Here is a 59727-nt window from a genome sequence, read left to right as displayed (position 1 = left end):
GATCCGGCGCTAATACATTCCTATGGGAAAAAATGCCGGATCTGGCGTTCAGGCAAGTCTTCAGTTTTTTTCGCCGGAGAGAAAACCGTAGCGCGCTGAACTGAAGACGTCCTGATGCTTCCTGAGCGGATCGCTCTCCATTCAGAATGCCTGGGGATGAAACTGATCAGTTCTTTTCCGGTATAGAGCCCCAAGGACGGAACTCAGCGCCGGAAAAGAAAAACGCCAGTGTGAAAGTGCCCTTATGCAGGAGAAGACTCCAGCGTAACGTAAACCGGACGGATCCGCTATACAGGCCATAGACTTCTAATATGACGGAATGAATAACGGAATGCCTCTAAAGGCTTTCCGTTATGGGATTGCATTAGGGTGCGTGGTAACGGAATCCATAACGCAATTCAGTAAATACCACAACCCGAACCGAAAAACTAATGTCAAAATATGAAATGTGCTCATCCCCAGTTACAACCACGTGAAATCCCCCAGGAAGATGGTGGTGCGACAGAAAGCTGGACTATTACTGGTTAACCGCCTAACGCAGGATTGCGGTCCGGAGTCGGCCGGTTTGTTTATCTTCGGCGCGAGATGCGAGATTTCCTGTGAACGCAGGAGCGCGCGTTCACAGAAAACGTCAGGTAAACGAGTGCGTCTACAGCCTGCCAGCGGCGATCACGTGCTGGCAGGCTGTAGATGCGATTTCTTTATTTTTTAACCCTTGAAAGGTATATCAGATGCTGTTTTGATAACCGCGTCTGATATTCCGCTACCTGGTCATCTGGTGTCCCTTTTGTTTGGATCGACCACCAGAGGACACAGGCAGCTCAGTAAGTAGCACCAAGCGCCACCCTACACCCCCCGTCACTAATTAACTCCTGATCACCCCCCTGTCAGGCTCCATTCAGACGTCTGTATGTGTTTTGCGGATGCACAAAACACGGACACCAGCAATGTGCTTTCTGCATTTTGCGGATCCGCACATTGCCAGAACTATATAGAAAATGCCTTTTCTTGTCCGCAATTGCGGAGAAGAATAGGACATGTTCTATAGGCTCTACAAAAAACGCAGTGTTCATCCGATCAGGCCTGATCTTGTGCGCACACTTCAGGGCTCCAGATGGCGACCAAAATGGTCGCCAATGCGACTTAGAATTCACAAATGGCGACAAGACTTTTTAGTCTTGTCGCCATTTGCGACTAGACCCTCCGCGGCAGCTCTGCAGTAGAACAGCGACGGGCACAGGAGCTGATAGTTCTCTGCCGCCGCCGATGTTCTTAGAGTGGAAGCTGCTGCTGCCAGCCCCTCCCCTCCCCGCCCACCAACCAATCAGAGCTGAGTCAGTGAGTCACAGCACACAATAGCAGAGCCGCTGGCAGCAGGGAGGGGAGGGGCTCGGGAGGAGTGTAATCTGATCCTAGAGTGGAAGCTGCTGCTGCCAGCCCCTCCCCGCCCACCAACCAATCAGAGCTGAGGCAGTGAGTCACAGCGCACAATAGCAGAGCCGCTGGCAGCAGGGAGGGGAGGGGCTCGGGAGGAGTGTAATCTGATCCTAGAGTGGAAGCTGCTTCTGCCAGCCCCTCCCCTCCACCCCACCAACCAATCAGAGCCGAGGCAGTGAGTCACAGCACACAATAGCAGAGCCGCTGGCAGCAAGGAGGGGAGGGGCTCGGGAGGAGTGTAATCTGGTCCTAGAGTGGAAGCTGCTTCTGCCAGCCCCTCCACCCCACCAACCAATCAGAGCCGAGGCAGTGAGTCACAGCACACAATAGCAGAGTCGCTGGCAGCAGGGAGGGGAGGGGCTCGGGAGGAGTGTAATCTGATCCTAGAGTGGAAGCTGCTGCTGCCAGCCCCTCCCCTTCCCGCCCCACCAACCAATCAGAGCTGAGGCAAGGCAAGCACTAGCAGCTCTGAGTCACTGACAAGTACAGGATGAAAGAATCGAATGAGTCGCAGGTGAAAAGAATCTAAAGATCCGACTTAGTTAGTGACTCATTCGATTCTTTCTTAGACTCCCTGTACAGTGTGCCCCCCCCAACACCCCAGTATAAGAAACATTGGTGGCGCAGTGCCGCCCCCCCAACACCCCAGTATAAGAAACATTGGTGGCACAGTGTGCCCCCCAACACCCCAGTATAAGAAACAGTGGTGGCACAGTGTGCCCCCCACACCCCAGTATAAGAAACATTGGTGGCACAGTGTGCCCCCCACACCCCAGTATAAGAAACATTGGTGGCACAGTGTGCCCCCCACACCCCAGTATAAGAAACATTGGTGGCACAGTGTGCCCCCCCCCCCAGTATAAGAAACATTGGTGGCACAGCGTGCTCCCCAACACCCCAGTATAAGAAACATTGATGGCACAGTGTGCCCCCCACACCCCAGTATAAGAAACATTGGTGGCACAGTGTGCCCCCCACACCCCAGTATAAGAAACATTGGTGGCACAGTGTGCCCCCCACACCCCAGTATAAGAAACATTGGTGGCACAGTGTGCCCCCCACACCCCAGTATAAGAAACATTGGTGGCACAGTGTGCCCCCCACACCCCAGTATAAGAAACATTGGTGGCACAGTGTGCCCCCCCCCAGTATAAGAAACATTGGTGGCACAGCGTGCTCCCCAACACCCCAGTATAAGAAACATGGGTGGCACAGTGTGCCCCCCACACCCCAGTATAAGAAACATTGGTGGCACAGTGTGCCCCCCCAGTATAAGCAACATTGGTGGCACAGCGTGCTCCCCAACACCCCAGTATAAGAAACATTGGTAGCACAGTGTGCCCCCCACACCCCAGTATAAGAAACATTGGTAGCACAGTGTGCCCCCCACACCCCAGTATAAGAAACATTGGTGGCACAGTGTGCCCCCCACACCCCAGTATAAGAAACATTGGTGGCACAGTGTGCCCCCCCAGTATAAGAAACATTGGTGGCACAGCGTGCTCCCCAACACCCCAGTATAAGAACATTGGTAGCACAGTGTGTCCCCCACACCCCAGTATAAGAAACATTGGTGGCACAGTGTGCCCCCCACACCCCAGTATAAGAAACATTGGTGGCACAGTGTGCCCCCCACACCCCAGTATAAGAAACATTGGTGGCACAGTGTGCCCCCCCCAGTATAAGAAACATTGGTGGCACAGCGTGCTCCCCAACACCCCAGTATAAGAAACATTGGTGGCACAGTGTGCCCCCCACACCCCAGTATAAGAAACATTGGTGGCACAGTGTGCCCCCCCAGTATAAGAAACATTGGTGGCACAGTGTGCCCCCCACACCCCAATATAAGAAACATTGGTGGCACAGTGTGCCCCCCCAGTATAAGAAACATTGGTGGCACAGCGTGCTCCCCAACACCCCAGTATAAGAAACATTGGTAGCAGTGTGCCCCCCACACCCCAGTATAAGAAACATTGGTGGCACAGTGTGCCCCCCACACCCCAGTATAAGAAACATTGGTGGCACAGTGTGCCCCCCCAGTATAAGAAACATTGGTGGCACAGCGTGCCCCCCACACCCCAGTATAAGAAACATTGGTGGCACAGTGTGCCCCCCACACCCCAGTATAAGAAACATTGGTGGCACAGTGTGCCCCCCACACCCCAGTATAAGAAACATTGGTGGCACAGTGTGCCCCCCCCCAGTATAAGAAACATTGGTGGCTCAGTGGGAAGTGCCAATGAGGGTTACATTTTTTTTTTTAAATTAACTCACCTCCTCCAGTTGATTGCGTAGCTGCCGGTCTCCTGTTCTTTCTTCAGGACCTGTGGTGATGTCACTGAGCTCATCACATGGTCCATTACCATGGTGATGAATCATGTGATGTATCATGTGATGAGCACAGTGATGTCACCACAGGTCCTTTGACAGGTCCCGAAGAAAGAACAGGAGACGATCAATTGGAGGAGGTGAGTTAATTATTATAATTTTTTTTAACCCTCATTGGCACTGCCCACTACGCCACCAATGTTCATTATATTGAGGGGGGGCGCATTGCGCCACCAATGTTTATTATATTGAGGGGGGCACACTGCGCCACCAATGTTTATTATATTGAGGGGGGCACACTGCGCCACCAATGTTTATTATATTGAGGGGGCACACTGCGCCACCAATGTTTATTATATTGAGGGGGGCACACTGCGCCACCAATGTTTATTATATTGAGGGGGCACACTGCGCCACCAATGTTTATTATATTGAGGGGGCACACAGCGCCACCAATGTTTATTATATTGAGGGGGGCACACTGTGCCACCAATGTTTATTATATTGAGGGGGGCACACTGCGCCACCAATGTTTATTATATTGAGGGGGGCACACTGCGCCACCAATGTTTATTATATTGAGGGGTGCGCACTGCGCCACCAATGTTTATTATATTGAGGGGTGCGCACTGCGCCACCAATGTTTATTATATTGAGGGGGGCGCACTGCGCCACCAATGTTTATTATATTGAGGGGGGCACACTGCGCCACCAATGTTTATCAAACTGGGGTGTTGGGGGGGCGCATTACGCCACCAATGTTTATTATATTGAGGGGGCACACTGCGCCACCAATGTTTATTATATTGAGGGGGGCACACTGCGCCACCAATGCTTATCATACTGGGGTGATGGGGGGGCGCACTGCGCCAATGTTAATTATATTGGGGGAGCACACTGCGCCACCAATGGTTATCATACTGGGGTGTTGGGGGGCGCACTGCGCCAATGTTTATTATATTGACCTTCTACTTTGCAGTCTGTATTCATAACCCTGTTATAAGGGAAAATAACACAGTGAATAGACTGTCTCCTAGCAACCATGAGTGAAAATCGTACCGCATCCGCACTTGCTTGCGATTTCCACGCAGCCCCATTAGCTTCTATGGGGCCTGCATTGCGTGAAAAACGCACAACATAGAGCATGCTGCGATTTTCACGCAACGCACAAGTGATGTGTGAAAATCACCGCTCATGTGCACAGCCCCATAGAAGTGAATGGGTCCGGATTCAGTGCGGGTGCATTCCGGTATTTTGAATGCCAGATCCGGCACTAATACATTCCTATGGGAAAAAATGCTGGATGCGGCATTCAGGCAAATCTTCAGTTTTTTTTCCGCCGGAGATAAAACCGTAGCATACTGCGTTTTTATATTTTACCTGAACAGTCCTAATGACTGAACTGAAGACGTCCTGATGCATCCTGAACGGATCGCTCTCCAGTCAGAATAAAGGGCGATCTGCCTGATCAGTTCTTTTCTGATATTGAGCCCCTAGGACGGACCTCTATGCCGGAAAAGAGAAACACTAGTGTGAAAGTGCCCTAAAATATTAAGGTTAAATCCCCCCTTTCCCAATTTTACATATAAAATATATAAACAATAAATAAATAAACATATTACATAGCGCTGCATCCGAAAAGTCCAAACTATTAAATTATTAAAAAATATCTCCTATGCGGTGAGCAATCGCCATTTTTTAGTCACCTTGTCACCCCAAAAAATAGGATAGGACTGTTCTATTATGGGCCGAATGTTTTATAAAATGCAAAATGCACGCGGCTTTTTTTGGTGTTGTTTTTTTTGCGCGGTCTTGAGTATCACAATACTTTTTTTATGGTGACGAAAGCGAATCAAAATTTTGGTATCAAAACAACCCTATGCCGATCTGATCGGCGTAGCATTGTCACGATACCAACATTTTGATTCGGTGACTAAAAATTTGATTTGGCTCCTAAATTTTTCAGTTCAGCCCCACCGCAGTGACTGAATTTTTTTATTCTGATCACTGCAAAAACACCGTAAAATCGCTGTGGCGCTATAAAAGATCACTTTTGAGGGGCATGGCGAGTTCATAGAATAATTTTTTTGTTTTTTTCTCTTACAAAATCATTTTCCATTAACTTCTGCCCAAAAAAAAATAAAAAAATATTTTTATCTAGGAACTCGCCATGTCCCTCACGGAATACCTTGGGGTGTCTTCTTTCCAAAATGGGGTCACTTGTGGGGTATTTATACTACCCTGGCATTTTAGGGGCCCTAAAGCGTGAGAATCCAAATGCCTAAAAATGCCCTCTTAGGCCTCATGCACACAACATTTTTTTTTCATGGTCCGCAAAAACGGGGTCCGTAGGTCCGTGATCCGTGACCGTTTTTTCGTCCGTGGGTCTTCCTTGATTTTTGGAGGATCCACGGACATGAAAAAAAAGTTGTTTTGGTGTCCGCCTGGCCGTGCGGAGCCAAACGGATCCGTCCTGAATTACAATGCAAGTCAATGGGGACGGATCCGTTTGACGTTGACACAATATGGTGCCATTTCAAACGGATCCGTCCCCATTGACTTTCACTGTAAAGTCTGGAGTTCTTTTATACCATCGGATTGGAGTTTTCTCCAATCCGATGGTATATTTTAACTTGAAGCGTCCCCATCACCATGGGAACGCCTCTATGTTAGAATATACTGTCGGATATGAGCTAGATCGTGAAACTCAGATCCAACAGTATATTCTAACACAGAGGCGTTCCCATGGTGATGGGGACGCTTCAGGTTAGAATATACTGAAAAACTGTGTACATGACTGCCCCTTGCTGCCTGACAGGTGCTGCCAGGCAGCAGGGGGCAGACCCCCCCCTCCCCCCTGTTTTTAACTCATTGGTGGCCAGTGGGCCCCCCTCCCTCCCCTGTAGTTAACTCATTGGTGTCCAGTGGGCCCCCCTCCCTCCGCTGTAGATAACTCATTGGTGGCCAGTGGGCCCTCTCCCCTCCCTCCCCCTCCTAATTAAAATCGCCCCCCCTATCATTGGTGGCAGTGGAGAGTACCGATCGGAGTCCCAGTGTAATCGCTGGGGCTCCGATCGGTAACCATGGCAACCGGGACACCAATGAGTTAACTACAGGGGAGGGAGGGGGGATCACTGGACACCAATGAGTTAACTACAGGGGAGGGAGGGGGGGGGCCCACTGGACACCAATGAGTTAACTACAGGGGAGGGCGGCCGCACTGGCCACCAATGAGTTAAAAACGGGGGGGGGGTCTGCCAGGCAGCAGGGGGCAGTCATGTACACAGTTTTTCAGTATATTCTAACCTGAAGCGTCCCCATCACCATGGGAACGCCTCTGTGTTAGAATATACTGTCGGATCTGAGTTTTCAGAAGTGAAAACTCGCCTCTGAAAAAGCTTTTATGCAGACGGATCTTCGGATCCGTCTGTATGAAAGCAACCTACGGCCACGGATCACGGACACGGATGCCAATCTTGTGTGCATCCGTGTTCTTTCACGGACCCATTGACTTGAATGGGTCCGTGAACCGTTGTCTGTCAAAAAAATAGGACAGGTCTTATTTTTTTGACGGACAGGAAACACGGATCACGGTCTCGGCTGCAAAACAGTGCATTTTCCGATTTTTCCACGGACCCATTGAAATTCAATGGGTCCGCGAAAAAAAAGGAAAACGGCACAACGGCCACGGATGAACACAACGGTCGTGTGCATGAGGCCTTAATAGATACCATAATAGAATTTGGGCCCCTTTGCACACCTAGGCTGCAAAAAAAGTGTCACACATCTGGTATCACCGTACTCAGGAGAAGTTGGGGAATGTGTTTTGCGGTGTCATTTTACATATACCCATGCTGGGTGAGAGAAATATCTCTGTAAAATGACAACTTTTTTTTTATTTTATTTTTTTATACAAAGGGGAAAAGTTGTCTTTTAGAGAGATATTTCTCTCACCCAGCATGGGTATATGTAAAAAGACCCCCCAAAACACATTGCCCAACTTCTCCCGAGTACGGCGATACCAGATGTGTGACACTTTTTTTGCAGCCAAGATGCGCAAAGGGGCTCAATTTCCAATGAGTACTTTCAGGATTTCACAGGGCATTCTACTTCTTACGCTTTAGGGACCCTAAAATGCCAGGGAAGTATAAATACCCCACATGTGACCCCATTTTGGAAAGAAGACACCCCAAGGTATTCCATGAGGGGTATGTTTAATTCATGTTAAATTTTATTTTTTGTCACAAGTTAGTGGAATATGAGACTTTGTAAAAAAAAAATAATAATAATAATTTTCCGCTAACTTGTGACAAAAAATAAAAACTGCCATGAACTCACTATGCCCATCAGCGAATACCTTAGGGTGTCTACTTTCCAAAATGGGGTCATTTGAGGGGTTTTTCTACTGTCTGGGCATTGTAGAACCTCAGGAAACATGACAGGTGCTCAGAAAGTCAGAGCTGCTTCAAAAAACGGAAATTCACATTTTTGTACCATAGTTTGTAAACGCTATAACTTTTACCCAAACCAATAAATATACACTTATTGCATTTTTTTAAACAAAGACATGTAGAACAATAAATTTAGAGAAAAATGTATATAGAAATGTATATAGAAATGTAGTTTTAACCCCTTAAGGACACAGGGCGTACAGGTACGCCCTTGTGCCCTGGTACTTAAGGACACAGGGCGTACATGTACGCCCTGTGCATTTTCAATCACCGCCGCGCGGCCGGCGGCGATCGAAACCCCGTGCCTGCTCAAATCATTGAGCAGGCACTTGGGGCAAATGCGTCGGGGGGTCCGGTGACCCCCCCCATGTATGCGATCGCAGAAAAACGCAGGTCAATTCAGACCTGCGGTTTTCTGCGTTTCCGGGTTATTCGGGTCTCTGAAGACCCGATAACCCGGAACAGGATGGTGATGGTGGTGTGATTTCACTCCACCAATCACCATCCAGCGATCCTGAGTGGTGATGGTGACATCACCACTCAGGATCGCTTTCTGATTGGTCTGTGGGCGGTCCGGCGGCAGATTCAAAAGAGGCAGGCGCTCCTCTCCTCCTCCTTTTGTGTTCCGGAGCCGGAGGAGAGAGGAGCTGCCTGCACGTGTCTGCTGCCACCGCTGCACCGCTGCCTGCACCCGATCTGTGCCCCCCCAGGACCCGATCTCTGCCCCCAGCACCCCATCAGGTACATAGGGACAGCTAGGGAAAGTTTGGTTTAGGCAGGGAAAAAAAAAGGGAAAGGTAGTTTTTTTTGAACTTTTATTGCATCACCCCAGTTAGGGTGTCTGGGGTCCACAGCACAGCTGTGTGACCCTAGACCCCCCAGGGGTGCTGCCACTTGCCCCCCTCCCCCTGCCACTGTTAGCGCATCGCACACCCCACCGCTGATCAACTTCGGACGGTTGATCAGCGGTTTTGAATTTTTTCCCCCACATTTTTTGCCCTTTTTTTAGTTAGTTTATTTTATTTTTTTTCTGTTCGTTTTAGGGTGAGTTCGTGAACACCCGTGCCCCCTCACACACGCACACCAAATAAAGAGTTACACACACGCACATATACACGCAGACACACACTCCCCTATGGCCCGCCGGACGTTCTCGGCCGAGGAGGCATACGCCCAGCTTGCCTCCGAGTCCGAGAGTCCCAGTGAGGATGAGGATGATCCCACATTCCTGTTGTCATCCGCATCCTCCTCATCATCTAGCGATGATGATGAGCCCCCAAGGCGGCGGAGACGCCGCCAGGCGGAGCAAGGGGACCGCCATGTTAGGGACCCTGTGGCCCACACTAGTACGAGCAGCTCTGGGGCTCGTACTGGTTTCCCGGCCCACCAGTTAAATCCACCGGAGCACCCTGCCGGTGAACTTGTCTGGTGTAGCCCAGAGCGATACGAGCCCGTGATTCCCGATTTCGTAGGCCAATCAGGAATCCAGATTTCCACAGTGGGCTACACTGAATATGACTTTTTTTGTCATTTTGTCAGTGACCCACTGGTAAATCTGATGGTGGAGCAGACGAATCTGTACGCCCAACAGTTCGTCGCTCAACACCCGGGCTCCTTTTTGGCCAGGCCCGGTGGCTGGACGCCGGTCAGTGCAGCCGAAATGAGGACATTTTGGGGCCTCGTGCTGCATATGGGCCTGGTCAAGAAACCCAGTGCCAGGCTGTACTGGAGTGGGGACGTCCTATATCAGACCCCACTTTACAGTACGGTTATGACACGCTCCCGGTTTGAGGCCATCCGGAAATGTCTGCATTATTCCGATAATGCAGCATGTCCACCCCAAGGTGATCCTGCCCATGACCGTCTGTATAAGATACGGCCGGTCATCGATCACTTTGGGGCCAAATTCATGGAGGCCTATGTACCTGGAAGGGAGGTCGCGGTTGATGAGTCTCTCATTGCGTTCAAGGGGAGACTCATTTTCCGCCAGTATGTGCCTTCCAAGCGGGCGAGGTATGGCGTGAAGCTATACAAAATTTGTGAGAGTACCTCAGGGTACACTTACAAATTTCGTGTATACGAGGGGCGAGATTCCCGGATTCAACCCCCAGAATGTCCCCCCACTCTGGGTGTTACCGGGAAACTTGTGTGGGACCTTATGCACCCACTGCTGGATAAGGGTTACCACCTTTACGTGGATAACTTTTATACTAGTATCCTCTTGTTCCAGTCCCTTGCCGCCAGATCCACGTCCGCTTGTGGGACCGTGCGGAAAAATCAACGCGGCCTCCCTGCCCACCCCCTCCAGGTACCTATCCCCAGGGGTGAGACCCATGCCCTTACCACTGGAAACCTGTTGCTGGTCAGGTATAAGGACAAGAGGGATGTCCTTATGCTGTCCACAATTCATGGTAACGGCATCACCCCTGTCCCTGTGCGAGGTACCGCGGCAACGGTCCTCAAGCCCGATTGTATCGTCGCCTACAATCGGTATATGGGAGGAGTTGATCTCTCTGATCAAGTCCTCAAGCCATATAACGCCATGCGCAAAACCCGGGCATGGTACAAAAAAGTTGCATTGTCTAGTTGGTACAGGTTGCCATGTACAACTCTTTTGTGCTGTCCCGGAGCGCTGGCAACACAGGGACATTCCTTCAGTTCTATGAGGCAGTCCTCAAGGCCCTGATCTTTTCTGACCGGGAACTGGAGGCGCCCGGATCGTCCCTGGCCAACACTTTCCAGGTGTGGTCCCCCATACTGGAAAGAAGGGACGAACCCAAAAAAGATGCAGAGTGTGTCGCAGGAGGGGGATACGGAAGGACACCACAACTCAGTGTGACACGTGCCCCGATCATCCGGGCCTCTGCGTTATCGATTGCTTCAGGGAGTATCGCACTTCCATGGAGTACTAAATTTATATCCCAATTAAGCACTGACATCGGATAAAAAAAAATGGTTCTCAGACTTGAGACACCCAAAAAAACTAAAATAATTTATTAAAAGTAGACATATTAGGTATCGCCGCGTCGGTAATAATCTCCTCTATAAAACGACCCCATGACCTAACCCCCCCGATTAACACGGTACAGAAAAAAAAAAAAAAAGGTGCAAAAAAAGTTTTTTTTGTCACCTTACATAATAAAAAGTTTAATAGCAAGCGATCAAAAAGTCATATAGCCCCCAAATTAGTGCCAATAAAACCGTCATCTCATCCCGCAAAAAATGAGCCCCCACATAAGATAATCAGATAAAAAAAAAAATAGAAAATGACTCTTAGACTTTAGAGATACAAAAATTTTTTTAGGGTATCAAAAAGGATAATATAGTCTAAAACATAAATAATTGTAAAAAAAAGTTTACTTATTAGGTATCGCCGCGTCCGTAAGAATCTCCTCTATAAAAATACCCCATGACCCAACCCCCCAGATTAACACAGTAAAAAAAAAAAAAAAAAAAAAGGTGCAAAAAAATATTTTTTTTGTCACCTTACATAACAAAAAGTTTAATAGCAAGCGATCAAAAAGTCATATAGCCCCCAAAATAGTGCCAATAAAACCGTCCGCTCATCCCGCAAAAAATGAGCCCCCACATAAGATAATTGGCTAAAAGAAAATAAAAAAAATGACACTTAGACTTTAGAGATACCCAAAAAAAAATGTTGTATCAAAAAAGATAATATAGTCAAAAACCTAAATAATTGTTAAAAAAAAGTAGACTTATTAGATATTGCCGCGTCCGTAAGAATCTCCTCTATAACAATATCCCATGACCTAACTACCCAGATTAACACGGTTAAAAAACAAACAAAAAAAAACGGTGCCAAAACCGCTATTTTTGGCACTTTTCCATTTCAGTCCGTTTTTTCCGGTAACAAAACAAGGGTTAACAACCAAACAAAAGTTAAAATTTATTACCCTGATACTGCAGTTTACAGAAACGCCACATTTGTGGTCGTAAACTGCTGTATCAGTAAAAGGGAGGCCGCAAAAGGAAAGGCCCGACATGGTTTCTGGAAGGCCGATTTTGATGGCCTTTTTTATTGACACCATATCCCTTTTGAAGCCCCCCTGATGCCCCCCTAGAGTAAAAACTCCCTAAAATTGACCCCATTTAAGAAACTACACCCCTCAAGGTATTCAAAACTGATAATACAAACTTTATTAACCCTTTAGGTGTTCCTCAACAGTTAATGGCAAATGGAGATGAAATATCAGAATTTCAATTTTTGGTAACCTTGCCTCACAAAAATGTAATATAGAGCAACCAAAAATTATATTTGCCCTAAAAATACTCCCCCAAAAAATGCCACCTTATCCTGTAGTTTCCAAAATGGGGTCACTTTTAGGGAGTTTCGACTCCAGGGGTGCATCAGGGGGGTTGAAACAGGACACGGTGTAAATAAACCGGTCCATAAAAATCAGCCCTCCAAAAACCATACGGCGCACCTTTCACTCTACGCCCCGCTGTGTGGCCGTACAGTAGTGTACCGCCATATATTGGGTGTTTCTGTGAACGGCAGAGTCAGGGCAATAAAGATAGTCTTGTTTGGCTGTTAACCCTTGCTATGTTAGTGGAAAACATGGGTTAAAATGGAAAATAAGGCAAAAAAAGAAATTTTCTAATTTCATCCCCATTTGCCAATAACTCTTGTGCAACACCTAAAGGGTTAACGACGTATGTGAAACCAGTTTTGAATACCTTGAGGGGTGTAGTTTCTTAGATGGGGTCACTTTTAGGGAGTTTCTACTCTAGGGGTGCATCAGGGGGGTTCAAATGGGACATGGTGTCAAAAAACCAGTCCATAAAAATCTGGCTTCCAAAAACCATACGGCGCACCTTTCACTCTACGCCCCGCTGTGTGGCCGTACAGCAGTTTACGGCCACATATTGGGTGTTTCTGTAAACAGCAGAGTCAGGGCAATAAAGATACAGTCTTGTTTGGCTGTTAACCCTTGCTTTGTTAGTGGAAAAAATGGGTTAAAATGAAATATTAGACAGAAAAAAGAAATTCTCAAATTTCATCCCCATTTGCCAATAACTCTTGTGCAACACCTAAAGGGTTAACAACATATGTAAAATCACTTTTGAATACCTTGAGGGGTGTAGTTTCTTAGATGGGGTCATTTTTGGGTGGTTTCTATTATGTAAGCCTCGCAAAGCGACTTCAGACCTGAAATGGTCCCTAAAAATTTAGTTTTTGTAAATTTCTGTAAAATTTCAAGATTTGCTCCTAAACTTCTAAGCCTTATAACATCCACAAAAAATAAAATATCATTCCCAAAATAATTCACACATGAAGTGGACATATGGGGAATGTAAAGTCATCACAATTTTTGGGGGCATTACTATGTATTACAGAAGTAGAGAAACTGAAACTTTGAAATTTGCTAATTTTTCAAAATTTTGGATAAATTTGGTATTTTTTGGTGCAAAAAAAAATATTTTTTTGACTTAATTTTACTAGTGTCATGAAGTACAATATGTGACGAAAAAACAATGTCAGAACGGCCTGGATAAGTCAAAGCGTTTTAAAGTTATCAGCACTTAAAGTGACACTGGTCAGATTTGCAAAAAATAGCCAAGTCCTTACGGTGAAATAAGGCTGAGTCCCTAAGGGGTTAATTGAAACATTTTACAACTGAAAGTGAAAAATTGTTTTTTTGCAAAAATTTAGGTAATTTTCGATTAATATAAAAAAAAGTTCAAATGTCAGCAGCAATGAAATCCCACCAAATGAAAGCTCTATTAGTGAGAAGAAAAGGAGGTAACATTCATTTAGGTGGCAAGTTGCATGACCGAGCGATAAACGGTGACAGTAGTGCAGGGCCGAAGTGTAAAAAGTGCTCTGGTCATGAAGGGGGTTTCAGCTAGCGGGGCTGAGGGGGTTAAAGCACCCGTCCCATGGAGTGATGGCATATTGCTTGGCCCCTGAACCATGTCCGAGCAGTGTGCCATCCCTCCATAGGATGGCCTGACAGAGGTTATGTTGTGAACTTCAACATATCATGTGAGGTGTTCCAACAGAAGCCCGTACGACTTTACAGCTGACCTGAAAATGCCACTGTGCAGCATACCCCTTACGTGCTGTCCTATTACAGGGGCTGTCTGATGTGTATTGACCAGGTGGACGTGTGAGAGGAAGCAGAGGGGCATGGGGGGACATTACCTCTACTTACAAGGATGTTGTGCTTTGTAAAACGATTCCTAGTATAAGTTCCTTATTAGAGAGTCTTTGGACTGTGGGAGGAAACCTATGCAATTGTGGGGAGGACATTTAGTCCTGAGTTGGATTCTAACCTGGAGACTTCCCGACCCCCTGCCCTGTGCGGTGAGAGGCAGTCCTAGCAGTCTCCTGGGTGGGCTCTGCAGCAGCCGCCGCTCCCTCTAGTTTTAAGGAAGGTTTATAATTCATTTTATTTTTTATGTTGCAGAAACTGATGCATCTTCTGCTGTAAAAACCAAGCGAGGTGCGACAAAAACCTCTGATCTCATTGTGCTTAACTTATCATGGGAAACAACAAGGCAGGATCTAAAGGACTACTTCAGCACCTACGGGGAACTCCTTATGGCCCAGGTATTGATGTTGCTAAAGTCCCCCAGTGCCTGCTGTGGTTTCATGGTTCTTGCCACTTAACGCTTTTTCTCAATGTTTTGCCAGGTTAAAAAAGATGCCCACACCGGCCATTCTAGAGGTTTTGGCTTCATAAGGTTTACGGAATATGAAACCCAAGTGAAGGTGATGTCCCTGCGTCACAAGATAGATGGAAGATGGTGCCATTGTAAGCTGCCTAATTCCACGGTAAAGCCATGTTCAGACTTTGGTGTATGTGTTCACATCTGTTATGATGAAGTGGTCGGTAGTGAAGACCCTTCTCCACTAGGACATTATATATGCCCCAAAAACTAACACAACCTGCAGTGTAAAAAGTGCAATGCTGCCCCGCGGTAACACGCCACGTGGCTGCGTGTGTCCTGTGACCATCGCCTTTCCTGACTACAGGTCATGTGAGCTGAACTCGCAGCATCATAGTGATCCTAGGCTGCTGTGAGTTTGGGATGCACAACCTGCAGCTGTCAGTCACACCGCTAGTCACCGACCAGGCCATGCTTGTGCAAGGTGGACTGAGGAAAAACGGCAAATCGGCTGTCTGGAATTTCTCTTTTGTCAATGGAGGACGGATCCGTTTTCTATTATGCCCGATTGTGTCAGTGAAAACGGATCCGTCCTGGCACACAATGTAAGTCAATGGAGGACGGATCCGTTTTCTATTGTGCCCGATTGTGTCAGTGAAAACGGATCCGTCCTGGTGCACAATGTAAGTCAATGGAGGACGGATCCGTTTTCTATTGTGCCCGATTGTGTCAGTGAAAACGGATCCGTCCTGGCACACAATGTAAGTCAATGGAGGAGGGATCCGTTTTCTATTGTGCCAGATTGTGTCAGTGAAAACGGATCCGTCCTGGCACACAATGTAAGTCAATGGAGGACGGATCCGTTTTCTATTGTGCCCGATTGTGTCAGTGAAAACGGATCCGTCCTGGCACACAATGTAAGTCAATGGAGGACGGATCCGTTTTCTATTGTGCCAGATTGTGTCAGTGAAAACGGATCCGTCCTGGCACACAATGTAAGTCAATGGAGGACGGATCCGTTTTCTATTGTGCCCGATTGTGTCAGTGAAAACGGATCCGTCCTGGCGCACAATGTAAGTCACTGGAGGACGGATCCGTTTTCTATTGTGCCAGATTGTGTCAGTGAGGACAGATCCGTCCTGGCACACAATGTAAGTCAATGGAGGACGGATCCGTTTTCTATTGTGCCAGACTGTGTCAGTGAAAACGGATCCGTCCTGGCACACAATGTAAGTCAATGGAGGAGACGGATCCGTTTTCTATTGTGCCAGACTGTGTCAGTGAAAACGGATCCGTCCTGGCGCACAATGTAAGTCACTGGAGGACGGATCCGTTTTCTATTGTGCCCGATTGTGTCAGTGAAAACGGATCTGTCCTGGCGCACAATGTAAGTCACTGGAGGACGGATCCGTTTTCTATTGTGCCCGATTGTGTCAGTGAAAACGGATCCGTCCCCATTGACTTACATTGTGCGCCAGGACGTTTGGCTCAGTTCATCAGACGGACACAAGACGCTGCGGCCTCCAGAGCGGAGACTGAACTGGTGCATTCTGAGCGGGTCCTTTTCCATTCAGAATACATTAGAATGCAAACTGATCCGTTTTGGACGCTGAGCCCTGAACGGATCTCGCAGACAGAAGCCAAAACGTGAATGTGAAAGGCGAATTCATTATGGGGAAAGAGGGATAACTTTAGTGTAAAATACTCTGTGATCTTCAGATCGCCTGTTCCTTGCTCTGCAGGGTTCGGGAGATCTGCTATATTTGTTATGGAGCGCTGCCACCTGTGGGGCTCCTTGAGAACTACAGCTGTACCGTGGGGCTCAATGTGGCCAGGTGCCTGCTTTATTATATAGCCGTCACGTCTGCATATGGGGTGGGCTCGGCACTGCAGCCCCCTCTATACAATCCCTGGAACATAATGCTGGACGTGTATGGCATTATACACATGATGGCTGTAGCGGTTCTTATGGGAAGATTGATGTAAATGGGCTTTGGATCGGATCTGTAGAAAGCGGCTATCTTGTAACGAGGACCTTTCCGGGGTTTGTAGTAACTGAGATAAATATCTGACTAGGGCTGCACGAAATGGGAATTTTGTGCGATTGCGATTAGGGCCCTAGAAATTGCGATAACGATATGCGATGCGATATTTTAAGGGAATTGCGCTAGAGGTCTATTTGCTTGGATTTTCTAGGTACAATCACACACACATTACTGGTCATGCTGAAATGCGGTTATGCCCAACTCCAGACCTGAAACGCACAGCGCTTTACACACTAAAACATCTCTTACTAAAGGGAATAACATATTTCATTACCGCAAAAGTCCGAAATACAGAACTTCCCATTTCTTACTAGCGCTGCACAGAACGGAGAAATCCGATAGAACAGAGAGAAGAACATGTGATCATTCCAAACACCGAACAAACAGGAACGTTTTACAGAACACCATAGTCAGCAGCAGCAATATAAGGGAATATACCGGATTTATCGCCCTATAAGACGCACCTGCCCATAAGACGCACCTAGGTTTTTGAGTAGGAAAATAAGAAAAATAATATTTTGGAAAAGGTGTGCTTTTGGTGGGTTTTGAACTAATATTGGTCTGTGGATTACACTATTATGGGGATCTGTGGATGGCACTGTTATGGGGGATCTGTGGATGGCACTGTTATGGGGATCTGTGGATGGCACTGTTATGGGAGATCTGTGGATGGCACTGTTATGGGGATCTGTGGATGGCACTATTATGGGGGATCTGTGGATGGCACTGTTATGGGGGATCTGTGGATGGCACTATTATGGGGGATCTGTGGATGGCACTGTTATGGGGGATCTGTGGATGACACTCTTATGGGGGATCTGTGGATGGCACTGTTATGGGGGATCTGTGGATGGCACTGTTATGGGGGATCTGTGGATGACACTATTATGGGGGATCTGTAGATGGCACTGTTATGGGGGATCTGTGGATAACACTGTTATGGGGGATCTGTGCATGAAACTATTATGGGGGATCTCTGGATGGCACTGTTATGGGGGGATCTGTGGATTACACTGTTATGGGGATCTGTGGATGGCACTGTTATGGAGGAGATTTGTGGATTACACTATTATGGGGGTCTGTGGATGGCACTGTTATGGGGGATCTCTAGATGGCACTGTTATGGGGATCTCTGGATGGCATTGTTATGGGGGATCTCTGAATGACACTGTCTACGAGGAGATCTGTGAATGACACTGTTATGGGGGATCTATGGATGGCACTGTTATGGGGGATCTGTGGATGGCACTGTTATGGGGGTCTGTGGATGGCACTGTTATGGGGGATCTGTGGATGATACTATTATGGGGGGATCTGTGGATGACACTGTTATGGGGGATCTGTGGATAACACTGTTATGGAGGGATCTGTGGATGACACTGTTATGGAGGGGATCTGTGGATGGCACTGTTATGGGGGATCTGTGGATGGCACTGTTATGGGGGATCTGTGGATGACACTAATATGGGGGATCTGTGGATGACACTAATATGGGGGATCTGTGGATGACACTGTTATGGGGGGTCTGTGGATGGCACTATTATGGGGGATCTCTGGATGGCACTGTTATGGGGGGGTCTGTGGATGACACTGTTATGGGGGGATCTGTGGATGGCACTGTTATGGAGGAGATCTGTGGATGGCACTGTTATGGGGGATCTGTGGATGACACTATTATAGGGAATCTGTGGATGACACTGTTATGGGGGGTCTGTGGATGGCACTATTATGGGGGATCTCTAGATGGCACTGTTATGGGGGGATCTGTGGATGACACTGTTATGGGGGGATCTGTGGATGGCACTGTTATGGAGGAGATCTGTGGGTGACACTATTATGGGGGATCTGTGGATGGCACTGTTATGGGGGGATCTGTGGATGGCACTGTTATGGGGATCTCTGGATGGCACTGTGATGGGGCATCTGTGGATGACACTGCTATGGGGGGGATCTGCGGATGACACTGCTATGGAGGGGATCTCTGGCTGGCACTGTTATGGGGGGCTCTGTGTTTGGCACTGTTATGGGGGGATCTGTGGATGACACTGCTATGGGGTGATCTGTTGATGGCACTGTTATAACATCTTATGCTTTGTGCCATCCACAGATCCCCCCCATAACAGTGTCCCTGCAGTGTGAATGACCCTGAAAACAGGGGCTGGGGGCCGGCATCTGGATTAGGAATGACCGTGGGGACCGGTGCAGTCCCTGTATCCTAATGCACCGGCCCCGCTCACTGTTGTATAATCTTATCTAACCTGCATTGCTAAGATACAATAATCATGTGTAATCCAGCTGTATTACTTACAACTAGGTTCTGTAGCAGGGAGGAGGGAGGACGGGAGGACGCCGCCTGCTTCATTAATAAAGAGGGCGGCGCAGGTGCATGACATAGTGAGTGACGCGTCGCCCGCCCGTCCTCCCGGCCTGCCTCCTCCCTCCTCCCTGCTACAGAACTTAGTTGTAAGTAATACAGCTGGATTACACATGATTATTATATCTTAACAATGCAGGTTAGATAAGATTATACAACAGTGAGCAGGGCCGGTACATTAGGATACAGGGACTGCACCGGTCCCCACTGTCATTCCTAATCCAGATGCCGGCCCCCAGCCCCTCCTCCCTCTGTTCATACAACCGCCGACCATGCTGTGCGGCATCGCGGGCGGCCGTGTATCATTGTAGGTTATCACAGCATTTTTGGGTTGGCCAACTCGCCATATCACAATCATTATCGGGATACGATTGCTTTGGCGATATATCGTTTTTTTTAAAATAGCACTCCTGTGCCTCGTTATGGCCCCCCGCAAATTCCGCGCTCAGTATGCCAATACGGAGCAATGAGGAGGAGGTGGAGTCTTTCTCTCTGGGCGTCTCCTTCTCCCTGGCTGTGACGCTCTGCGCTGCGATTGGACAGCTCTACCGCCAGGGAGAAGGAGACGTCCACAGAGAGACTCCGTCTCCTCCTCATTGCTCCGTATCAGCATACTGAGCGCAGAATTTGTGGGGGGCCAAAACGGGGCGCAGGAGCGCTATTTTAAAAACCAGGCAGGGTGGCAGCACAGATATTTATCTCAATTGCTACACACCCAGGAAAGGTCCTCTTTAAAGGGATATGTCACAGAAGTCTTTACTGCCCGTTAAAACCAGACAGTGACACACAAGTCCTTTGGTTCTAATCTAGTTTCATGGCAGACTTTGTTCCTTCTATCTTCCGACCCGCACTGTGGAGGCAGCCATCTTGCCTGAGCGGTCTGACAGCAATTGCATTTTTTTTACGCATTCTCTTATTAGCTGTATAATGAGGGTTCTCTGGAAATGGTAAAAGCGCTGCTGTGCCCATTCACGTGACACCGCCATGTCACTTTATTACTATTCGTCACAACGTTGGGATGCATACTTCTAGGCCTCTCACTCATTGTGGCTTCTCTACAGCAAAGCACGGATGAACCTGTACGCAGCCGGATGGTATATGTTGGCCGGTGCACTGAGGATATCACAGCGGAGGAGCTTCGCCATTTCTTCACGCAGTACGGGGAGGTTGTGGATGTGTTTGTCCCAAAGCCATTTAGAGCGTTTGCCTTTGTGACCTTTGCCGATGACCAGGTAAGAGGCAGCTAAGTTATATATTGTATCTGTCATCTGTTCTGCATGAGTAAATGGTTTTTAACGTGTTCATTCATACATTTTAAAGGGGTTGTGCCAAGTTTTCAAGCTGTCCCCTGCCCACAGGATAAGGGATAACGAAGTACCTGATTGGTGGGGGTCCAGTTTCCCACATACACCCTGCCCATCCTGCTGTAGTCTTCAGAGGCTCCCATGGAGAGTGAATGCAGAGTCACGGCTGTGGAAGACTTGGGGCACTCCCTTTAAGTCTTCAGAGACTCCCATGGAGAGTGAATTCAGAGTCAGGGCTGTGGAAGACTTGGGGCACTCCCTTTAAGTCTTCAGAGGCTCCCATGGAGAGTGAATTCAGAGTCAGGGCTGTGGAAGACTTGGGGCACTCTCTTTAAGTCTTCAGAGGCTCCCATGGAGAGTGAATGCAGAGTCAGGGCTGTGGAAGACTTGGGGCACTCCCTTTAAGTCTTCCGAGGCTCCCATGGAGAGTGAATGCAGAGTCAGGGCTGTGGAAGACTTGGGGCACTCCCTTTAAGTCTTCAGAGGCTCCCATGGAGAGTGAATGCAGAGTCAGGGCTGTGGAAGACTTGGGGCACTCCCTTTAAGTCTTCCGAGGCTCCCATGGAGAGTGAATTCAGAGTCAGGGCTGTGGAAGACTTGGGGCACTCCCTTTAAGTCTTCAGAGGCTCCCATGGAGAGTGAATGCAGAGTCAGAGCTGTGGAAGACTTGGGGCACTCCCTTTAAGTCTTCAGAGGCTCCCATGGAGAGTGAATGCAGAGTCAGGGCTGTGGAAGACTTGGGGCACTCCCTTTAAGTCTTCAGAGGCTCCCATGGAGAGTGACTGCAGAGTTAGGGCTGTGAAAGACTTGGGGCACTCCCTTTAAGTCTTCAGAGGCTCCCATGGAGAGTGAATGCAGAGTTAGGGCTGTGAAAGAATTGGGGGCACTCCCTTTAAGTCTTCAGAGGCTCCCATGGAGAGTGAATGCAGAGTCAGGGCTGTGGAAGACTTGGGGCACTCCCTTTAAGACTTCAGAGACTCCCATGGAGAGTGAATGCAGAGTCAGGGCTGTGGAGGACTTGGGGCACTCCCTTTAAGTCTTCAGAGGCTCCCATGGAGAGTGAATGCAGAGTCAGGGCTGTGGAAGACTTGGGGCACTCCCTTTAAGACTTCAGAGACTCCCATGGAGAGTGAATGCAGAGTCAGGGCTGTGGAGGACTTGGGGCACTCCCTTTAAGTCTTCAGAGGCTCCCATGGAGAGTGAATGCAGAGTCAGGGCTGTGGAAGACTTGGGGCACTCCCTTTAAGTCTTCAGAGGCTCCCACGGAGAGTGAATGCAGAGTCAGGGCTGTGGAGGACTTGGGGGACTCCCTTTAAGTCTTCAGAGGCCTCCATGGAGAGTGAATGCAGAGTCAGGGCTATGGAAGACTTGGGGCACTCCCTATAAGTCTTCAGAGGCTCCCATGGAGAGTGAATGCAGAGTCAGGGCTGTGGAAGACTTGGGGCACTCCCTTTAAGACTTCAGAGGCTCCCATGGAGAGTGAATGCAGAGTCAGGGCTGTGGAAGACTTGGGGCACTCCCTTTAAGTCTTCAGAGGCCCCCATGGAGAGTGAATGCGGAGTCAGGGCTGTGGAAGACTTGGGGCACTCCCTTTAAGACTTCAGAGGCTCCCATGGAGAGTGAATGCAGAGTCAGGGCTGTGGAGTACTTGGGGCACTCCCTTTAAGTCTTCAGAGACTCCCATGGAGAGTGAATGCAGAGTCAGGGCTGTGGAGGACTTGGGGCACTCCCTCTAAGTCTTCAGAGACTCCCATGGAGAGTGAATGCAGAGTCAGGGCTGTGGAAGACTTGGGGCACTCCCTTTAAGTCTTCAGAGACTCCCATGAAGAGTGAATGCAGAGTCAGGGCTGTGGAAGACTTGGGGCACTCCCTTTAAGTATTCAGAGGCTCCCATGGAGAGTGAATGCAGAGTCAGGGCTGTGGAAGACTTGGGGCACTCCCTTTAAGTCTTCAGAGGCTCCCATGGAGAGTGAATGCAGAGTCAGGGCCGTGGAAGACTTGGGGCACTCCCTTTAAGTCTTCAGAGGCTCCCATGGAGAGTGAATGCAGAGTCAGGGCTGTGGAAGACTTGGGGCACTCCCTTTAAGTAGATGAAATCTTCTGCAGAACTAAGCAGTGATGTCTGGGGGGCTGAGTGCAAGCGCTCACTTACTCTTAACCAGGTATTCCCGTTTTATGGAGCAATTTTCTAATATACATCTATTTAAAATTCTGTTCATGGACCTTTTTATATCCGTGCCTTTGTCGCAGTCCATTGTAGTCCTGTAAAATGCATCCGTAGGAGGGCTGGTTAGGACTAAACATGGCGTCAGTAATGTCATACATTGTACGGTGAAGGGTGTGGCATGACGGCCATGGATACATTACACAGGACTGATACATGGGCTGTACCATTCTTCTTCATATAGGGTCAGCTGTCTGATATGAGCGGTATGTATGCAGAATTTTATATACATGCATATTAGAGGATTGTATCATTTCCTATTATATAAGCACATAAACATATCCCCCTGTATGTGGGCAATATAGCTCTGGCTTCCACAGATCAGACCTTCCATAGCACATCTATGGAGAAAATACTAATGGATCCAGTTCTTGCCTCAGCATTGGGTAGGTTCTGAAAAGTGCTCACACTGACAATTGTGGATATGACGGACCACCAGTTGGCTTAGCTTTCCCCTTTTTGCCATGTGGCTGTCTGGATTTAAAGGGGTTGTCCCATCTATACCTGTGGCACATCCACTGGTATGTCCTAAATGTCTGATGGAGGCAGGTCTCAGAAGTGGGACCAGCACAACAATCTTGAAAAGGGGACTCATGCTTGGCTATATTTGAAACTTCCATAGAAGTGAATGGAGATCCATGCGTGCACAGCCTCCTATCAGGGTAAGGTAGGGCCCCGTTCTCAAGATAGTAGTGGGTCCAAGAGTTTATGCCCTTAATCCCCAGATGAGAGCACTCACTTACATTCCTAATACAAGTCATTAAAGGAGTGGCTGCGTTCAAAGCTGAACCTGATAGAAGCTCCCCTTTCCTTGCATCGTGTAGCTTGTTGTCAGCTGGTGACGTACCGAGCTTCACATCAGTATGCTAGGCAGAGACTTGTGCCTAGCAGGGAACCCGGTGATGTCACTGGCACAAATGGGCCGTGTAGATAGCTGTTCTGGGTGGTTTTAGAGGCAGTACCACTGATGCCCAGAACACTGCTATACACTACCCATTTGTGTTGGTGACGTCACCAGGCTCACTGCTAGGTGGAAGTCTCTGCCTAGCATACTGATGTGAAGCCTGATCTGTCACCGGCAGTAGAACAGACCGTGCCCTGCACAAGTGGAGCATCGGAGCAAGGAAATGCTGCACTCCTACATGGTAATGGAGTGAAGGGGAGCTTATATCCGGCTTCAGCCCTGAACCTGGACAAGCCCTTTAACCCGTAGGATACCAGCACTGTACCTGTACGGCGCTGGTATCAGGGTCACAAATCCCAGCACCATACGGCTACGGTGCTCTGTGCGGGCGCAGGAGCTGCTCCCGTCCGATCAGCCGCAGTGGTCCGGCAGTCACTGATAGCTGGACCCCTGCTGTATGAGCCAGCATCGGAGAAAACGCTGATGCCGGCGCATGAACCCTTGCACTGCCTCGGTCAGCGCTGACCGTGGTATCCTGCGGCGTGGCCAAACTATGCCAAAACAGCCATGTTTTTCCACCTTGCCTCACAAAGTTTAATACCTAGCGACCAAAATGGTACCAATCAAACGGTCACATCATCCCGCAAAAAATGAGCCCCCACGTAAGACAATAAAAACCAATGGCACCCGTAAACCAATCCATCAAAATCTGCGCTGCAAAAGCCATATGGCGCTCCTTCTGTTCTGAGTCCTGCCATGAGCCCCCACAGCAGTTTATCACCACACATGGGGTGTTACCGATTCAGGAGAAAATGGGTAACAAATTAGTTGATGCTTTTTCCCCTGTTACCCCTTGTGAAAAATGAAAAATTTGGGGCTAAAGCAACATTTTATTGGAAGAAACAAAACTTCATTTTTACAGCGAAGCGTTTCCAAATTCCGTAAAAGGCTTAGGGGGTCAAAGTGCTCAATACCATCCGTAACATAATCTTTAAGGAGTGTAGTTTCCAAAATGGGGTCACTTTTTGAGGGTTTCCATTGTAGGGGTATGTCAGGGTCTCTTCAAATACAAAATGGTGCCTAATAACCAATCTTGTGAAATCTGCCTCCAAAATGTTTATTTTGCTGTTAACCCTTGCTGTGTTGCAAGCAAAAATGTATTAATATAAAAAATCTACCAAAAAAGAGAAATTTAGAAATTTCACCTCCATTTTCCTTTAATTCTTGAGGAATACCTCAAGGGTTAACAAAGTTTGTAACATCAGTTTTGAATAATTTGAGGGGTGTAGTTTCTAAAATGGGGTCATTTATGGGGGGTTTCCATTACGTAAGCCCCTCAAAATCACTTTATAACTGAATTGGTGCTTAAAAAATGGTTTTGGAAACTTTGTTGAAAGTCTTCTAACGTCCTAAAAATAAAAGGAACATTTACAAAATGATGCCAACACAAAGCCGACATATGGGGAATGTTGGTTGGTAACCATTTTATGAGGCATTACTAGATGTCTTAAAAGTAGAGAAATTCTAATTTGGGATAAATGTATAAATAAAGGTGAAATATATCGACTGAAATTTCCCACTGTCATGAAGTACAATGTGTCACGAGAAAACGTTCTCTGAATGGCTTGTATAAGTAATAGTGTTCTAAAGTTATTACCACACAAAGTGACACATGTCAGATTTGCAAAAATCAGCCTGGGATTTAAGGTGGAAAGTGGCCCGGTGCTGAAAGGGTTAACCAATGTGCCGTTGTTTAGAAGCCCGGTAATTCCAATGTTTTTCCCAGTCATTGGTGCTAGAATTGGATTTGTAGATGTCACCTCGGTGACTGAATGTCTTTATTTTTTTCCCAAGGTTGCCAAGTCTTTGTGTGGAGAAGATGTGATTATCAAAGGATTCTGTGTTCACGTATCGGCAGCTAAACACAATAGAAAGAGCCCTTTGGAGAGCGGTGGCAGAGTCCCAGGACCCATCTTTGGGAATTGGGGATATCCTAATAACAGGCCAAACAATGGAGGCCTTGCGCACAACCAGCCTAATAACATGGGGGATGGTGGTGGCATGAACTTTAGGCCATTCAGCATTTACCCTACAATGATGGCTGCTGCTCCGGCAGCCTTACAGAGCAGCTCGGGGATGATGGGTATGCTTGCTAGAATCAGCCTGGTCCACAGGGTATCAATCAGTGGCAAGGGAATCAGCCAAGAGACCGGCCACAGAGTTTTGGCTCAGGTAGTAATTCTTATGGCTCGAACTCTGCTATAGGCTGGGGTTCTCCTAATGCTGGCTACTGGGTTCATTGGGGGCTTTAGCTCGAGTCCAAGTCCTCTGGTTGGGGTATGTAGATAGTATGGCTTAGTGAGGGGGGTGGGTAAGGCAACATTTCCTAATTTTATAGTAATTACAAGTGTAAAATGTAATTTACAGACTTTTTCTCTAGAGGTTTTCTTCAAGCTTGCTGGTGGTTCAGCTGCATATCTTCTATGAAGGGATTAGGGTCCATTCACACATCTGTGTGTGTTTTTCAGATCCGCGGATCCGCAAAAGACGGACACCGGCAATGTGCGTTACGCATTTTGCGGACCGCACATCGCCGGCACTTAATAGAAAATGCCTATTCTTGTCCGCAATTGCAGACAAGAATAGGACATGTTCTATTTTTTTCGGGATCGGAATTGTGGACCTGGGTCCGCATTTCCGGATTCGGGCTGCACATTGTGTGGCCCCATAGAAATGCGGAACGGCATTGCGGAGGTGTGAATGGAGCCTTATGGTGTGATCCCATGATTAAGTAGCTCATGAACCCTACCTGCCTGTTGAAGAAAACGACTTGATTTTGTTTGGCATAGGCCGGTGACTAACTTAGAAAATATATAGACATAGTTCATGGTTTTTTCTCTTTGATGTAAATGAGAATCACATCTTGTGTAGAACAGTCTTCCTAAATTGTGTTCACTGCTTCAACTACTGATCTCTGCTCCGCACACTTGTCTCTCTGGGACCTGGCGCCCACTTCTGTTTTATGTCCTGCCCTGGAATCCATTCCTGATAATCCCCATCAAGAAATCTTCTGCTGTACACAGCCGTTCTGAAGACGGTGGGTGATCCAATTTTTGGCCACTACTTTCATTCGCGGAAGTCGTACCAGCACTTTGAGGCTTCATACACACGTCCGCAATTCCGTTCCACATTTTGTGGAACGGAATTGCAGACCCATTCATTTCTATGGGGCCGCACGATGTGCGGCCCGGATCCGGAAATGCAGACCCACACTTCCGGGTCCACAATTTCAATCCCAAATAAAATAGAACAAGTCCTATTCTTGTCTGCAATTGCGGACAAGAATAGGCATTTTCTATTAAGTGCTGGCGATGTGCGGTCCGCAAAATACGAAACGCACATTGCCTGTGTCCGTGTTTAGTGGATCCGCAAAACACAAACGGATGTGTGAATAAACCCTGAGTACGCACGGCTGTGAGTTGGAACCGGAAGGCTGTTTGAACTGTGGGATTGTTGGTACTAAGGCATGAGAGGCTTGGGGTATGAGTGAGATCCAGAGAGCGAGCAGTGACCTGGGGGTGCATTTTGGGATTTTTTCTTTCTAAACGTTGGAGATGTGTCTCTCGACCCAGTGGCCATAGTGAGCGTGTGCAGAGAGCAGTGGGAGCAAGTAACGCACCAATGTTCTTCTACATTTGGAAGACTGGAGCTTATTTCATTGCCCGCCTAAAAGCTATAACTGTTTGAAATGCGTTTCTGTACAAATATAATAACTTTTCCCTCTCCTTGAAATGTCTACTGCTGTGAATGCTGTATGAGGTGTGCGTTCTTTTCTGTGTCCTGACCAAAAACTCCTTTTAGAGGTCCTATCGATATGTTAAAACTTTAACCTTTATTATTGACTTTTAAAACTAAAATACTCGGAGAAACCAATACTACAAGGTCATTTAGAAATATCAGGTAGCAGTTTCGGGCTAATCAGTTAGTTTATGTCTTCTTTGGGGCGCTGTCGCTCGCTCTACATTCTAGGTAAGAGGTGGTTTACCTCATGGATACTCTGTGGCCATGTATCACCGCAGGTTACCAGGTGTGTTTTCAATGGTGAATTATTTGGTGTCCTTATAGGTCCTAGGTATAGGAGTTTCTATTGTAAATAGATGAGATGTGTTCCTATATCCCTATACGACCTCCACCATTCATTCACACATCTCACACGCTGGGAGATCAGGCAGTTTGCCTCCAGACATTTGCCCAATATTTATGGAGCTGGACAATGATTGCGACCCTACTGGTTGTAGATCTTGCCCTATACTGCAACCTGTCTAAAAATTGTAGATTGTCCCTACCCCGCGATGCGGCTTCATCAGGTGAGTTGGGGTAATAGCGTGGCACGCTCTGTTTCGCCTGCCTAAACTATCTATCCCCTCCCAATCTATGGGTTCCACCAATCGAGTTGTGTTGCTGCGATTGACATGTGACATGTGTACAATAGAAGCTCCTATACCTAGGACCTATAGGGACACCAAATAATTCACCATTGTAAACACACCTGGTAACCTGCGGTGATACATGGCCACAGAGTATCTATGACAGCGCCCCCAAAAAAGACATAAATTAACTGATTAGCCCGAAACTGCTGCCTGATATTTTTAAATTGCCTTATAGTATTGGTTTCTCCGAGTATTTTAGTTTTAAATTTAAATAATAAAGGTTAAAGTTTTAACATATAGATAGGACTCCTAAAAGGAGTTTTGGTCAGGCGACCATGGTTTGATTTTTGTTACAATCTCCTGAGGGCCCTATAGGGACAAACATCTGGTTCTTTTCTGTTTAACGCCAATGAGTCCTTGTGAACGGCATATGATGCTGGTGGCGGCGGGTGGTAAACGCTCTGGAGTGAAATGAAACATGCTCCTGTTCATAGTGTTGGGACTGTTTAGGTTTGTAGGTAATAACCAGAAGGTTTGCTGCAGTCATGTCTTCTGTGTTTGGATGTCAATGGATTCTTAAATAAAACTGTTTAAACAAATGCGTTTTGGTTTCTTTCCGTGGCCTTATAGTGGAAAAGATGCATTCCCTCCAAGTCATCTGTAGGTGCAATGGCCTGCATGTAACGGAACTGCTCCTAGTGCTTTCCGAGGACTCCAAGCACTCCACTTGACACCGTACGCCCTGCAGACCCCACGAACCGCCGCAGCTTGGTTGGGGTCTCGCTGTCCTCCACCCACGCTGGACCTACGACAAGGCTCCAGGCTCCAGTGGGTGAACCTCTCCTACAGCCAGAGAGCAGGAACAGCTCTTACAAGAGCTTGTAGTTATGCCAGGGGAGTATAGCAAATCTTCAGCGTATAGCAATCCCCCAGTTTGATCAGTTATCCAAACACCAGTCTCAACATGATGAAGGATAAAACAGGAACACTTTATTGAGGGCTCCTCGCCTGTATTTATGCAGGTCTCCATCTGGTGGGGTGGTATGACGTCCTGTATTTTAAACAGTGCCTGAAATGCTAGGGACTAGCAATAAAAGAGTACGCTGCAGAGACAGCACTAGACATTGAGGAGTGGAATTGAGCATGCCACATGAGCGATTTAGCGCGAACAGTGACCTCTATGGATGAAATAGAGCAGTCAGTAGCACAAAAGTGGAGAGTGTAGCCTAGAGACAAGTGAATTGAGCAGACTAGTGGCAGCTTCAAAATTACACACAAACCTAGCAACATTGTTTCACTGTTGTCCAGCCTGAATATAAAGGCTGAACGATAAAAGGATCTTAATAGGAGCGCCCAATCTGCCATCACATTGTATGAATGCACAAAGTATTAGCAGAGGCTTGTAAGTGTAGCTATACCCCATACAAATGAATGGGAGGCACTGCACTCCATAGTGGCTACATGTGACAAAGGCAAATACATTTATACACTCCAATTGTACCCTCCATCAGACACTGATAATTTTAATAGTTTTCTATAGTTGTTTGGTTCATTTATTTTAAAATAATAACTAATAAAGAAATATTTTTATTTTCAGTTAGGGACCCCTACAGGGAATTTGGGTCTGAATAGACCATAGATGTGTTATTACTAATGATATCCCGAGGGTTCCTAAAAGGGACTTTATTCAATAAACTCTCCATCTGGTGGACACGCCCCCAGGGGACCAGAATGGAGACTGCGACACACCGAACAGATACAGCACATCCCCACAATGCATCATGGTTTCCTCCTCTCTGCCCCAGAGACAACCAAGGGATAATCCAATTATCTCTCAGGACAAAGGGGAGATCGCCAATACACATGCGGGGACAACAGGACAGAAATCACCAGTTAAACACACAATGTCACACCCTCCCAGCAACCACAGACATTTAACATATTCCCAGATAGCTCAAGTCTGAGTGCATATCATTAGGCGAATGGCACTCAGACCACACGAATACAATTAAACTAGCCATCTGGGTGCCCTCACATAACAAAATACAATTCCAAAGACAGATTTAGGCTGTGCGGCCAGCCTGTGTTCTTTAAAGTTAGTATGGGCCATAATCCTGAGGCAGGAGGCTGGCAACCAGCCCCCTCCAAAACACTGTGGCGAGGTTGGTTTTGTCACACATCTCCCCCTTCCAGGGAAGACTAACCAGATACCTGACCTCACGGTCAGTACCTGAGTTAGTCTGGCAGTCCAACCACAACCCCATACTGGACCTGTTGAATTTTGGGGCCTGGCTCTGTTCCGTATGTCCCCAGCTGTTGAGTGGGCATCTGCGACTCCTTGCTGACTTGTGGTTCTCCAGCTTGGAGCTGTAGGTACTTGGTGGGCAGAGGCCGACTGCGCTCTGCCCAGATGCCAGCTCTTCCGCTGGGGTCGCTTGTGGGAAGTCCGGCTCTGAAGAAGAGGATAGGGGAGGGCAGAGGCCGACTGCGCTCTGCCCAGATGCCAGCTCTTCCGCTGGGGTAGCCTGTGGGAAGTCCGGCTCTGGAGTAGAGGATAGGGGAGGGCAGAGGCCGACTGCGCTCTGCCCAGATGCCAGCTCTTCCGCTGGGATGGGATCAGGAAATCCTATCCCCAGGACCTTGTTGCAGATCGGCTGTGGAGAGGAGGAATCGCTTACCTCCTCCTCCAGGCATTCCTGCAGGGTTGGTGGGGGATCTGAACCGGCCGTCCAGTATCCTGGTAGGCCTGGTGCAGAGACCGCGGTCCCATCTGCACCATCGAAGTTAGGGGTGCTGTCCCCCTGTGGTTGGGGATAGAGACCGGTTGTCTCTTCTCTCTTTACAACACACTGCTGCTGGGGAGTCAGACCGACTGTCTCAACTCTCTGTAACGCTGCCTGGTGCTGGGTAGTGGGTGCGACCATCTCCACTCCTAGTAATGCTGGTTGCTGCAGGGACGGGGGACTGACAATCTCCTCTCCCTGTGATCCTGTCTGCCGCTGGGGAGAGAGACCGGTTGTCCTCTCTCCCTGTAAGTTAAGCTGTCGATGGGAAGTCAGACCGACTGTCTGGACTCCAGGTAATGCTGGCTGTAGTTGGGGATCTGGGCCGGCTACCCAGCATCCCTGTAGGGCCGGTGGAGAGACTTCGGTCCCATCTCTACCTGCCGTCGGGACGTCTTCCCAGAACCAGTCAATGAAGTTCCCTACTTTGGGAGTTGGTAGGGAAGCAGGGGGTATCGCCGGCAAGTCTTCCCAGTTGTAGGAGGGCAGATCTGGCTCTACTTGTCGAGTAGGTTGGGGATGAACAGAGCTGAGCAGGTGTTGGTAGGTCTGCTCCAGCTCCCACTCCCTTGTTACCAGGTTGATCATGTAGATGTCCCAAAACCTAGACTCCTCCGTGCTGCCAAGATCAATGTCCTCCTCCAAGGCATCCCATAGTAACCCAGGTCCATCATAATCCTCACCCTCGGGTCTGTCGTGCTCAGCCATCCAGGGGGAATGTTGAATGACATGCCACCTTAGGGCCTGGTAAGCGTCCTCTAGCCAAAGCTCCTTACATACCAGGTTCTGGAGCTCTGTTACCCAGTCATCCAGGGGCTGCTCTCCCAAGAGACCCATCCGCATCGCCACACGCTTTTGTAGCCGCTGCTCATAACTGGGGAGACTCTCACCTCGCCGCCGCTGGGCATTTTCCAGGGCATCATACCAGACTTCCTTTCTGTCTGCATCCCTCCAGTCCGGGTCATCATCCTCCTCGCAGTGGAACGCTGTTCGAAGACTAGCCGATTCCAGCCTGCTGTAGCCAGGGGCGCTGTACGGATACTAGCGTTGCACTCAATATACTCCACGAACGGTGTATCCGAGCTGCTTCTCCTCACACTAGGACGCCATCCCACTGCTTGCCACCAATGTAACGGAACGCCTAGCACCCCGACCGGGTACCTCCGTCGATAGATGCTCCTAGTGCTTTCCGAGGACTCCAAGCACTCCACTTGACACTGTACGCCCTGCAGACCCCACGAACCGCCGCAGCTTGGTTGGGGTCTCACCGTCCTCCACCCACGCTGGACCTACGACAAGGCTCCAGGCTCCAGTGGGTGAACCTCTCCTACAGCCAGAGAGCAGGAACAGCTCTTACAAGAGCTAGTAGTTATGCCAGGGGAGTATAGCAAATCTTCAGCGTATAGCAATCCCCCAGTTTGATCAGTTATCCAAACACCAGTCTCAACATGATGAAGGATAAAACAGGAACACTTTATTGAGGGCTACTCGCCCGTATTTATGCAGGTCCATATATGGTGGACACGCCCCCAGGGGACCAGAATGGAGACTGCGACACACCGAACAGATACAGCACATCCCCACAATGCATCATGGTTTCCTCCTCTCTGCCCCAGAGACAACCGAGGGATAATCCAATTATCTCTCAGGACAAAGGGGAGATCGCCAATACACATGCGGGGACAACAGGACAGAAATCACCAGTTAAACACACAATGTCACACCCTCCCAGCAACCACAGACATTTAACATATTCCCAGATAGCTCAAGTCTGAGTGCATATCATTAGGTGAATGGCACTCAGACCACACGAATACAATTAAACTAGCCATCTGGGTGCCCTCACATAACAAAATACAATTCCAAAGACAGATTTAAGCTGTGCGGCCGGCCGGTGTTCTTTAAAGTTAGTATGGGCCATAATCCTGAGGCAAGAGGCTAGCAACCAGCCCCCTCCAAAACACCGTGGCGAGGTTGGTTTCGTCACACTGCATAACTTGAGCATTGCTGTGCATGGATGCCTTCCTCCACTCACAGCATGCTGCTAAAGGCTTAGGCCCAGGGGCGTAGCTAAAAGCTCATGGGTCCTGGTGCAAGCATTTAGCTTGGGCCCCGTCCCTCGGTGCTTGTTGGCAGGGGAGCATGTAGCCTTTCTGCTGCCTGAGGCAAACATTGAAAGGGCACCCCCTCATGACAAATTCTTAACCTAACCCCTTCCCTCCAGCCAATGGTGTAAATTGACCAGTATTCACCATCTGTAATGCCAGTGTCTTATGTGGCACAAGGGTCTTTGGGCCCCCTTAGGCTCCTAGGCCCGGTAGTGACTGCTACCTCTGCACCCCCTATAGCTACGCCCCTGCTTAGGCCCCATTCACACAAACTTAAAGGGTTTCTGTCACCAGATTTAACCCCATTAAGCTAGCTGACATTAGCGGTGTGCTAATGTCAGCTAAACCTAACTAGCCTATTCCTACTTTTATCAGTGCTCCCGTTACCCCAGAAATCTAACTTTTATAATATGCTAATTAGCCTCTAGGAGCAGGGGGGGCGTTGTTCCTGCTCCTAGAGGCTCCGTTCTACCATCTTTGTTGCCTACCACCAAGTCATGATTGACAGGGCCAGGCAGCGCTCACATCTGTCTGCCAGCCCTGTGCTCTGGTGAAATTTGGCGCCGTTCAGCATTTGGCGCAGGCGTGGTGAGGGAAAGATGCTTGAAGGCTGCCAGCTTCCTCACTGCGCCTGATTTCACTAGAGCTCAATGTACAGGAATATGTGGCTGTCCTGTAGTGTCTATGAGGCCCCTCTCCCTGCTGGGGAATCAGAGAGCTGTGATAAGTGAGCTCAGTGTACAGGAACATGTGGCTATCCTGCAGTGTCTGTGAGGCCCCTCCCCCTGCTGGGGAATCAGAGAGCTGTGATAAGTGAGCTCAGTGTACAGGAACATGTGGCTGTCCTGCAGTGTGTATGAGGCCCCTCCCCCTGCTGGGGAATCAGAGAGCTGTGATAAGTGAACTTAGTGTAAAGGAACATGTGGCTGTCCTGCAGTGTTCGTGAGACCCCTCCCCCTGCTAGGGAATCATCAGAGAGCTGTGATAAGTGAGCTCAATGTACAGGAATATGTGGCAGTCCTGTAGTGTCTATGAGGCCCCTCTCCCTGCTGGGGAATCAGAGAGAGGTAATAAGTGAGCTCAGTAGACATGAAAATGTGGCTGTCCTGCAGTGTCTGTGAGGCCCCTCCCCCTGCTGGGGAATCAGAGAGCTATGATAAGTGAGCTCAGTGTACAGTAACAAGTGGCTGTCCTGTAGTGGCTGTGAGGCCCCTCCCCCTGCTAGGGTATCAGAGAGAGGTGATAAGTGAGCTCAGTGGACAGGAACATGTGGCTGTCCTGCAATGTCTGTGAGGCCCCTCCCCCTGCTGGGAAATAATCAGAGAGCTGTGATAAGTGAGCTCAGTGTACAGTAAAATGTGGCTGTCCTACAGTGTCTGTGAGTCCCCCTTCCTGCTGGGGAATCATCAGAGAGCTGTGATAAGTGAGCTCAGTGTACAGTAACATTTGGCTGTCCTGCAGTGTGTGTGAGACCCCTCCCCCTGCTGGGGAATCTTCAGAGAGCTGTGATAAGTGAGCTCAGTGTACAGTAATATTTGGCTGTCCTGTAGTGTCTGTGAGGCCCCTCCCCCTGCTGGGGATTCATCAGAGAGCTGTGATAAGTGAGCTCAGTGTACAGTAACATTTGGCTGTCCTGCAGTGTCTGTGAGGCCCCTCCCCTGCTGGGGATTCATCAGAGAGCTCTGATAAGTGAGCTTAGTGTACAGGAAAATGTGGCTGGCCTGCAGTGTCTGTGAGGCCCCTACCCCTTCTGGGGAATCATCAGAGAGCTGTGATAGGTGAGCTCAGTGTACAGGAACATGTGGCTGTCCTGCAGTGTCTGTGAGGCTTCTCCCCCTGCTGGGGAATCATTGAGCTGTGATAAGTGAGCTCAGTGTACAGTAACATATGGCTGTCCTGCAGTGTCTGTGAGGTTCTTCCCCCTGCTGGGGAATCATCAGAGAACTGTGATAAGTGAGCCTAGTGTACAGGAACATGCTGCTGTCCTGCAGTGTCTATGAGGCCCCTCCCCCTGCTTGAGAATCATTGAGCTGTGATCAGTGAGCTCAGTGTACAGGAACATGTGGCTGTCTTGCAGTGTGTGTGAGGCTCCTCCCCCTGCTGGGGAATCAGAAAGCTATGACAAATGAGCTCAGTGTACAGTAACATATGGCTGTCCTGCAGTGTCTGTGAGGCGCCTCCCCCTGCTGGGGAGTCATCAGAGAGCTGTGATAAGTGAGCTCAGTGTACAAGAACATGTGGCTGTCCTGCAGTGTGTGTGAGGCCCCTCCCCCTGCTGGGGAATCATCATAGAGCTGTGATAAATGAGCTCAGTGTACAGGAACATGTGGCTGTCCTGCAGTGTCTGTGAGGACCCTCCCCCTGCTGGGGAATCAGAGAGCTGTGATAAGTGAGCTCAGTGTACAGGAACATGTGGCTGTCCTGCAGTTTCTGTGAGACCCCTCTCCCTGCTGGGGAATCATCAGAGAGCTGTGATAAGTGAGCTCAGCGTACAGGAACATGTGGCTGTCCTGCAGTGTGTATTAGGCCCCTCCCCCTGCTGGGGAATCATCAGAGAGCTTTGATAAGTGAGCTCCGTGTACAGGAACATGTGGCTGTCCTGCAGTGTATGTGATGCACCTCCTGCTGCTGGGGAATCAGAGAGCTGTGATAAGTGAGCTCAGTGTACAGGAACATGTGGCTGTCCTGCAGTGTCTGTGAGGCCCCTCCCCCTGCTGGGTAATCATCAGAGAGCTGTGATAAGTGAACTTAGTGTAGAGGAACATGTGGCTGTCCTGCAGTGTGTATGAAGCCCCTCATCCTGCTGGGAAATCATCAGAGAGCTGTGATAAGTGAGCTCAGTGTACAGGAACATTTGGCTGTCCTGCAGTGTCTGTAAGGCACCGCCCCCTGCTGGGGAATCAGAGAGCTGTAATAAGTGAGCTCAGTGTACAGGAACATGTTGTTGTCCTGAAGTGTCTGTAGGGCCCCTCCCCCTGCTGGGGAATCAGAGAGCTGTGATAAGTGAGCTCAGTGTACAGGAACATGTGGCTTTCCAGCAGTGTCTGTGAGGCCCTTCCCCCTGCTGGGGAATCAGAGAGCTGTGATAAAAGAACTCAGTGCACAGTAACATGTGGCTGTCCTGTAGTGTTTGTGAGGCCACTCCCTCTGCTGGGGACTCAGAGAGCTGTGATAAGTGAGCTCAGTATACAGGAATATGTCACTGTCCTGCAGTGTCTGTGAGGCCCCTCCCCCTGCTGGGGAATCAGAGAGCTGTGATAATTGAGCCTAGTGTACAGGAACATGTGGTTGTCCTGCAGTGTGTGTGAGGCCCTCCCTCCTGCTAGGGAACCATTAGAAAGCTGTGATAAGTGAGCTCAGTGTACAGTAACATGTGGCAGTCCTGCAGTGTGTGTGAGGCCCCTCCCCCTGCTGGGTAATCAGACAGCTGTAATAAGTGAGCTCAGTGTAAAGTAACATGTGGCTGTCCTACAGTGTCTGTGAGGCCCCTCCCCCTGCTGGGGAATCATCATAGAGCTGTGATAAGTGAGCTCAGTGTACAGGAACATATTGCTTTCCTGCAGTGTCTGTGAGGCCCCTCCCCCTGCTAAGGAATCATCAGAGAGCTGTGATAAGTGAGCTCAGTATACAGGAACATGTGGCTGCCCTGCAGTGTCTGTGAGGCCCCTCCCCCTTCTGGGGAATCATCAGAGAGCTGTGATAAGTGAGCTCAGTGTACAGGAACATGTGTCTGTCCTGCAGTGTGTGTGAGGCCGCTTCCCCTGCTGGGGAATCAGAGAGCTGTGATAAGTGAGCTTAGTGTAAAGTAACATGTGGCTGTCCTGCAGTGTTTGTGAGGCCCCTCCCGCTGCTGGAGAATCATCATAGAGCTGTGATAAGTGAGCTCAGTGTACAGGAACATGTGGCTTTCCTGCAGCTTCTGTGAGGCCCCTCCCCCTGCTGGGGAATCATCAGAGAGCTGTGATTAGTGAGCTCAGTATATAGGAACATGTGGCTTCCCTGCAGTGTCTGTAAGGCCCCTCCCCCTGCTGGGGAATCATCATAGAGCTGTGATAAGTGAGCCTAGTGTACAGGAACATGTGGTTGTCCTGCAGTGTGCGCGAGGCCCGTTCCTCCTGCTTGGGAATCATCAGAAAGCTGTGATAAGTGGGCTTAGAGTACAGGAACATGTGGCTGTCCTGCAGTGTCTGTGAGGCCCCTCCCCCTGCTGGGGAATCAGAGAGCTGTGATAATTGAGCTCAGTGTACAGGAACATGTGGCTGTCCTGCACTGTCTGTGAGGACCCTCCCCCTGCTGGGGAATCATCAGAGAGCTGTGATAAGTGAGCTCAGTGTACAGGAACATGTGGCTGTCCTGCAGTGTGTGCGAGGCCCCTCCCCCTGCTGGGGAATCTGAGAGATGTGATAAGTGAGCTCAGTGTACAGGAACACGTGGCTGTCATGAAGTGTCTCTGAGGCCCCTCCCCCTGCTGGGGAATCAGAGAGCTGTGATAAGTGAACTTAGTGTACAGGAACATGTGGCTGTCCTGCAGTGTGTATCACGCCCCTCATCCTGCTGGGAAATCATCAGAGAGCTGTGATAAGTGAGCTCAGTGTACAGGAACATTTGGCTGTCCTGCAGTGTCTGTGAGGCCCCTCCCCCTTCTGGGGAATCATCAGAGAGCTGTGATAAGTGAGCTCAGTGTACAGGAACATGTGTCTGTCCTGCTGTGTCTGTGAGTCCCCACCCCTGCTGGGGAATCAGAGAGCTGTGATAAGTGAGCTCAGTGTACAGTAACGTGTGGCTATCCTGCAGTGTCTGTGAGGCCCCTCCCCCTGCTGGGGAATCAGAGAGCTGTGATAAGTGAGCTCAGTGTACAGGAACATGTGGCTGTCCTGCAGTGTGTATGAGGCCCCTCCCCCTGCTGGGGAATCAGAGAGCTGTGATAAGTGAACTTAGTGTACAGGAACATGTGGCTGTCCTGCAGTGTTCGTGAGACCCCTCCCCCTGCTAGGGAATCATCAGAGAGCTGTGATAAGTGAGCTCAATGTACAGGAATATGTGGCAGTCCTGTAGTGTCTATGAGGCCCCTCTCCCTGCTGGGGAATCAGAGAGAGGTAATAAGTGAGCTCAGTAGACATGAAAATGTGGCTGTCCTGCAGTGTCTGTGAGGCCCCTCCCCCTGCTGGGGAATCAGAGAGCTATGATAAGTGAGCTCAGTGTACAGTAACAAGTGGCTGTCCTGTAGTGGCTGTGAGGCCCCTCCCCCTGCTAGGGTATCAGAGAGAGGTGATAAGTGAGCTCAGTGGACAGGAACATGTGGCTGTCCTGCAGTGTCTGTGAGGCCCCTCCCCCTGCTGGGAAATAATCAGAAAGCTGTGATAAGTGAGCTCAGTGTACAGTAAAATGTGGCTGTCCTACAGTGTCTGTGAGTCCCCCTTCCTGCAGGGAAATCATCAGAGAGCTGTGATAAGTGAGCTCAGTGTACAGTAACATTTGGCTGTCCTGCAGTGTGTGTGAGACCCCTCCCCCTGCTGGGGAATCTTCAGAGAGCTGTGATAAGTGAGCTCAGTGTACAGTAATATTTGGCTGTCCTGTAGTGTCTGTGAGGCCCCTCCCCCTGCTGGGGATTCATCAGAGAGCTGTGATAAGTGAGCTCAGTGTACAGTAACATTTGGCTGTCCTGCAGTGTCTGTGAGGCCCCTCCCCTGCTGGGGATTCATCAGAGAGCTCTGATAAGTGAGCTTAGTGTACAGGAAAATGTGGCTGGCCTGCAGTGTCTGTGAGGCCCCTCCCCCTTCTGGGGAATCATCAGAGAGCTGTGATAGGTGAGCTCAGTGTACAGGAACATATGGCTGTCCTGCAGTGTCTGTGAGGCTTCTCCTCCTGCTGGGGAATCATTGAGCTGTGATAAGTGAGCTCAGTGTACAGTAACATATGGCTGTCCTGCAGTGTCTGTGAGGTTCTTCCCCCTGCTGGGGAATCATCAGAGAACTGTGATAAGTGAGCCTAGTGTACAGGAACATGCTGCTGTCCTGCAGTGTCTATGAGGCCCCTCCCCCTGCTTGAGAATCATTGAGCTGTGATCAGTGAGCTCAGTGTACAGGAACATGTGGCTGTCTTGCAGTGTGTGTGAGGCTCCTCCCCCTGCTGGGGAATCAGAAAGCTATGACAAATGAGCTCAGTGTACAGTAACATATGGCTGTCCTGCAGTGTCTGTGAGGCGCCTCCCCCTGCTGGGGACTCTTTAGAGAGCTGTGATAAGTGAGCTCAGTGTACAAGAACATGTGGCTGTCCTGCAGTGTGTGTGAGGCCCCTCCCCCTGCTGGGGAATCATCAGAGAGCTGTGATAAGTGAGCTCAGCGTAAAGGAACATGTGGCTGTCCTGCAGTGTGTATTAGGCCCCTCCCCCTGCTGGGGAATCATCAGAGAGCTTTGATAAGTGAGCTCCGTGTACAGGAACATGTGGCTGTCCTGCAGTGTATGTGATGCACCTCCTGCTGCTGGGGAATCAGAGAGCTGTGATAAGTGAGCTCAGTGTACAGGAACATGTGGCTGTCCTGCAGTGTCTGTGAGGCCCCTCCCCCTGCTGGGTAATCATCAGAGAGCTGTGATAAGTGAACTTAGTGTACAGGAACATGTGGCTGTCCTGCAGTGTGTATGAAGCCCCTCATCCTGCTGGGAAATCATCAGAGAGCTGTGATAAGTGAGCTCAGTGTACAGGAACATTTGGCTGTCCTGCAGTGTCTGTAAGGCACCGCCCCCTGCTGGGGAATCAGAGAGCTGTAATAAGTGAGCTCAGTGTACAGGAACATGTTGTTGTCCTGAAGTGTCTGTAGGGCCCCTCCCCCTGCTGGGGAATCAGAGAGCTGTGATAAGTGAGCTCAGTGTACAGGAACATGTGGCTTTCCTGCAGTGTCTGTGAGGCCCTTCCCCCTGCTAGGGAATCAGAGAGCTGTGATAAAAGAACTCAGTGCACAGTAACATGTGGCTGTCCTGTAGTGTTTGTGAGGCCACTCCCCCTGCTGGGGACTCAGAGAGCTGTGATAAGTGAGCTCAGTATACAGGAATATGTCACTGTCCTGCAGTGTCTGTGAGGCCCCTCCCCCTGCTGGGGAATCAGAGAGCTGTGATAATTGAGCCTAGTGTACAGGAACATGTGGTTGTCCTGCAGTGTGTGTGAGGCCCTCCCTCCTGCTAGGGAACCATTAGAAAGCTGTGATAAGTGAGCTCAGTGTACAGTAACATGTGGCAGTCCTGCAGTGTGTGTGAGGCCCCTCCCCCTGCTGGGTAATCAGACAGCTGTGATAAGTGAGCTCAGTGTAAAGTAACATGTGGCTGTCCTACAGTGTCTGTGAGGCCCCTCCCCCTGCTGGGGAATCATCATAGAGCTGTGATAAGTGAGCTCAGTGTACAGGAACATATTGCTTTCCTGCAGTGTCTGTGAGGCCCCTCCCCCTGCTAAGGAATCATCAGAGAGCTGTGATAAGTGAGCTCAGTATACAGGAACATGTGGCTGCCCTGCAGTGTCTGTGAGGCCCCTCCCCCTTCTGGGGAATCATCAGAGAGCTGTGATAAGTGAGCTCAGTGTACAGGAACATGTGTCTGTCCTGCAGTGTGTGTGATGCCGCTTCCCCTGCTGGGGAATCAGAGAGCTGTGATAAGTGAGCTTAGTGTAAAGTAACATGTGGCTGTCCTGCAGTGTTTGTGAGGCCCCTCCCGCTGCTGGAGAATCATCATAGAGCTGTGATAAGTGAGCTCAGTGTACAGAAACATGTGGCTTTCCTGCAGCTTCTGTGAGGCCCCTCCCCCTACTGGGGAATCATCAGAGAGCTGTGATTAGTGAGCTCAGTATATAGGAACATGTGGCTTCCCTGCAGTGTCTGTAAGGCCCCTCCCCCTGCTGGGGAATCATCATAGAGCTGTGATAAGTGAGCCTAGTGTACAGGAACATGTGGTTGTCCTGCAGTGTGCGCGAGGCCCCTTCCTCCTGCTGGGGAATCATCAGAAAGCTGTGATAAGTGGGCTTAGAGTACAGGAATATGTGGCTGTCCTGCAGTGTCTGTGAGGCCCCTCCCCCTGCTGGGGAATCAGAGAGCTGTGATAATTGAGCTCAGTGTACAGGAACATGTGGCTGTCCTGCACTGTCTGTGAGGACCCTCCCCCTGCTGGGGAATCATCAGAGAGCTGTGATAAGTGAGCTCAGTGTACAGGAACATGTGGCTGTCCTGCAGTGTGTGCGAGGCCCCTCCCCCTGCTGGGGAATCTGAGAGCTGTGATAAGTGAGCTCAGTGTACAGGAACACGTGGCTGTCATGAAGTGTCTCTGAGGCCCCTCCCCCTGCTGGGGAATCAGAGAGCTGTGATAAGTGAACTTAGTGTACAGGAACATGTGGCTGTCCTGCAGTGTGTATGACGCCCCTCATCCTGCTGGGAAATCATCAGAGAGCTGTGATAAGTGAGCTCAGTGTACAGGAACATTTGGCTGTCCTGCAGTGTCTGTGAGGCCCCTCCCCCTTCTGGGGAATCATCAGAGAGCTGTGATAAGTGAGCTCAGTGTACAGGAACATGTGTCTGTCCTGCTGTGTCTGTGAGTCCCCACCCCTGCTGGGGAATCAGAGAGCTGTGATAAGTGAGCTCAGTGTACAGTAACGTGTGGCTGTCCTGCAGTGTCTGTGAGGCCCCTCCCCCTACTGAGGAATCATCAGAGAGCTGTGATAAGTGAGCTCAGTGTACAGTAACATGTGGCTGCCCTGCAGTGTCTGTGAGGCCCCTCCCCCTTCTGGGAAATCATCAGAGAGCTGTGATAAGTGAGCTCAGTGTACAGGAACATGTGTCTGTCCTGCTGTGTCTGTGAGGCCCCTCCCCCTGCTGGGGAATCAGAGAGCTGTGATAAGTGAGCTCAGTGTACAGTAACATGTGGCTGTCCTGCAGGGTGTGTGAGGCCCCTCCCCCTGCTGGGGAATCAGAGAGCTGTGATAAGTGAGCTTAGTGTAAAGTAACATGTGGCTGTCCTGCAGTGTTTGTGAGGCCCCTCCCCCTGCTGGAGAATCATCATAGAGCTGTGATAAGTGAGCTCAGTGTACAGGAACATGTGGCTTTCATGCAGTTTCTGTGAGGCCCCTCCCCCTGCTGGGGAATCAGAGAGCTGTGATAAGTGAGCTCAGTGTACAGGAACATGTGTCTGTCCTGCTGTGTCTGTGAGGCCCCACCCCTGCTGGGGAATCAGAGAGCTGTGATAAGTGAGCTCAGTGTACAGTAACATGTGGCTGTCCTGCAGTGTGTGTGAGGCCCCTCCCCCTGCTGGGGAATCAGAGAGCTGTGATAAGTGAGCTTAGTGTAAAGTAACATGTGGCTGTCCTGCAGTGTTTGTGAGGCCCCTCCCCCTGCTGGAGAATCATCATAGAGCTGTGATAAGTGAGCTCAGTGTACAGGAACATGTGGCTTTCCTGCAGTTTCTGTGAGGCCCCTCCCCCTGCTGGGGAGTCATCAGAGAGCTGTGATTAGTGAGCTCAGTATATAGGAACATGTGGCTTCCCTGCAGTGTCTGTGAGGCCCCTCCCCCTGCTGGGTAATCATCATAGAGCTGTGATAAGTGAGCCTAGTGTACAGGAACATGTGGTTGTCCTGCAGTGTGCGCGAGGCCCCTTCCTCCTGCTGGGGAATCATCAGAAAGCTGTGATAAGTGAGCTTAGAGTACAGGAACATGTGGCTGTCCTGCAGTGTCTGTGAGGCCCCTCCCCCTGCTGGGGAATCAGAGAGCTGTGATAATTGAGCTCAGTGTACAGGAACATGTGGCTGTCCTGCACTGTCTGTGAGGCCCCTCCCCTGCTGGGGAATCATCAAGAGCTGTGATAAGTGAGCTCAGTGTACAGGAACATGTGGCTGTCCTGCAGTGTGTGTGAGGCCCCTCCCCCTGCTGGGGAATCTGAGAGCTGTGATAAGTGAGCTCAGTGTACAGGAACACGTGGCTGTCATGAAGTGTCTCTGAGGCCCCTCCCCCTGCTGGGGAATCAGAGAGCTGTGATAAGTGAACTTAGTGTACAGGAACATGTGGCTGTCCTGCAGTGTGTATGAGGCCCCTCATCCTGCTGGGAAATCATCAGAGAGCTGTGATAAGTGAGCTCAGTGTACAGGAACATTTGGCTGTCCTGCAGTGTCTGTAAGGCACCTCCCCCTGCTGGGGAATCAGAGAGCTGTGATAAGTGAGCTCAGTGTACAGGAACATGTTGTTGTCCTGAAGTGTCTGTAGGGCCCCTCCCCCTGCTGGGGAATCAGAGAGCTGTGATAAGTGAGCTCAGTGTACAGGAACATGTGGCTTTCCTGCAGTGTCTGTGAGGCCCTTCCCCCTGCTGGGGAATCAGAGAGCTGTGATAAAAGAACTCAGTGTACAGTAACATGTGGCTGTCCTGTAGTGTTTGTGAGGCCCCTCCCCCTGCTGGGGACTCAGAGAGCTGTGATAAGTGAGCTCAGTGTACAGGAATATGTCGCTGTCCTGCAGTGTCTGTGAGGCCCCTCCCCCTGCTGGGGAATCAGAGAGCTGTGATAATTGAGCCTAGTGTACAGGAACATGTGGTTGTCCTGCAGTGTGTGTGAGGCCCTCCCTCCTGCTGGGGAACCATTAGAAAGCTGTGATAAGTGAGCTTAGTGTACAGTAACATGTGGCAGTCCTGCAGTGTGTGTGAGGCCCCTCCCCCTGCTGGGGAATCAGACAGCTGTGATAAGTGAGCTCAGTGTAAAGAAACATGTGGCTGTCCTACAGTGTCTGTGAGGCCCCTCCCCCTGCTGGGGAATCATCATAGAGCTGTGATAAGTGAGATCAGTGTACAGGAACATATGGCTTTCCTGCAGTGTCTGTGAGGCCCCTCCCCCTGCTAAGGAATCATCAGAGAGCTGTGATAAGTGAGCTCAGTATACAGGAACATGTGGCTGCCCTGCAGTGTCTGTGAGGCCCCTCCCCCTTCTGGGGAATCATCAGAGAGCTGTGGTAAGTGAGCTCAGTGTACAGGAACATGTGTCTGTCCTGCTGTGTCTGTGAGGCCCCACCCCTGCTGGGGAATCAGAGAGCTGTGATAAGTGAGCTCAGTGTACAGTAACGTGTGGCTGTCCTGCAGTGTCTGTGAGGCCCCTCCCCCTACTGGGGAATCATCAGAGAGCTGTGATAAGTGAGCTCAGTGTACAGTAACATGTGGCTGCCCTGCAGTGTCTGTGAGGCCCCTCCCCCTTCTGGGGAATCATCAGAGAGCTGTGATAAGTGAGCTCAGTGTACAGGAACATGTGGCTGTTTTGTAGTATGTGTGAGGCCCCTCCCCCTGCTGGGGAATCAGAGAGCTGTGATAAGGGAGCTCAGTGTACAGGAACATCTGGCTGTTCTGCAGTGTCTCTGAGGCCCCTACCCTTACTGGGGAACAATCAGAGAGCTGTGATAAGTGAGCTCAGTGTACAGTAACGTGTGGCTGTCCTGCAGTGTCTGTGAGGCCCCTCCCCCTGCTGGGGAATCAGAGAGCTGTGATAAGTGAGCTCAGTGTACAGGAACATGTGGCTGTCCTGCAGTGTGTGTGAAGCCCCTCCCCCTGCTGGGGAAACCATCAGAGAGCTGTGATAAGTGAGCTTAGTGTACAGGAACATGTGGCTGTCCTACAGTGTCTTTGAGGTCCCTCCGACTGCCGTGGAATCATCAGAGAGCTGTGATAAGTGAGCTTAGTGTACAGGAACATGTGGCTGTCCTGTAGTGTGTGTGAGGCCCCTCCCCCTGCTTGGGAATCAGAGAGCTGTGATAAGTGAGCTCAGTGTACAGTAATATGTGGCTGTCCTGCAGTGTCTGTGAGGCCCCTCCCCCTGCTAGGGAATCATCAGAGAGCTAAGATAAGTTAGCTCAGTGTACAGTAACATGCTGCTGTCCTACAGTGTCTGTGAGGCGCCTCCCCCTACTGGGGAATCAGAGACCTGTGATAAGTGAGCTTAGTGTACATGAACATGTGGCTGTCCTGCAGTGTGTGTGAGGCCCCTCCCCCTGCTGGGGAATCAGAGCTGTGATAAAAGAGCTCAGTGTACAGGAACATGTGGCTGTCCTACAGTGTCTGTGAGGCCCCTCCCCCTGCTGGGGAATCATCAGAGATTTGTGATAAATAAGCTCAGTGTACATGAACATGTGGCTGTCCTGTAGTGTCTGTGAGGCCCCTCCCCCTGCTGGGGAATCAGAGAGCTATGATAAGTGAGCTCAGTGTACAGTAACATGTGGCTGTCCTGCATTGTCTGTGAGGTCCCTCCCCCTGCTGGCGAATCAGAGAGTGGTGATAACTGAGCTCAGTGTACAGGAACATGTGTCTGTCCTGCTGTGTCTGTGATGCCCCACCCCTGCTGGGGAATCAGAGAGCTGTGATAAGTGAGCTCAGTGTTCAGTAACATGTGGCTGTCCTGCAGTGTCTGTGAGGCCCCTCCCCCTGCTGGGGAATCATCAGAGAGCTGTGATAAGTGAGATCAGTGTACAGTAACATGTGGCTGTCCTGCAGTGTCTGTGAGGCCTCTCCCCCTGCTGGGGAATCATCAGAGAGCTGTGATAAGTGAGATCAGTGTACAGTAACATGTGGCTGTCTTGCAGTGTCTGTCAGTCCCCTCCCCCTACTGGGAATCATCAGAGAGCTGTGATAAGTGAGCTCAGTGTACATGAACATGTGGCTGTCCTGCAGTTACTGTGAGACTCCTCCCCTGCTGGGGAATCATCAGATAGCGGTGATAAGTGAGCTCAGTGTACAGGAACATGTGGCTGTCCTGCAGTGTGTGTGTGAGGCCTTTCACCCTGCTGGGGAATCATCAGAGAGCTGTGATAAGTGAGCTCAGTGTACAGTAACACATGGCTGTCCTGCAGTGTCTGTTAAGCCCCTACCCCTGCTGGGGGAATCAGAGAGCTGTGATAAGTGAGCTCAGTGTACAGAAACATGTGGCTGTCCTGCAGTGTCTGTGAGGCTCCTCCCCCTGCTGGAGAATTATCAGAGAGCTGTGATAAGTGAGCTTAGTGTAAAGTAACATGTGGCTGTCCTGCAGTGTTTGTGAGGCCCCTCCCCCTGCTGGAGAATCATCATAGAGCTGTGATAAGTGAGCTCAGTGTACAGGAACATGTGGCTTTCATGCAGTTTCTGTGAGGCCCCTCCCCCTGCTGGGGAATCAGAGAGCTGTGATAAGTGAGCTCAGTGTACAGGAACATGTGTCTGTCCTGCTGTGTCTGTGAGGCCCCACCCCTGCTGGGGAATCAGAAAGCTGTGATAAGTGAGCTCAGTGTACAGTAACATGTGGCTGTCCTGCAGTGTGTGTGAGGCCCCTCCCCCTGCTGGGGAATCAGAGAGCTGTGATAAGTGAGCTTAGTGTAAAGTAACATGTGGCTGTCCTGCAGTGTTTGTGAGGCCCCTCCCCCTGCTGGAGAATCATCATAGAGCTGTGATAAGTGAGCTCAGTGTACAGGAACATGTGGCTTTCCTGCAGTTTCTGTGAGGCCCCTCCCCCTGCTGGGGAATCATCAGAGAGCTGTGATTAGTGAGCTCAGTATATAGGAACATGTGGCTTCCCTGCAGTGTCTGTGAGGCCCCTCCCCCTGCTGGGTAATCATCATAGAGCTGTGATAAGTGAGCCTAGTGTACAGGAACATGTGGTTGTCCTGCAGTGTGCGCGAGGCCCCTTCCTCCTGCTGGGGAATCATCAGAAAGCTGTGATAAGTGAGCTTAGTGTACAGGAACATGTGGCTGTCCTGCAGTGTCTGTGAGGCCCCTCCCCCTGCTGGGGAATCAGAGAGCTGTGATAATTGAGCTCAGTGTACAGGAACATGTGGCTGTCCTGCACTGTCTGTGAGGCCCCTCCCCCTGCTGGGGAATCATCAGAGAGCTGTGATAAGTGAGCTCAGTGTACAGGAACATGTGGCTGTCCTGCAGTGTGTGTGAGGCCCCTCCCCCTGCTGGGGAATCTGAGAGCTGTGATAAGTGAGCTCAGTGTACAGGAACACGTGGCTGTCATGAAGTGTCTCTGAGGCCCCTCCCCCTGCTGGGGAATCAGAGAGCTGTGATAAGTGAACTTAGTGTACAGGAACATTTGGCTGTCCTGCAGTGTCTGTAAGGCACCTCCCCCTGCTGGGGAATCAGAGAGCTGTGATAAGTGAGCTCAGTGTACAGGAACATGTTGTTGTCCTGAAGTGTCTGTAGGGCCCCTACCCCTGCTGGGGAATCAGAGAGCTGTGATAAGTGAGCTCAGTGTACAGGAACATGTGGCTTTCCTGCAGTGTCTGTGAGGCCCTTCCCCCTGCTGGGGAATCAGAGAGCTGTGATAAAAGAACTCAGTGTACAGGAACATGTGGCTGTCCTGTAGTGTGTGTGAGGCCCCTCCCCCTGCTTGGGAATCAGAGAGCTGTGATAAGTGAGCTCAGTGTACAGTAATATGTGGCTGTCCTGCAGTGTCTGTGAGGCCCCTCCCCCTGCTAGGGAATCATCAGAGAGCTAAGATAAGTTAGCTCAGTGTACAGTAACATGCTGCTGTCCTACAGTGTCTGTGAGGCGCCTCCCCCTACTGGGGAATCAGAGACCTGTGATAAGTGAGCTTAGTGTACATGAACATGTGGCTGTCCTGCAGTGTGTGTGAGGCCCCTCCCCCTGCTGGGGAATCAGAGCTGTGATAAAAGAGCTCAGTGTACAGGAACATGTGGCTGTCCTACAGTGTCTGTGAGGCCCCTCCCCCTGCTGGGGAATCATCAGAGATTTGTGATAAATAAGCTCAGTGTACATGAACATGTGGCTGTCCTGTAGTGTCTGTGAGGCCCCTCCCCCTGCTGGGGAATCAGAGAGCTATGATAAGTGAGCTCAGTGTACAGTAACATGTGGCTGTCCTGCATTGTCTGTGAGGTCCCTCCCCCTGCTGGCGAATCAGAGAGTGGTGATAACTGAGCTCAGTGTACAGGAACATGTGTCTGTCCTGCTGTGTCTGTGATGCCCCACCCCTGCTGGGGAATCAGAGAGCTGTGATAAGTGAGCTCAGTGTTCAGTAACATGTGGCTGTCCTGCAGTGTCTGTGAGGCCCCTCCCCCTGCTGGGGAATCATCAGAGAGCTGTGATAAGTGAGATCAGTGTACAGTAACATGTGGCTGTCTTGCAGTGTCTGTCAGTCCCCTCCCCCTACTGGGAATCATCAGAGAGCTGTGATAAGTGAGCTCAGTGTACATGAACATGTGGCTGTCCTGCAGTTACTGTGAGACTCCTCCCCTGCTGGGGAATCATCAGATAGCGGTGATAAGTGAGCTCAGTGTACAGGAACATGTGGCTGTCCTGCAGTGTGTGTGTGAGGCCTTTCACCCTGCTGGGGAATCATCAGAGAGCTGTGATAAGTGAGCTCAGTGTACAGTAACACATGGCAGTCCTGCAGTGTCTGTTAAGCCCCTACCCCTGCTGGGGGAATCAGAGAGCTGTGATAAGTGAGCTCAGTGTACAGAAACATGTGGCTGTCCTGCAGTGTCTGTGAGGCTCCTCCCCCTGCTGGAGAATTATCAGAGAGCTGTGATGAGTGAATTCAGTGCACAGGAACATGTGGCTGTCCTGTAGTGTGTGTGAGGCCCCTCCCCCTGCTGGGGTATCAGAGAGCTGTGAGAAGTGAGCTCAGTGTACAGTAACATATGGCTTTCCTGCAATGTCTGTGAGGCCCTTCCCCCTGCTGGGGAATCATCAGAGAGCTGTGATAAGTGAGCTCAGTGTACAGGAACATGTGGCTGTCCTGCAGTGTGTGTGAGGCCCCTCCCCCTACTGGGGAATCATTAGAGAGCTGTGATAAGTAAGCTCAGTGTACAGGAATATGTGGCTGTCCTGCAGTGTCTGTGAGGCCCCTCCCGCTGCTGGGGAATCAGAGAGCTGTGATAAGTGAGCTCAGTGTACAGTAACGTGTGGCTGTCCTGCAGTGTCTGTGAGGCCCCTCCCCCTATTGGGGAACAATCAGAGAGCGGTGATAAGTGAGCTCAGTGTACAGAAACATGTGGCTGTCCTGCAGTGTCTGTGAGGCCCCTCCCCCTGCTAGGGAATCATCAGAGAGCTATGATAAGTTAGCTCAGTGTACAGTAACATGTGGCTGTCCTACAGTGTCTGTGAGGCGCCTCCCCCTACTGGGGAATCAGAGAGCTGTGATAAGTGAGCTTAGTGTACATGAACATGTGGCTGTCCTGCAGTGTGTGTGAGGCCCCTCCCCCTGCTGGGGAATCAGAGCTGTGATAATTGAGCTCAGTGTACAGGAACATGTGGCTGTCCTGCACTGTCTGTGAGGCCCCTCCCCCTGCTGGGGAATCATCAGAGAGCTGTGATAAGTGAGCTCAGTGTACAGGAACATGTGGCTGTCCTGCAGTGTGTGTGAGGCCCCTCCCCCTGCTGGGGAATCTGAGAGCTGTGATAAGTGAGCTCAGTGTACAGGAACACGTGGCTGTCATGAAGTGTCTCTGAGGCCCCTCCCCCTGCTGGGGAATCAGAGAGCTGTGATAAGTGAACTTAGTGTACAGGAACATGTGGCTGTCCTGCAGTGTGTGTGAGGCCCCTCTCCCTGCTGGCGAATCATCAGAGAGCTGTGATAAGTGAGCTCAGTGTACAGGAACGTGTGGCTTTCCTATAGTGTGTGTGAGGCCCCTCCCCCTGCTGGGGAATCTTCAGAGAGCGGTGATAATTGAGCTCAGTGTACAGGAACATGTGGCTGTCCTGCAGTGTCTGTGAGGGTTCTCCCCCTGCTGGGGAATCATCAGAGAGCTGTGATAAGTGAGCTCAGTGTACAGTAAGGTGTGGCTGTCCTGCAGTGTGAGAGGCCCCTCCCCTTACTGGGGAACAATCAGAGAGCTGTGATAAGTGAGCTCAGTGTACAGGAACATGTGGCTGTCCTGCAGTGTGTGTGAGGTCCCTCCCCCCCCCTGCTGGGGTATCAGAGAGCGGTGATAAGTGAGCTGTGTACAGGAACATGTGGTTGTCCTACAGTGTGTGTGAGGCCCCTCCCCCTGCTGGGGAATCATCAGAGAGCTGGGATAAGTGAGCTCAGTGTACAGGAACATGTGGCTGTCCTGCAGTGTCTGTGAGGCCCCTCCCCCTGCTGGGGAATCATCAGAGAGCTGTGATAAGTCAGCTCAGTGTACAGGAAAATGTGCTATCCTGCAGTGTGTGTGAGGCCCCTCCCCCTTCTGGGGAATCAGAGCTGTTATAAGTGAGCTCAGTGTACAGGAACATGTGGCTGGTCTGCCCTGATTCGACTCTGCATTGTCCCAGTCTGCTGAGTGAGGGAGCGTCTGCCAAGTGCAGGTCCAGCATTTGGTTGTAGGTGGACTGCCAGACTAACTCAGGTACTGACTGGCTTGAGGTCAGGTACCTGGTTAGTCTTCCCTGGCAGGGGGAGATGTGTGGCCAAACTAACCTGGCCACTGGGTTTTGGAGGGGCCTGTTTGCTAGCCTCTTGCCCCAGGATTATGGTCCCTCTCATCAGCCAGGCTTCCTTTGTTCACAAAGGACTGGTACTAACTTGAACCCCTGGTCTAAGTCGTGCCATTTTGGGATGTTAAATGTCTATGTGTATTGTAAAGGATGGGACATTGTATACGTTCAGTAGTGAGGTCTGTTCCATTGTCTCTCTGGGTGTATTGGCGATGTCCGTTTGTCCTGAGAGATAATTGAATTACAACTTGATTGTCTCCAGGACAGAGGACATTGTGTATTCTCCTGCCTGTGGTGATTATGTTAACCACGGTGTACCATGATTATATCACAGGCAGAGGGGAGGATTCTATGTGGGTTGTAGCCTTTGTGTTATTGGTAATTGTATTTTGTTGATTGCGTCTCAGACAATGCCAGTGTGTTAGTTAATTGCGTCAAAGACAATGCTCATTGTATTTTGTTTATTGCGTTACAGACAGAGGGAAGGGGGTTTTGTGGACAATTGCTGGGAAGGTTTCAATACTGTAAATGCATGTGATTGGCTGTTTTTACAAAACCCTGTGGGTGGTAACCTTGTTGGAAGATGTGTATAAATCAATGCTGTGTGTTCAAATAAAGAGTTCCTATTTTACATTCAACATAGAGCCTCGTCTCGTGTGTGGGGATTGCTATGCGTGTATACTCCCCTGGCTATTACTCCTAGTTCTTGTAAGAGCTGTTACTGTTCCTGTGGTGGTATCGGTGTCAAGTGGAGTGCTTGGAGTCCTTGGGAGGCACTGGGAGCATCCATCAACGGAGGTACGCAGTTGGGGTGCCAGGAGATCCTTTACAACGTGTAATCCCAGACGTGCAGTATATCAGAGGCTTTTTTCACCCCAGTAACTAAAAAGCCGTATTTCTGGCCTAAATGTGACAGTCACTTATGCATGTGTAATCCCAGATGTGCAGTATATGGCTTTTTTCACCCCAGTAACCAAAAAGCCGTATTTCTGTCCTAAATGTGACAGTCACTTATGATTGTCTAATTCCAAATGTGCAGTATATTAGTGTCACAACCAGACAGCTGAGAAGCTCTGACAGAGGCCTTTCAGAACCTCCTCCTTGAGTTTCTGTGTTGTGGTATTCAGCTCCTCCTCTCGTCAGCCTCTCTCAGCTGTCATGTGTTGGACTAATTGCTTCCCTTTAAATTCTTCCCCAGAAGGCTTTTCTGGGCGGCTTATACTACTTCCTGGAGTGTGTGTGCACGCTGACTCTGTCCTCCTGTTTGCTTCAAAGCTAAGTGTTGTATCTTGATCTGTTATTATCTGTTTGCTGGATCCCAGGTGACCCTGACTCCCTCCGTATCTTGTGTAGGGAGCCGGTGGTCGTGTCCCCTCACTATTGTAGGGTGCTCAGGGCTTTATAGTCAAGGTTCGTGGATATGCAAACCTCCACCATTCGGATCTTTGCATAGGCTGAGCAGCCAGGGAAAGTGCCAGGTCTTCTGCAGGGGTCTCCCTTGATTCCTTAGTTTTTGGATCCAGCGAGTCGTTTATACATGTTGCTTTGCCTTGTTTCCTGTACACCGTTCGTGACAATTAGAGGGTGTTTTCACCCCAGTAACCAAGAAGCCGTATTTCTGGCCTAAATGTGACAGTCACTTATACCTGTCTAATCCCAGATGTGCAGTATATTAGAGGGTTTTTTCACCCAAGTAACCAAAAAGCCATATTTCTGGCCTAAATGTGACAGTCACTTATGCATGTGTAATCCCAGATATGCAGTATATTAGAGGCTTTTTTCACCCCAGTAACCAAAAAGCCGTATTTCTGTCCTAAATGTGACAGTCACTTATACCTGTCTAATCCCAGATGTGCAGTATATTAGAAGGTTTTTTCACCCCAGTAACCAAAAAGCCATATTTCTGAACGAAATGTGACAGTCACTTATGCTCATGTGTGTAGGGATTGCTATACGTGTATACTCCCCTGGCTATTACTCCTAGCTCTTGTAAGAGCTGTTCCTGGTTCCTGTGGTGGTATCGGTGTCAAGTGGAGTGCTTGGAGTCCTCGGGAGGCACTGAGAGCATCCATCAACGGGGTGTCAGGAGATACTTTACATTGGTGGCAGCAGTGTGATCGTTCCCACAACCAGAAGGACAGCTACAGGAGACACCATTCCATGGATTTTACAATTTGAGGGCAACGCCTGTCCTAGCACAGCGACCCTGACAGCACCAGAATGGAAACAGCAGTGGAGTACGATGAGGGTGTCATGGATGACCGAGATACAGCCCGCAAAGGCATGTGGTATCGGGCACTGGGTATTGTGCAGTATCTGGGAAGGAGAGGCTCCCCACGGAAGACCAGCGGTTGCAGAAGCGAGTAGCCCTGCGGATGTCCTTCCTGGGAGAGCAGCCCCGGGAGGAATGTGTAAAGGAATTGGAACTCAAAGCATGGCAGGAGCTGTGGCTGGAAGATGCCTACCAGGCGCTCTGGTGGTATGGGGCACAGTACCAACCCAGGACAGCTGAGCATGATAAACCAGAGGGAGAGAAGTTTGATGGTCCTGGTTTGTTATGGGTTTTTTTTCACCCCAGTAACCAAAAAGCCGTATTTCTGGCCTAAATGTGACAGTCACTTATGCACGTCTAATCCCAGATCTGCACTATATTTAACAGATGTATTTTATTAACCCCAGTAAGCAAAAAGCTGTATTTCTGGACTTGCAGACATGCAGATAGCCTGTGCTGGTGCACTATTGTTGCATAAAATGGCTGCCGATTATGTATTGATATTGACAAACTGAAGAAAAAAAAGTTTGTTTTCAGCAGTAGTTGGCTCGGGCAGGCTTCAAAAAATTGTGCACTGCACCCACAAAACACATTTGCTGTAGATCGCTGAGTACATAAACCAGTTCTTGATGAGATTTCTCCCTAATCTCTCCCTCACAGCAGCTGCAGCCTCTCCCTACACTAATCCGAGCAGAGTGACGGGCGGCGCTACGTGACTCCAGCTTAAATAGAGCCTGGGTCACATGCTGCAGTTGGCCAATCACAGCCATGCCAATAGTAGGCATGTCAGTGATAGCCTTTTGGGGCAAGTAGTATGTCGCTTGTTGATTGGCTGCTGTGCAGCCTTTCAAAAAGCACCAAGAAAGCGACAAACACCGAACCCGAACTTTTACGTAAGGGTTCGGGTCCAGGTACTGAAAAACCTAAAGTTCGGTACGAACCCGAACTTTACAGTTTGGGTTCGCACAACTCTATTTAAGAATCCTACATTGCCAGGTCTTGTAAAAAGCCTCCAAACACAGAAGACATGACTGCAGCAAACACCTTCTGGTTATTACTTACAAACCTAAACAGTCCCAACACTATGAACAGGAGCATTTGTCATTTCACTCCAGAGCGTTTACCACCCGCTGCCACCAGCATCATATGCCGTTCACAAGGACTCATTGGCGTTAAACAGAAAAGAACGCACACCTCATACAGCATTCACAGCAGTAGACATTTCAAGGAGAGGAAAAATTATTATAAATGAACACAAACGCATTTCAAACAGTTATATCTTTTAGGCATGAAAAAAGCTCCAGTCTTCCAAATGTAGAAGAAACATTGGTGCGTTACTTGCTCCCACTGCTCTCTGCACACGCTCAGTATGGCCACTGGATCGAGAGACACATCTCCAACTTACCTACCCCCACACTAAGCCATACTATCTACATGTCCCAAACAGAGGACTTTGATTCCATGTTCGAGCTCAAGCCCCCAATGAACCCAGTAGCCACCATTAGGAGAACCCCAGCCTATAGCAGAGTTCGAGCCATAAGAATTACTACCTGAGCCAAAACTCTGTGGCCGGTCTCTTGGCTGATTCCCTTGCCACTGATTGATACCCTGTGGACCAGGCTGATTCTGCTGACTAGCAAGCATACCCATCATCCCCCAGCTGCTCTGTAAGGCTGCCGGAGCAGCAGCCATCATTGTAGGGTAAATGCTGAATGGCCTAAAGTTCATGCCACCACCATCCCCCATGTCATTAGGCTGGTTGTGCGCAAGGCCTCCATTGTTTGGCCTGTTAATAGGATATCCCCAATTCCCAAAGATGGGTCCTGGGAATCTGCCACCGCTCTCCAAAGGGCTCTTTCTATTGTGTTTAGATGCCGATACGTGAACACTGACTCCTTTGATAATCACATCTTCTCCACACAAAGACTCGGCAACCTTGGGAAAAAAATAAAGACATTCAGTCACCGAGGTGACATCTACAAATCCAATTCTAGCACCAATGACTGGGAAAAACATTGGAATTACAACGGCACATTGGTTAACCCTTTCAGCACCGGGCCACTTTCCACCTTAAATCCCAGGCTGATTTTTGCAAATCTGACATGTGTCACTTTGTGTGGTAATAACCTTAGAACACTATTACTTATACAAGCCATTCAGAGAACGTTTTCTCGTGACACATTGTACTTCATGACAGTGGGAAATTTCAGTCAATATATTTCACCTTTATTTATAAAATTATCCCAAATTTTATCCTAAATTAGAATTTCTCTACTTTTCAGACATCTAGTAATGCCTCATAAAATGGTTACCAACCAACATTCCCCATATGTCGGCTTTGTGTTGGCATCATTTTGTAAATGTTCCTTTTATTTTTAGGACATTAGAAGACTTTCAACAAAGTTTCAAAAACCATTTTTTAAGCACCAATTCAGTTATAAAGTGATTTTGAGGGGCCTACGTAATGGAAACCCCCCCCCTAAATGACCCCATTTTAGAAACTACACCCCTCAAATTATTCAAAACTGATGTTACAAACTTTGTTAACCCTTGAGGTATTCCCCAAGAATTAAAGGAAAATGGAGGTGAAATTTCTAAATTTCTCTTTTTTGGTAGATTTTTTATATTAATCGATTTTTGCTTGCACACAGCAAGGGTTAACAGCAAAATAAACATTTTGGAGGCAGATTTCACAAGATTGGTTATTAGGCACCATTTTGTATTTGAAGAGACCGTGACATACCCCTTGTGGTGAAACCAACCTCGCCACGGTGTTTTGGAGGGGGCTGTTTACCAGCTCTGCCTTTGATAATGATATTCGCCATTGTGTTCAATAATAATCATCGGCAGAGGGGAGGATTTTGTGTGGGTGTGTTTCTATTGTCCCATTGTGTGTTTAAATGGTGATGTCTGTCCTGTTGTCTCCACATGTGTATTGGCGATCTCACTTTTGTCCTGAGAGATAATTGGATTACCCTCGGTTGTCTCCCAGGCAGAGAGGAGGAAACCATGATGCATTGTGGGGATGTGTTGTATCTGTTCTGTATTTGCAAAACTGTAATAAAAACCAGGCTGGGTGTGCCAGCATGTCAGACCACTGCTGACCCTCAAGACGGAGCCTTGTCTCGTTATTGGGGAGATTCCCTGTATGCTGTTGGAGACTGATTGCCAGGAGTGTAAGCCGATTGGATGCTTTTCCTGTTCGTCTGCTAGCAGCTATTTGCGAGGTTCCAGTTTGGAGTGCTATTTTGTATCCAGTTCGGGAGGTTGGTGTTCTGCAGTAGCTGTGCCTGTCTCTCAGAAAGGGGCATATAGCCTAAACGGATTTTAACCCCTTGTCTGCTGAAACGGTCCATTACACCCCCTACAGTGGAAACCCTCAAAAAGTGACCCCATTTTGGAAACGACACCCCTTAAAGATTATGTTGAGGATGGTATTGAGCACTTTGACCCCCTAAGCGTTTTACAGAATTTGGAAACACTTTGCTGTAAAAATGAAGTTTTGTTTCTTCCAATAAAATGTTGCTTTAGCCCCAAATATTTCTTTTTTACAAGGGGTAACAGGAGAAAAAGCATCAACTAATTTGTTACCCATTTTCTCCTGAATCGGTAACACCCCATATGTGGTGATAAACTGCTGTGGGGGCTCATGGCAGGACTCAGAACAGAAGGAGCGCCATATGGCTTTTGCAGTGCAGATTTTGATGGATTGGTTTACGGGTGCCATTGTTTTTTATTGTCTTATGTGGGGGCTAATTTTTTGCGGGATGAGGTGACGGTTTGATTGGTACCATTTTGGTCGCTTGGTATTAAACTTTGTGAGGCAAGGTGAAAAACATGGCTTTTTTGGCATAGTTTGGCCACCCCGCAGGATACCACGATCAGCGCTGACCGAGGCAGTGCAAGGGTTAATGCACCGGGCATCAGCGTTTTCTCTGATGCTGGCTCATACAGCAGAGGTCCGACTATCAGTTACTGCCGGACCACTGCGGCTGATCGGACGGGAGCAGCTCCTGCGCCCGCACAGAGCACCGTAGCCGTATGGTGCTGGGATTTGTGACCCTGATACCAGCGCCGTACAGGTACAGTGCTGGTGTCCTACGGGTTAAAGGGCTTGTCCAGGTTCAGGGCTGAAGCCGGATATAAGCTCCCCTTCACTCCATTACCATGTAGGAGTGCAGCATTTCCTTGCTCCGATGCTCCACTTGTGCAGGGCACGGTCTGTTTTACTGCCGGTGACAGATCAGGCTTCACATCAGTATGCTAGGCAGAGACTTCCACCTAGCAGTGAGCCTGGTGACGTCACCAACACAAATGGGTAGTGTATAGCAGTGTTCTGGGCATCAGTGGTACTGTCCTCTAAAACCACCCAGAACAGCTATCTACACGGCCCATTTGTGCCAGTGACATCACCGGGTTCCCTGCTAGGCACAAGTCTCTGCCTAGCATACTGATGTGAAGCTCGGTACGTCACCAGCTGACAACAAGCTCCACGATGCAAGGAAAGGGGAGCTTCTATCAGGTTCAGCTTTGGACGCAGCCACTCCTTTAATGACTTGTATTAGGAATGTAAGTGAGTGCTCTCATCTGGGGATTAAGGGCATAAACTCTTGGACCCACTACTATCTTGAGAACGGGGCCCTACCTTACCCTGATAGGAGGCTGTGCACGCATGGATCTCCATTCACTTCTATGGAAGTTTCAAATATAGCCAAGCATGGGTCCCCTTTTTGCCATGTGGCTGTCTGGATTTAAAGGGGTTGTCCCATCTATACTTGTGGCACATCCACTGGTATGTCCTAAATGTCTGATGGAGGCAGGTCTCAGAAGTGGGACCAGCACAACAATCTTGAAAAGGGGACTCATGCTTGGCTAAAATTCTGCATACATACCGCTCATATCAGACAGCTGACCCTATATGAAGAAGAATGGTACAGCCCATGTATCAGTCCTGTGTAATGTATCCATGGCCGTCATGCCACACCCTTCACCATACAATGTATGACATTACTGACGCCATGTTTAGTCCTAACCAGCCCTCCTACGGATGCATTTTACAGGACTACAATGGACTGTGACAAAGGCACGGATATAAAAAGGTCCATGAACAGAATTTAAAATAGATGTATATTAGTAAATTGCTTAATAAAACGGGAATACCTGGTTAGGAGGAAGTGAGCGCTTGCACTCAGCCCCCCAGACATCACTGCTTAGTTCTGCAAAAGATTTCATCTACTTAAAGGGAGTGCCCCAAGTCTTCCACAACCCTGACTCTGCATTCACTCTCCATGGGGGCCTCTGAAGACTTAAAGGGAGTGCCCCAAGTCCTCCACAGCCCTGACTCTGCATCCACTCTCCATGGGGGCCTCTGAAGTCTTAAAGGGAGTGCCCCAAGTCTTCCACAGCCCTGACTCTGCAGTCACTCTCCATGGAAGCCTCTGAAGACTACAGCAGGATGGGCAGGGTGTACGTGGGGAACTGGACCCCCCAGCAATCAGGTACTTCGTTATCCCTTATCCTGTGGGCAGGGGACAGCTTGAAAACTTGGCACAACCCCTTTAAAATGTATGAATGAACACGTTAAAAACCATTTACTCATGCAGAACAGATGACAGATACAATATATACCTGAGCTTCCTCTTACCTGGTCATCGGCAAAGGTCACAAAGGCAAACGCTCTAAATGGCTTTGGGACAAACACATCCACAACCTCCCCGTACTGCGTGAAGAAATGGCGAAGCTCCTCCGCTGTCATATCCTCAGTGCACCGGCCAACATATACCATCCGGCTGCGTACAGGTTCATCCGTGCTTTGCTGTAGAGAAGCCACAATGAGTGAGAGGCCTAGAAGTATGCATCCCAACGTTGTGACGAATAGTAATAAAGTGACATGGCGGTGTCACGTGAATGGGCACAGCAGCGCTTTTAACATTTCCAGAGAACCCTCATTATACAGCTAATAAGAGAATGCATAAAAAAATGCAATTGCTGTCAGACCGCTCAGGCAAGATGGCTGCCTCCACAGTGCGGGTCGGAAGATAGAAGGAACAAAGTCTGCCATGAAACTAGATTAGAACCAAAGGACTTGTGTCACTGTCTGGTTTTAACGGGCAGTAAAGACTTCTGTGACATATCCCTTTAAAGAGGACCTTTCCTGGGTGTGTAGTAATTGAGATAAATATCTGTGCTGCCACCCTGCCTGGTTTTTTAAATAGCGCTCCTGCGCCCCGTTTTGGCCCCCCACAAATTCCTCGCTCAGTATGCTAATACGGAGCAATGAGGAGGAGACGGAGTCTCTCTGTGGACGTCTCCTTCTCCCTGGCGGTAGAGCTGTCCAATCGCAGCGCAGAGCGTCACAGCCAGGGAGAAGGAGACGCCCAGAGAGAAAGACTCCACCTCCTCCTCATTGCTCCGTATTGGCATACTGAGCGCGGAATTTGTGGGGGGCCATAACGGGGCGCAGGAGTGCTATTTAAAAAAAACCAGACAGGGTGGCAGCATCAGGTACAGATTAGGCCTGCACGATATATCGCCAAAGCAATCGTTTTGGCGAAAATCAACGATTGTGATATGGCGAGTTGGCCAACCCAAAAATGCTGTGATAACCTACAATGATACACGGCCGCCCGCGATGCCACACAGCGCGGTCGTATCAACAGAGGGAGGAGGGTCTGGGGGCCGGCATCTGGATTAGGAATGACAGTGGGGACCGGTGCAGTCCGTGTATCCTAATGCACCGGCCCTGCTCACTGTTGTATAATCTTATCTAACCTGCATTGCTAAGATATAATAATCATGTGTAATCCAGCTGTATTACTTACAACTAGGTTCTGTAGCAGGGAGGAGGGAGGAGGCAGGCTGGGAGGATAGGCGGGTGGTGCGTCACTCACTACGTCATGCACCTGCGTCGCCCACTTTATGAATGAAGCAGGCGGCGTCCTCCCGTCCTGCCTCCTCCCTGCTACGGAACCTAGTTGTAAGTAATACAGCTGGATTACACATGATTATTGTATCTTAGCAATGCAGGTTAGAT

At 49.4% G+C, this 59727-nt stretch overlaps 2 pseudogenes; one reads left to right on the top strand and one right to left on the bottom strand.

The window, feature by feature from the left end:
- The first annotated feature begins 490 nt into the window (after positions 1-490).
- On the top strand, positions 491-26045 carry LOC122923178 (annotated as a pseudogene).
- A 28079-nt stretch (positions 26046-54124) lies between these two features.
- LOC122923181 lies at positions 54125-58509 on the bottom strand (annotated as a pseudogene).
- Positions 58510-59727: the final 1218 nt, after the last annotated feature.

The sequence above is a fragment of the Bufo gargarizans genome, unplaced genomic scaffold, assembly GCF_014858855.1.
Source record: "Bufo gargarizans isolate SCDJY-AF-19 unplaced genomic scaffold, ASM1485885v1 original_scaffold_1315_pilon, whole genome shotgun sequence".
NCBI lineage: Eukaryota > Metazoa > Chordata > Amphibia > Anura > Bufonidae > Bufo > Bufo gargarizans.
This window is presented reverse-complemented; position numbering and strand designations above follow the sequence as displayed.